This window comes from Sparus aurata, chromosome 15 (genome assembly GCF_900880675.1).
Source record: "Sparus aurata chromosome 15, fSpaAur1.1, whole genome shotgun sequence".
Classification (NCBI taxonomy): Eukaryota; Metazoa; Chordata; class Actinopteri; order Spariformes; family Sparidae; genus Sparus; species Sparus aurata.
Genome location: NC_044201.1, coordinates 7858006 through 7924459, shown reverse-complemented (window position 1 = coordinate 7924459; position 66454 = coordinate 7858006). Strand labels below are relative to the sequence as shown.

The 66454-nt window shown below is 42.0% G+C and overlaps 4 protein-coding genes across 5 annotated transcripts; 3 read left to right on the top strand and 1 right to left on the bottom strand.

Annotated features, from left to right (window-relative positions):
* Positions 1-2463: 2463 nt before the first annotated feature.
* slc25a28 (solute carrier family 25 member 28) lies at positions 2464-9090 on the bottom strand. The gene is made up of 4 exons (XM_030442124.1): positions 8425-9090; positions 5750-5978; positions 4835-4891; positions 2464-4372 (listed from the first exon to the last, which is right to left on the bottom strand). The coding sequence occupies exons 1-4, from the start codon at positions 8767-8769 to the stop codon at positions 3804-3806; spliced, it is 1200 nt and encodes a 399-aa protein (XP_030297984.1). The 5' UTR covers positions 8770-9090; the 3' UTR covers positions 2464-3803.
* A 4861-nt stretch (positions 9091-13951) lies between these two features.
* pyroxd2 (pyridine nucleotide-disulphide oxidoreductase domain 2) lies at positions 13952-20534 on the top strand. Its single transcript, XM_030440970.1, has 16 exons — positions 13952-14100; positions 14467-14486; positions 14581-14674; positions 15058-15131; positions 15235-15390; positions 15541-15694; positions 15801-15862; positions 15946-16043; positions 16130-16271; positions 16348-16482; positions 16565-16637; positions 17722-17875; positions 18664-18815; positions 19109-19215; positions 19564-19684; positions 19951-20534. Exons 1-16 carry the CDS (start codon positions 13977-13979, stop codon positions 20019-20021), a joined length of 1737 nt encoding a protein of 578 aa, XP_030296830.1. The 5' UTR covers positions 13952-13976; the 3' UTR covers positions 20022-20534.
* A 2073-nt stretch (positions 20535-22607) lies between these two features.
* On the top strand, positions 22608-32770 carry LOC115597030 (tetratricopeptide repeat protein 31). 2 transcript variants are annotated; one of them, XM_030442597.1, is made up of 15 exons: positions 22608-22814; positions 25880-25962; positions 26066-26146; positions 26947-27003; positions 27089-27295; positions 27412-27525; positions 27857-27902; positions 28059-28294; positions 28421-28525; positions 28716-28809; positions 28922-28955; positions 29148-29225; positions 29803-29905; positions 30004-30125; positions 30229-32770. In XM_030442597.1, the coding sequence occupies exons 1-15, from the start codon at positions 22757-22759 to the stop codon at positions 30362-30364; spliced, it is 1554 nt and encodes a 517-aa protein (XP_030298457.1). In that variant the 5' UTR covers positions 22608-22756; the 3' UTR covers positions 30365-32770. The 2 variants fall into 2 exon arrangements, with proteins under 2 accessions (XP_030298457.1, XP_030298458.1); XM_030442598.1 differs by having other exon boundaries at positions 22609-22814; positions 28062-28294.
* A 3386-nt stretch (positions 32771-36156) lies between these two features.
* Positions 36157-63692, top strand: loxl4 (lysyl oxidase-like 4). The gene is made up of 15 exons (XM_030442817.1): positions 36157-36236; positions 37694-38031; positions 40138-40433; positions 40519-40733; positions 48729-48767; positions 49491-49704; positions 49803-49980; positions 54448-54602; positions 54693-54860; positions 55310-55472; positions 55563-55806; positions 56758-56873; positions 57197-57333; positions 60160-60271; positions 60849-63692. The coding sequence occupies exons 2-15, from the start codon at positions 37716-37718 to the stop codon at positions 60917-60919; spliced, it is 2424 nt and encodes an 807-aa protein (XP_030298677.1). The 5' UTR covers positions 36157-36236; positions 37694-37715; the 3' UTR covers positions 60920-63692.
* The last annotated feature ends 2762 nt before the right edge of the window (positions 63693-66454 follow it).

Sequence of the window (66454 nt, the reverse complement as noted above, 5' to 3'; positions counted from 1 at the left end):
CTTTTCCTGCTATGACATGTTAAAACCTCCACGGGCCTAACCACTTACTCCGGGCTGATGAGAAACACCACTGTCAGTGCAACAGTCAACAGTTCGGCCAAATAAGATACCACTTAGCTACGACACTGTAACACAGACGTGTTGCACAAGAGGCCGAGCATGGTGTCTGTGTCAGACCGAAGTGTGCTCGTTGCTCAGCCGGACCGGCTTTTCCAAGGACGACAAAAGATCTCTCTTGGTGAGTATGACGTTGCGATAGCCGATAGAAATGACAGCCGAAGCAATGTGAATTAAACGAGGTTGTGATAAAGTGTTTGCTATTTCAACACTACAAGCCCAACACTGATTAAATGCTTAAATGGCGGACTTGCAAAACAATCGTTGCTAAGTATATTTCTGCATAAGCACAGATAAGTTAGGGCAACTTTACGTCTGTTTATGTTGGATTTCCTTTTACTCTAACAGAACACTTTCTTAGGTTCTTAGGTTAGGTTTAGGTACTAAAAAGACTTGGTTAGGATTGGGGAAATATCATGGTTTGGCTTACAATACCTCTTTTGGTACTAACTAACTTCCCTTGAAAGATTTTGGTCGCCACAAAAACCTGTGGAAATGTCTCCTCAAAGACATCCACCGCTTTGACTCGTTGGCTCTATGCAAATCCCCACCGTCCCCTCCGCCTCCTGATGTGAGACTCGGCTAAGGAGCATGATGTGAGCTTGATGTGGCACGTTAGGTGCAAATGTCAACCTCGGATTTGTCTGTGGTTTGCAAAAAAAAAAAGGTTAACTGCTGACGTTAAATCAACCTATCCACCCACGGGTTCATCCAGTGACGAGAAGACATCATTATTTGCCATTTGCAATCGCAATCCGTAACATTCCTCCTCATGTAAAGCCTGTCAATCAGTCTCTCGTGAGATTCATGACATGGGCAAGCTCTGGCTGGCTGAGGCAGCAGAGGAAAGAGAGGAGAGCACACAGACACACAGAGAGAGACACAAACACCCCATTCTAAGAGCACAAACTATGACAGGCCACACATACTGTACACATGTATAGTATGTAGAGATAGTGAGAGAGAGAGAGTCAGACAGACAGAGACGGTTCATTAACACTCCCTGTTTGAACAGGTGTCTGCCTGACAAGCCCGGGTGTGAGTGTGTGTCTATGTGTGTCTGTGTGTGATTCTGTGTGTGTATACGAGGAGGCTGTCACTCCTCACCGCCATCTATAATGTGTCAAACCTGCTCGTCTGAAACCGATGCGTCCGCCGATTCTCACTGAAGAATTCTAGTGTCGCGCAGCCTGCTGCGTTTGCCTTCCAGTTGTTTCCGCACGTTGGATGTGTGCACTTCACATGTGGAAAGACTGCTCCGAGCCAGTCACGTATATATGTACTTAATTCACATGCAAATAGCAAAATTCACAAACGCCAAATATCTTGTGAATTCATGCGCCAGGTTCCCTTGCAAGTAAAACAGTCACGTGACAAAATATCAAAGTCACATGTGACATTTTCGGGAGGGGGAGCGATAATATGGACAAATAACGTGATGCTTTATTCCAAACAATAACTTTAAAAATAATTAACAACCACCAACGTCATTTTAGAAGCCCTATTGGCGAGATGTCATTTAGCAGAAAAAAAGAAAGAAATCAAAGCAGTGATAATAAAATAATTTGACATAGACCACTTCTTTTAAGTCAACTTCTTTTTTGCTCTTAAGATTTTCTCTTATAATCTCCATGAAAATCTGGCGTTGTGTACACCGACTGACATGTGATGGAGGAAAGTCTATGCAACACCGTCTTGTCCTCCTCTTTGACCGATCTGTCAACCTCTTTCAGCATGATTCCTGAATCTAGTTAACATGGTTCATCATGACAGTTGAGTGCACTCACAGTTTTTTGTAAGGAATATATATTTGACTAAATCTCACTTTATTCCAACACATGTGTAAGTGTTAGGCATGTTACCTACTAAAGTTAAACTTTTTTAGCCACGTCACGAGTTTTTCACCACACAATCTGCCTCTCTGTTCCTCAACATCTACACATTTCTCTTCACCGGTTTTTCCAAAAGAATTCCAAAATCTTCACTCTCCACGTTGTTTGTGCACAGTCTGTGTCCACACGTATAAATTGTGTTTTCAGTCGTGTGGGTCAAAGTTTAAATCTGCACCTGTGCTCAAGACTAAACAACTGTACCTGCCTCAAAAACTTGAAATAAATACCTACACACACACACACACACACACACACGTGCCTCACGTGTTTCTGGCAGTACAGATGTGGCTTAGGCCATTGCCTATTTCTCATTCATACCCTTCTTTGGTTTCTATTCACCAGGGAAACAATGAGTTTAAAGCTTGTATACACACCCACATTAAAAAAGCAACATGGGCCATATATGCAGATCCCTTGCATTAAGAAGCTTTTAAAGAATTCAAACAAGGTCTTCCATTGTTTATGAGCAGCCAGTCGACGCCGCTGTTCAGTCTTTATTCAACGAGTGCAATTCAGTGTCGGAAACAATCAGACATCAATTAATAAGAATGACAGCTTCCATTTATGTGTACTCAATGGGGGCACAGATACATAACTTGTGGGATACTGAACTCCTTGATATTCTGAATCAAATTATTTCGGGCACGGTACAATGTAGACAACCTTTGCTGTCGAGCAGATATTTAAACTCAGTAGTTTGCAAGTTAAACCGACAGATACCACCAGTAAATGCGCAGGGATGGACATCTTAATGCTGCCCTGTTTTACTCCGCCAAACATAGGTACACAAGGCATTAATGGTGAGTATTTGGATGATCCGAAGGGTGGCTGAACACATAAATGGGGGAAAAAAAACAAACAAAGGAAACATTTAAAGTTAGATATTTGCTGGAAATAAAACTTCTTTTAGGGAATCAAAATAATTAAAATAAATTAACCACAAGCTTCAGATTCCTAAAATTTGTATTTTCCATCCAATTCCATGATAGGGGCCAATCCTTAACATCCACAGTTGGAAAAAAAAAGGTGGGAAAAAAATGTTAGATACATCTTATTTATACTGTTATCTGCCAAAAGTAAAAAACAAAAAAGAAAACCTATATCTGATCCTTTGTCTGTGTTGTATTATTGGTCTATGTTTCAAATTACAGCTCAATTAATTTAAAATCTAAAAAGATGGTATTAACTTTTCCTTTAATTGTAAATGGCTGAAATAGTTTTGGGTAAAAAAATAACCACAATATTTTCTATTTAGGGCTGAATTTTGTTTTTATCATAAAGAGAACATTTAATCATAAATGCAGAAAGGGGACTGCATCAGGAGTCAGTTATACGTTTAATTTGCAAATTCAAGGTTTGGATGGGTGAAAATAAAATCATGATCCTAGGACAGCAGAGCTTCAGAAAATGACATGAGAGATGAACACTACTGCCCCCTGCTGACTACGTTCCAACTCAAAAAAACGTGTGCGTTCTTCATATTTGTCGGCAGCTAACAAACGTAGTGGTCGCTAGAATGGCTTGAAGAAAAATAAAGCAGATGAGCTAGTCCTATAACACTGTAAATGTTTTCTTCTAGATGAGTAAAACAACTTAACTCAAACCAAACTTAGTCCTGAAATAGCGTAGCAGAAATATAACTACTCAAACTGTCTCTGAAGATGTCTTTCTTATCTGCTATGTCTGAAAGGGATGGGACAACTGAGGTGGATTTTAGTCAGATTCTATGTGCGTATTTGACTTATTCTTCTCCTTACAGGGAGGGCAGAGCAATCTTAGAAGAGATTAAACCATCTAAGACTCCATGTGCTGCGCTCTCCTCTTGTTGTGCTGGTGCTTGGTGAGTCCGTACTTGAAGAACTCATAGACCGACCAGCTGATGGCTGTGGAGGGCATCTGGTAGATGACCCTCGCCTGGACTCCCTTGAAGAAGCCCTGCAGGCCGCCCAGCCTGTAAACTGTCCGAAAGGCGTGGGCCAGGCCTGAGATGTGTCTGTGGGCTCCTTGGCCTTGGCCCTTGCCGGGGCCTTGGCCGGGGGACTGGGAGCTGAGGGTTACAGACTCCTGGGTGTTGAGCAGGGTCTTGCAGACGTCCAGAGGCGTGGTGGCCGCAGCCGCGATGGCTCCAGCCAGAGCTCCGGACAACATGTGGGATGAGGGATTGTATTGTCTTTGGGGGTTGAGCAGCTCCTGAAGGTACTCGTATGTCATGAAGTGGAGCGCCTGGAAGGGCACGTTCATGGTGAGCTGGGTGGTGTAGCTGCGGTAGAACGCAGCAGCGCCTTCCTTCTGCCACACGGCGCGTACACAGTCCAACACGCCGCGGTAGGGAGAATTATACATCTGCATGCGCTGCTTCACAACTATGGACACATGGGTGGATGTATTGATGGAGAAGGGCAGAAATGTCCAGGGTTGACGATAGAAAAGGGACAAAAAATGGAAAAAGAAGAAATTAGTGAGCCATTACCTGCATTACATTTGTCTTTAAAGCCCATTTAGTTTAAATAAAACACACAGAAAGATGCAGTGTATCATGTTAACAGTGTTTCCTCTGGCAGCTGCAGCCCATCTAACAGCTGCTCAAGAGGACTCTGACCAGTGTCCTTCTACTTGACATGTTCAGGCAGGTGGACTGGAGGCAGCTGTGAAAGCCTATATGTGAGACTCCAGGGGTTAAGGCCGAACATGTGAAGATGGTTGGCCCAGATGTGGCACCTGCAAGTCGCTTCCCCCACGTTTCTGTGCGACAAACACGACGAGACCCAATACCAAATTCTGTGGTCAAAAAACAATGACTTTGGCTTTAAAACGGTTGCGCTCACCTTCAGCTGGGTTCATGACTGCATCGTGAAGCAATGTGGCCACACACCCTGCTGTCCCTGAAACAAACAAACCTCAGAAATGACTGCACATCATCGAGAATACGCAAGGATAATAAAAAGACACTGGAGCAGAAGAGGTGTAGGACTGAGAAGGAAAGAGCATTTTCACTTGCAACATAAGAACCGTTTTGACCAAGTCACAGCCTCCACCGGCGTATTCCTAAAAGCAGATGTGACGCTCGAAACAATGTGTCATCAGAGCAGAATTGGTGCCAATTCAGCAAATTGTAAACTAGAGATCAAGCCTGACTGGATTCAGGAGGCCAAACCTGAGCAAAGAGAGACACCTGCTGGACAAGGCGGTTCATTGCTCCTTTTTTCAGGAATATTTTAAACCAAACCCGCAAGCTTGAAAAAACAATACAGGACCAACAGAGGAGAGAGCCGATAAGATGGGAGAGCAAAGACGACTTACCCAGCCTCCCACTAGACTGGAAAACAAGGAGGAGAGAGAGTAGGGAGAGGGAATAAGGAAATTGTTGGGACAACCACAGCAAGGTTTTCAAATTTAAATCTCTTTGTGTTGTAGATTAGGCGACTTTGCTGAGCTTGAGCCAAATAATACCAACTGTTCAACTTTCCTGACTGTGACGCTTCCTTACAGTATACAAGTGTAGCTATAAAAAGCCAATCTGACGGCCTGCCAGGGGGTTTTAGGACCGGTCATGGCATGTCTGCTCTACATCCGGATTAGGCTGAGTCAGCAATTTATATAGAGATCACAATGATGCTGCTGGAGCTGGTCAAGTCCTTTATATTAGCCTATATCATGGTGATCTGAAATTTAACATAGCCATGCATGATCTGTACATTTAATGTCACTGGTAATGTGTGTATATGCATGTTTTATGGTACCATTAGCCAAATGGCTGTTAGCCCCTGGGTGAATGACATCGCTTAGAGTCTTTTTGAGTTTCTCATAGCAGGCAAAATAGAGCGCATGGGCAGGTCCTGCCCCAACTGCTGTTGCATTCAGCCCTCTCATTGGCCGCCAGACTCCCTCTGTGGCTACAATTCGCCGCAGAGCATCCATCACGTTCCTGTAGCGGGCTGCAGGGTCGGGCTGGAGGCTCTGCATTCGTGTCTGGAAAAGAGGACAGAGTGGAAGGTTGCAAAGTTTAAAGTCAACACTGTGCTTCCCACCCGACAAGGTTCAGCATCAAGTTGAAAGGAATGCGTCCAATAAATTTGACCTGAATCTGATACAAGAATAGAATGGAATGCATTATTTACGCATACCATATGTCTGCATAACACAGCCGAGGGTCCTGAACTGACTTCAGTGTGAATGGGGGGTCAAGCGAGGGAAATGAGGTGTTTGACATTGTGTGTGGGGTGTGTTGGCGTACACGCATAAATGAATAGAAGGAAGTATGGCGTTACAAGCTCCAAGGTCACAAGGGGACATAAGCTGACTTCCTGTAAGCCTCTTTTCCCACTGACCCTGAAGCACACCTTTCTCTCTTCCTCTACCACAAACACACACATACACAAGACAAATGATTAATTGCATAAAACATTTTTCGAAGGATGAGTGCCAGGGATCAGGTCTGGTTTTATTTAGGGAGGGTCGCTCGGGGACGCCTGTCTCTGAGGAACTAGCGGCGACTTAATCCCTGAATACCAAACTTCCAGCTGAATGGACAAACCTGCACCCAACTGTGTGTGTGTGTGCATGTAGCGCTCTGGTAAAGCACAAACATGGCCTCACGTCAGTCTATACTGCAGCTGTGGAATGCGGGGGCCTGAAGAAACTAGCAGTGGCGCGAGTATATGCATAAAGTTACTTAAAGCCTGGCACTCAAGCCCCATCGCTGGCATGATAGCGGAAAGAGATCGTAATCTGAACACTGGCTTCCTCAATCATTCATGCCCCATTCAAAACGCAGGCGTGGACGTCTTGCGTGCAGTTTCGGGTCCGGCGTGTTTATCCATACTGTGTTTGCACATCTAGAAAGCAATGACCTTTGTACTGAATGCAAACAATACACAGACCACTCTTTGAAGGAACTGCGCTGTAAACACACCGACAAATGCAGCACGCTTTTGTTTTGTTTTTTTAAATCCACCACCAACAACTAGGATTTTGGGTACAAGAAGAGCAAACGACAGTCTATTCTACACTATAATTACACAATCTCTTAAGTGAGCAGCTTATCGTACAGGAGGAAAAGTCTCCGTTTGGTGGAGGGGGAATCCTCTAAAACAAAAAAAGAAAGATGTTAGTTCCCCCTCAAAATATTTATAGTCTCCTTCAATTACCCAATTCTCTGCTAAATGTGTGGCTGTTTGTGTGCAGACGACTTAATTCTGCTGAGTCACAACGCCCCAAATCTCTTGCGGCTTGCTTGGCAGGATGCTGGGATCAAATGGCGGTGTGGCAGACGCTCTGCACACGAGGAGGAGGCTCTGTAAACATTGGTCTCGTCCAAAGTTGGAGTTGAGCATGCTGCAACAGAGCGAGACTACAGGTGGATGAGACGTTGATGAAGCGTGAGCAATCAACTGCTTTTCATTCTGACAGGGACAGCTGACGACAGGGAGCTCATTGTCGCCTGCCGCATCTCTCTCAGCCCTGTTCCTCACACACGTAACTGGCTGACCTCTCCAGGCTACAGGTCATGCCACATGAGATACGTTTAGGGTAAAAACCAAAATAAAACTTGCAGGACTGAGAAGACCACATGAGGAGAAGTGGGCCTGTGAACTGAATGACTCACATGTGATCAAAAGACCTTTTGTTTAACAATTTCTTACAGTGTGTCAGGCAGAAGGCCTGCTATCACACTGTATAAAACTACCAAACTATGCTGGGGAAGCAGCAACAGATGCTCAACTGTGGACAGGAAGGGCCATGTTGTCTCAAAACTGCACTGTTATTATTTTTCACGTTGTATTAAAAGTAATATAATAACAGTGGCAGACAGGGCGTAATGTACAACAAACAATAACAATGAACAAACCCCTTGTTTCTGTAAAAGGAGTAGCTTTGGTTGATCTGGATCTGCTGTCGCAGTTGGAATTAGCTAACTGTTTCCTCTTATTAGCCAACTTACTTAACTAGCTAACTCATTCATTTCCGTTTCATTCAAACGACACTTGCATGCAAAATAAACACATTAACGTTATTTACTTGACATTGCATCAACTAAGTGTTTGACAGTAGATTCATTTCATAACGTTTAGTAACTCAGTTTCACCCGAAAGTGGCCAAATGTGCTCCGGTGCGTGACCCTGCTAAAGGTTGTCATAACAACTAGCCAGTTGCTAACGTTAGTCGCGCTTAACTTGTAATAGCATGCTAACGAGTTAGCTTGAAGGGATGTGAGACGCTAACTGAGCCGACTGACCTTGTCCTCACAGCCGTCAGCTCTGCAGCGTGTTTATGTTAGCGAGCCAGCTAATGCGCTATGCTAACAAACATGTTGGCCACGAGAATAACATCCGCCCTACACAACAGAACAGTGAAAACACAGAACATTCATTAAAAATGCGATGGGGTCAGCTGGTTAGCCTCTTAGCTATGCTACCTTGACACAGTCGATGGGGAACATGAGGCAGTGCTCCATGATCCCGGCCACGGCTCCAGCCAACATGTGGGTGCTAGTGGAGGCTCCCTGTGGCAACCCCTCATAGTCTGGTTCAGAGTCCTCTGTTTGTGCATCTTGTGCAACTCGGATACAATCAACAGTCTGTAGCTCCGTTTCCCCTCCGATCCGGGGTGTCAGGCTCCCCACGATACTTTCCGAAACTCCCCAGAATCTTCCCCCCAGCCATCGAACTTCTGCCCCGGCAGATGCACCAGCAACCCCGGGATCATTGCCTGCAGTCTCCGCTGTCATCCGACGCCTCCTCACAAATCCATCTGCTTCCATGAGAAACCAGGTAGTGCGTTAAGTCTTTTAGGCACGCAGACACGGCGTCTTGTGGGCGATTCCAGTCCTTAAGTTTTACATTCCCTTGGGGTGCTCTCACAGCTTCGTGCCTGCTACACTATTCCCTCCCCGCCTCAACACTTCCCAGCCGTAGCCAAGCAAGGGAGGCCGTGGCGGACAAATACACACCGAGCCCCACCACAGGCCGCTATGAGGAAATGATCCCCGATTGGCCGCGAGGGCCATGTCCTCCTCACGCTATTGGCTGACACACATGCCAGTCACGGCGCATTTTGTTGAAGGCTCCTTCACACCCTGTCATGTGGCACTGGGCATGCTAATCGTTAAGTGCAGCTGTGAAAGCTATCAGAGGACTCAGTGATGTCACGTTGGGTGAGACAGACACCCTGAAGCTGCGGAGAGAAAACGAGGAGCGTCAGATTATTGTGCAGCTCACTGTGTGTTCTCACCTGACTGACTAGTCACATTGCAAGTGTCTGGTCTCAGTGTTGTGATCGCTGCTCTACCCACTGTTCCATCCCTAATACTTAACAATATTAGATTACATTGTGGAGCCTTAGATAGTAAACTGATCAATTAATTCATGTGTAGATGGTCAGCTATGGCCAATTTCAAGATACAGCCTATAAACAGCTGGATAACACCAGCTGTGCTATGTCAGTATCCAACAGTGTTCCAGCCCACTGAATTTCAATAACACCTATTTCCTGTTTTTCCCTCTGTCAGTGATATGCAAAGTACCTTAACTGGCTAAATTAGATTACTATAAATTCAAATGTGCAGTATTTACAGATATACAGCAACACTTTGTTTACAATAAGTACATTAATTCTGCCTGCTATGAAGCATCTAGTAGTGTTAAGTATTCACTTACTGCACATTCTATGAAAAGACAACATTTTGTTAAAGTCGTTACAATCTTGGCAAAATGGCAGGAAAATGTTTAGATAACATTTTCAACCCTGAATCCCAAATGATACCAAACTTTAACAAAATTCAACAACATTATAACAAAAATGTAAAATGAGTTGTATGTAGAAGGTATGAATGAACATACAGCACATCCTGTTTGCATTTACAGGAGAAGTTCACCCTAAAATCAATCATTATCTCCTCAGCCTCATACTGATGGAGAGTTGGGAAGCCTCTTTTCAAATCAACCCGCTCGGGTGTCTGGAGACTTGTATTAAACAGGAAGACGTGCATAGGGACATTTTCTTGTCTTCCCCATCCACTTTAGTTGTTAAGGAGAATGCTGTAACGCTTGACTTTCTGTGAAGCTTCATGAATGTTTTTCGCGGACTCCGAAACATCACCCAATTTTCTATCAGCGTATAGGTGAGTAGATAGTGACTAAATCTTAATTTTTAGGTGAACTTGTCCTTGAAGAATGTTAACGTGGCAATATAATATTGTCTGCAGAGTAATTAATTATCGATTAATCTGTCAATTCTGTTTTTGAATGGGTTCAGTTTATAAAAATGCAAGAAAAATATTCTAAAATGTGCGTCAGTCCCAGAAAACATGCTCGATACGCTTGCTTTTTTATTTGCACAAATGCAGAGCTAATGTTTTGAATTTATGCTTGATTCACAATTGACAAAAGTTTAAATTGTTGGCAGTTCATTTTGTGCCAGAAGATTCATAAAAGACACATTCTTTCAACATTTGATCATCATTCATTTATTCATTCATTCTTCACGGTATCTGTTATTGTTGAAATTGATTTAGGTTTTCCTCCCAAGCCAAATGAAACCTGCCCTTAACTAATAGTTACTGATCATAGGTAAAAAAAAAACCTGTGGCAGATGTCCAACAAAGTTACAACAAGGTGGAAGAAGACACTCACAAATGCTTTTTTTTTTTTTTAACACTGAAACACCTCTTATGGTCTGCTATGAGACAGTAGTTTATATGTCACTTCCTCTGAATTCTGGGAGGTGTCAGGTGAACGTCTCCAGGCCTAACATCTCCACCAGTGACTCTCTGCCTGGAGGAAAAGAAGCACTTTTTTTTTTTTTTTCCTCCAGAAAATGAGGTAATTGTGTTTTGGTGCGGCACCGTTATAACATAATTGAATTTTCTCCTTTATTGCCTGGGAGAGCCTTCAAGGGCTGTAGTGTTGAATTTCTGCCGACAAAGGGGAATGAAGTGTTAATTTCTGCTTACAAGAACAAAATCTCCTGCTTCTGATCTCGTTATGGTTGATTGGCTGTTGTCCGCAGACGTTCCTTAAAGGAAAACCAAGCAGACAGCGTATCAGGATCATCTCTCTTCCCTGAAACTAATGCTACTCTAATACACCGAGGGAGAGGCATGTTAGGTCTAGCGGGAAACTCTAGATCACCATAACACCTCATTTCATTCCCTCCGCCGAGAGAGTGCACAATCTATGGAAGCCTCAGGAATTATTTTACACGGCCTAAGCAAAACATGGTCAAAAATCCACATGATACAGGCAAGATGAGAAGATAACTTGGTTACATTCTGCTGTGTTTGGTTGTTTTTGGACCAATTAATACCCTTCCTTTCTTAGATCCCCACAAACAATCTCCTGGCTCCGTCTACTCCCTGGACCGCTGCTCAGGCCCACAGATGATCTATGGCCTCTTATCTTATTAAGGCCTTGAAGTGAACCACTAGGCAAATGTGACATCTTCAACAGCAGCACTAAGGGAAACAGTCTGCGTGAAGAGCTCATCTTAAAACTCTTTTGGCGGACTCTTACTGTGAGACATCCCCAAACCCTCTAAGAGATGTCCTGGACTGCGCTTTTTAATTATGATGTTTTTCATCTATTTTGTGTGAAGAAGCCCTTTTTACAAAGAAGTCACAAGAAAATGCTGTTGTTTCACATGCACACATGTTGGTCACATTGTATTCTGACATCTTTAAGAATTATTTTTTTTAAATTGACATATTTGGAAACATTGCCAAAATCTGTAAAGAGTCTAGATGTGAAATGGATACATATTATTCATATTAAAAGCTTGTCAGGCTTTTAAACTGTTGCTAATATCCCAACATAGAAACTACATGTACACAATGCAAGTATAATCTGGAACTGATGAATGGCTTTTGACATCATTCTTGCATTTTTTGGAGCTTGTAGGTACACAGTGTTTGTGGAAAACTGTGATACAAGGCTCTGGAGCTGGCTTACACGGGACAACTGTGCCACCAAGTGGACAGCAGGATAATTACAGGTTGATGGATAAACAAAGCTCAATGAATCCCCTGCATTTCCTGCTGTCAGACACATGAGCAAGTTTTATTTTCCTCAAGAAAACAGCTTGAGATAAATGTATTCATCGACAGTTTTTACTATTACTTTACTGGCTCTTTATTTAGGGCTCGCTCTCCTGACAGCTCTAATGACGGCCATTGTATTAGGAAAGATAACCTTATTCTCAAAGACTGCAAGACACCAACTCCACGGTGCGTTAGAGAATGGTTGGATGAATTTATTTGGGTTAGGCACATTGAGAAAGTATAACTGGGAAGAATCCTGTGATCCCTTGTCTCAACATACGGAATCAACCTGACTGCTTTTGTATTCATATGATAACCAGGTCATTTTCCCTCAATCATTGTGATCCTGTTTACACCTTATTTTGATGGTTTTACTTAATTAAATGTGGATGACATGTTCTATGCGATATTGTGTCCCTGACACGTTGCCGTTACTTATTTCCCTTCTGGATGTGTGTGTACCAGCCCATGTGAGTACATGTTTATGTTGGGTTTTGTGCATTGATTTATGTGTGGTTTATAGTCTATTTTCCAAATATGCATAAACATTCAAATGAAAAATACATAAAAATTACTTTTTGTATAGTACACACAACAACAACAGCAAAATGGTATCAAGGTGTTGCTACAAATGTGACAGTGAAAAAAGGAGGAGAAACTGGTCTGTTAGTTTTATCATGTGAACAATAGACACGGAATGAAGACATATAGAAAACGGATAGATAGGCGGTCATGAGTAGACTGGAATAGGTGACAGATAACATACAATTGATAACCTAGGTGAAGTTAGTTTTAGGTTGGATAAATGACCCTGTTGTGTGTTTGAATTACACAAAAATAATGTTTCTTCATGCTGACTTGGAGTGAAAATCATGCTAAAAAAAATACTAAACTGATTTCATGTAGCACACTTATTTTGTTATTGTGTTATCTATTTCTTTTGCAAAACAATTTTTCTAAGACAATGGCCAACCCAGTGACTCCGAAAGAGTGCTGAATTGTTTAACTAAATGGGACAAATAACACACATCTCTTTTTTTTTATTGATGATGATTATTATTATTATTATGGATATTATTTATTTTATATGCAGATTTATTGTGAAAATTTAGCAGGTTTTATCAATAGCTTCCATGTCATGTGACCCAGTGACTCCAAATCAATGACGAATTGTTTTATAAGACAGAATAAAGACACAAATAAGTGCAATTAAGACACACCTGTTTTTATTACTTTTACTTACTTCATTTGTCCCATTTAGTAATACAATTCGGCATGGATTTTGAGTCACTGGGTCACATGACATGGAAGCTATATGAAAAGATATGCTGAATTTTCACAATACATTTTCATATGAAATAGAAGAAGCAGAGCAATGTGATCAAAACAGGCGTGTCTTATTTGTGGTTTGCAGTCACATGACATGGAAGCTACTGAAAAAACAACAATCGAAACAAGTGTATTAGATGGGATCAGATTAGTTTTATTTATTCTTTATCATAAGTTTGCATTTATATTATCGAGTCAGCGTGAGGAAACATTGTTTTTGTGTGAATCAAACAGACACCGGGGTCATTTATTGATGGTCCCTGAGTCAGCCTCCAGCGCTAAGCGTCCTCCAGCTGCCAACACTGAGGAGGAGACGCCGCTGAGTGTCTCCGGAGTGAATGTCTGTCCAATATCCGACCGAAAGCAAACTTTCTGATGCACAAGAAAAAACTTACAAAATGTGCTTACTACACAGTCTCCACTCACTGATACTCTGCCACATCCTCCACCAACGACCCCCCATGAGCAGGCTATGAACTCACCCCTCCTGCCTTCTTACACAAACCCGATGGGCGACTGCTGCGGGTCAGAGGAACCCGGATCTACTTCAGGCGGTTCTAGGGAAAAGGGGCGGGGCGGATGTGGACTGACACCAGACTCCTGCCATGGCTGCAGCGGTGTGGACCGACCGAGGACGGAGAGCTGCGGCTGTTTTGGGGACAGTGACTAGATCCACATCCAGTCACACCGCTCTGAAACCCCAGTACGACGCACTGGTGATCGGAGGAGGTGAGACCTGTGCACGGGCGGGGGGGGGGGGGGGGGGGGGGGACAAAAAGCGCAGGAAACTACAGAGCTGTGCAGCATTAAACACCCCGCAGCACACAGTGTAATGTTGACACAATGTTCCAGCTAAGTTTGCAAAGGTAGTTAGTGAGGTTTCTCTCTCACTTCTTAAAAAGCATTTAGACAAAGAAGTGATTTTGGTGTGATTACAGTATCATCTTTACTTCAACTTGTATAACTTTGCGCTATAAAATATATAATAGAGCAGCTTGAACATCCGTTGAACACTGGAGCTGATTTTTAAATCTAATGGGGAATTTACATTTGTTTTAAAGAAAACTATCTGACATTTTTCATATACCATTGCAGGGCACAATGGACTGGTGGCAGTAAGTTAATGCATGTGTTTCCCAACACCTACAGTATGTTATAAAACATTATATGGGTGAGTATGGGGGTAAAGGTGTGTGTGTGTGTGTGTAGGCTGCCTATCTACAGAAGGGAGGACTGAAGACAGCAGTGCTGGAGCGCAGACATGTGCTGGGAGGAGCAGCTGTAACAGAGGAGATCTTCCCCGGTAGGTTGGCCTCTGGCTGGGTTTATACAATCCTGGTTCAACCCAGGTCATACAGGTTCCATCCAGACCAAATGTTCAAACAAATGAAACATAAAATAATCCTGTATCATTTTATGTGAGTGAACACATACTGTAAACTGGTACTCCTCTCTGAAAAACAAATAGTATATTTAAAAACGTAGGAACAGAGTATCTGCAACATGAACGTTGTCTTCAATTTTGGTGAACTGATCCTTTATGGTGCAAATGTGCTACTAAGGATGAATGAACGTTGAATAAACACTATCAGCAGGGGTTATATGCTGTTTTTTTTTACAGTCTCACAAGTGTTATTATGCACTGTATCAGGTCATACTCAAAAGAGATGTACTTTATTTTGTCAGGTTTCCGCTTCTCCAGGTGTTCCTATTTGCTCAGTTTGTTAAGACCCCACATATATGCAGACTTGGAGCTCAAGGTAAACATTGTCAAGTCTTAAAAATATATTAAAGTATATGTTAAAACTCTTTCCGGGAAGGCTTAACGTGATTGCTCTTCATTTTTGCGTAACGCGACGACAGAAACATGGGCTGAAGGTGTATATGAGGGACCCCCATGCCTACACCCCCATGCTGGAGGAGGGGGTGGGAGGTGCCCCGCCGAGGTCTCTCACCCTGGGCGCCGACTTGGCCATGAACCAGATGGAGATCGGCAAATTTTCGCAGAAGGATGCTCAGGTGATTTAAACATTAAGTCAGCGATAGTGAACGATTGACTCTTTGCACCTTTATCTCGCCACCAGTGCAAAGTTATTTTGCCCCTTTTTCGTACAGTCCCACATTCCTACACCCACCCTCACCTTGACCCATTTTTTGACATGTTTCCAGGCTTTCTCTGAGTTCATTGCATACCTTGACAAGCTGGCAGGAGCCATCCACCCTCTTCTGGATGCTCCTCCTATAGATATTCCAGGTGTGACGGCTGGGTCACTGAGGAAGAGGCTGGCTGCTGCTAAAACCCTGAGGCCTATTATCAAATGCGGTGAGTTCCTGGGTGTGCACTTGGCAAACAAACGTACTCACAGCGTAACCCGTGTTGTTTTCTGTGGTAACCAAGTCATAACGAGTTGTGTTTTTCAATTTTAAAGGCTTGAAACTGGGCAGAAACATTCCAGATTTCTATGAGATCGTAACTGCTCCGATAATGAAGGTTTGTGATCCTTTGCGCGGTTTTGCGTCGGTTGCTGTTTTTCTGCTGACTGCATCAAGAGCGACTCATATTTTGTGTCGCAGATCCTCAATCGGTGGTTTGAGTCGGAGCCGCTGAGAGCGACACTGGCCACTGATGCTGTGATAGGAGCCATGACCAGTCCAAGTAACCCTGGTAGTGGGTGAGATCCCTATTAGAGCACTCAAAACTACAGGTTTAACTGCAGAGACCTTCAGAAAACACTGATGTTGTGGTCTTGCCTCGCAGGTATGTGCTCCTGCACCACGTGATGGGAGAGCTGGAGAAGGAGAAGGGAGCATGGGGTTATGTGGAGGGAGGAATGGGCGGCGTGTCTCAGGCTATCGCTAGCTCTGCTCGATCCCGTGGTGTAGACATTTTCACTGAGAAGGTAATGCGGTTTCGATTCATTATACTGGTCAGATTTATTTAGCTCTTCAGGCATAAACCACGTGTTTCCTCTGCAGGATGTGGAACAGGTCCTGGTTGATTCAGATGGTGCTGCCAAGGGAGTGGTGTTGAAAGACGGCACAGAGATCCACAGTAAAGTTGTTTTGTCAAATGCCACCCCTTATGTTACCTTTAAGAATCTCACTCCACAGGTAATAAAGACAACATGCACAGCTCATGTGACAATGGCACCAGACAATGGGATTTATTCTGGCCTCCTGTTTTTCATCGTAGGCTGCCCTTTCTCCAGAGTTCCTCAAAGCTGTGGATCAGATCGACTACACCTCACCTGTTACCAAGATCAATGGTAAATCTGCTCTGATTCTGACTTCTGACCAAAGGTGCTGTTGAATTAATATAAAATATATCAAAAATATTAAACAATCCACAAAGGACCAGAACTGTATAGCCACGTAGGCTACTAACTGCAGGGCTCAACATCTCATCTGTGTGCAAGTGTTGTTTTAAAGGATTAGTTCATCCTAGAACTAAAACTCTGTCATTATCTGCTCACCCCCATGAGGATGAAAAGTCTAAAGAAATTTCATAGTCCATAATACATTTCTGGCACTTCATGCTAAGTTTTTGGAGGCCCAGTGATGACAAATTCATTTGAAAGGAAGTTCATGACACACTTTTCATCCCCAAATCTTCCCTGTAGCTGCCAACCAAAAAGGCGTTAACGTGCATCCTGTCCGAAGTGGGTGCACAAGGTCGACCGTGCATTCAAGTATGGAGCCATTTTAGTTTGTTTTTTTTTCAGTCCCCCATCTGCTTAATTTGTTAAGGAGCTTAAAAGAAGTTTGAAGAGCATCGCATTTGGGTTGAATCAATACTTACACACTTTAAAATCTGCAAAGAAGTCGGAAGGTTATAAGACAAAGAAGACAATAAGGCACCAACAGATGCAGTTTATCAGGACGGATCAGGTTTTATTACTCCACTGTGAGTGCTTGATATTATTGCAGTGTAAGATTAGGTCTCTGCCTAAGCACGTTTCAAGGTTTGGGTATTATAAAGCTGTGTAAAACATAAAACTAAAAAGATGTAAAACGTTCCTCGGCTTCCTGTGTGGTGCAGTGTAGATCCTGCATGTTAATTACAGTATAGAGCTTGAGCTGTAGGGCTCAGGAAGCCTTAAACTGAGCCTTTACTAATGATAGTCTGTCGTATTTTAACAGTCTTAGCCTTTGTAAAGCATTTGAGCAGTGTTATACATATACACAAACATATTGCATGTACTGAGGGTTGCGCTTATTCAAATATTGAATTGATTGTCAACTGAAGCTCATAAACACATTTTGCCTTACCAAAAATAAAAATGTACATGAAGATGATACGTAATCGTAGCACAAACACTGATTGCATGTACTGTTTCTTTGTGTGTACAGTGGCAGTGGACAAGCTGCCAAACTTCCTGGCATCCCCCACACCAGACGATAAACCCGGACCCCACCACCAGTGCTCCATTCACCTCAACTGTGAGAGCGTGGAGGTGCTGGAGACTGCATACAAAGAGGCCATGAATGGACGTCCTTCAGCAAGGTATGTACATAAGTGAGACGCACATAACGCTTTCTTTTATTTCCTCACAAGATTCAACACTTTAGATTCAGAAAAGAAGGTTAATGTTAAGTAAGCGTGAGTCATACGTTACTCACTGGAGAGAATGTAGGACAAAGTGTAAGGCGCTTGTTACAGTAGAGATTAACAATGAAGCTGCAAAAAGAAATACTTACAACAGTATTTAAAACAAAACATATAAGTTTTGATGCATCTCAAAATGTCTTATGTCTTAAAGGTGGACTATGTAGTTTTGGGGAAGAAACTTAAATCAGAAGAGAAAGATCTTCTGTTACTGAATTTTTTTTTTTATGCCTCAACAAACTAAATAAATAAACAAAAATGTATTATTACCTCATTGATATTCTGAATTTTAAAAATCTTAGTTTTAATTTCTTCTCCCAACTACATAGTGCCCCTATCAAACTATAGTTAAACTATATTCCGTGTAGTTATTTATAGTTATTTTCTTAAGACATTATTGTCAATGTAACTCTCAGTAAGACAAGGCTTGGATGTCCACACAAGCTCATCTCGTAGACGATGCTTCCTCTCGGATGAAAAGGCTTCTGTCCTGTAATGTCTGTATATCAATTTGTTTGCTTGCTGACCATTCAATCTTTAATAAAAAAGCATATCCAATCTCAACAGTTGTTTTCTTCGCTCAAAGTGTCTCTTTGTCTTTTTTTACTGCCATAGTTTCATCATTAACTCACCCTCTCACCCACCCTCCACCATCTAGTCTCATCAAGCCCCCTTTATTCCTGTAGACCTATGCTGGAGATGACCATCCCCTCGACGTTGGATCCGACTCTGGCTCCCCCTGGCTGCCACGTGGTGTCACTGTTCACCCAGTTCACCCCTTACCACATAGAGGGCAGGGAGTGGACAAACCAGGACAGAGAGGCCTTCGCGGACACTGGTAACGTGCAGTGATCTGACACTTCTCATAGCGCCACATGTGCCAAAACGCCTGCTAAATATATTACTCAAGCATACACAGAATGGCTTGGAGAGAAAAGGACGAGATTATCCACTTTCTGAAAACAGGAATTTAGTTAGGCGCAATCATAATATGAGGCCATAATCTGTACTTTTTTAAAATTATGAATGGTGAAATTCAGGAAGTGTTTCCGAAATGGATAAACTGTTTAAATGTATGTATACTGATCAACCTGTTTCAGTGATAAAGGATGTGTTTGTCTGCCTCCTCAGCATTCGACTGGGTGGAACAATACGCCCCTGGGTTCAAAAAGTCAGTCGTTGGCAGGGACATCCTGGCTCCACCTGACCTGGAGAGGATCTTCGGGCTCACTGGAGGGGTATGCACCGCACACTGTGCACATTTTAGAACCAAGCCGCAATATTTGAATGTTGATACAAATCCGGTCTGCTTGGCACAATCAACTGTTCAGCGGACAAGGAAGTCATTTGCATCCCCTGCAGTGTTCAATATCTGCTCGGATACAGGCTGGTTGTATAAGCAGTTAATGGTTACAGACAGTTTTACCACAACCCATGAGTCAGAATCAAAGTTCACGGCAGCTGTGTAAAGTGACACCGACCACAGTGAACGATGTGCTTAACTGGCACGCTACTTTTCCCACAATGACGTAATTATATCAAGTAACACAGAAAGAAAAGTCAACACGTTGGCTGTGTTTTTACAGAATATCTTCCATGGATCGATGTCATTGGACCAGCTCTACCTAGCACGACCTTTGCCCTCTCTCTCAGACTACCGCTCACCGATTAAAGGGCTGTATCTGTGTGGCAGCGGCTGTCATCCAGGTTTGCTATTAATGCTTAACTGTCAGATGAATATTGGGTTCAAATGTGACTGTATGTTGTGTGTAGTGTAGTAGTCATGTATGGGATGTTGTCTGGTGTAAGAAGAGCAGAGTTATTTGACCTTTGGACCTATCGAGGAAATCTTATCCTCGCTGCTGATGATAAAGAAATTAATGACGTGTAGTCTGGTGGCTGAGTGCCCTGTCTCTAATTTCTCGGCACAAAATAAATTATGTTTTTAAATGTTTGATGTTTTCTTATTTCAGGTGGTGGTGTAATGGGTTCACCTGGCTGGAACGCAGCACTCACCGTCATGGCGGACCTCAAACGTCGCTGAAACATCTGACGGCATCAGTCTGCGGTTCACTCATCAGTATTCAGTATTATTTCTGTGAATTTGACTGATTTTGAGCCATGAATTTCAACACTTGCTGATCAGTTGTTTTAGCACCATATTACGTTGGCTAATCTGCTAAGAAAAAAAATGGGATAATGTTTGATTTAACAATACAACCTACATAAAATGTAAGAGAAAAGGAGAGAATCAATAGAAGTGGCCTTTAGGCTCTTTATATGCCATCCATTTCACCCAGTAAAAAGAAAACTAGATATGGAAGAAGATCGAGATATTGATCTCTGGTGCAATATTGCCACACAAAATCCTGCTGTGACACTTGAGTGTCAATACATTAAGTAACAGCACAGTGATAATGTTGAAGACAAATGCATTTATAGTGTTAATGATACTTGCCTCCATGAAATGACCTCAGTGTAATGATACAAATATGGTACTATATGGTGGAACTTTTTTACAACTTTGTATGAATAAATTTCAATGAATTCAATCAAATATGTTTCCTTTTCTTTAAACTGTGCATACTGATTATGCCGTGTTTTATGTTGCCTGGGCTAGGTATCTAATTAGGAAGTCTTTCTCACAGCAGCTCTGTATTTTTCCTGTGTATTCAGTTTGTACACTGTCTGGCCCCCCAAAAAGTGACACACTCTATAATTCGAGCCTGATGAGTCATGGCATTGTCATCATGGCTTCTATCACAGCATCAGTAGCCAGTGATGCTTTCAGTGGCTCCAGCTCAATGTGCCGATTGAGGATCTGGTCATTCAGTACATTCAGGTAGTCGGATGACCTAATTTTTTTTGGGCACACAACGTTGCTGAACCTAGACCTGACCAACTAAATCAACCCCAGATCATAACACTGCCCCCACAGGCTTGTACAGTAGGCACCAGGCCTGATGGCTGCATCACTTCATCCGCCTCCCTTCTTACCCAGTTGCCCCCACTACTTTGGAACAGGCTAAATCTGATCTCATCAAGCCACATGACCTTTTTCCATTGCTCCAGCATCCAATCTTTATGCTCCCTGGCAATAGAAGCATTTTTTGTTCCAATTAGCCTCACTATTTAGTGTTTTTTATAAGGCTACACAGCTGTTTCTCAACCCCTTGAGTTCTCTTCGCATTGTGTGTGAGGAAATGTTCTTACTTTCACTATTACGACAAGCCGTGAGTTCTACTAAATAATGGTCTGCCAGATGAAACATTAATCACTGCAGTAATTATCCAATGGAAGACTCATACCGATTTGCTTAGTTAAATCCAGATGGTGACTTTTTGGCCAGGGAGTGTATCTGGACCCTGAAACTGAGGCAGATGAAGGCTGACCATCAACCCAAAGCATTCAGTGCAATCAAATGTCTTTGTCCTCTGAATGGTGTGTTTTCAAACAACAGCCTTTGAAAAATACTTGAGAAAGAAAAACTTAAGTATTGTCCATCTGTTTTTTTTAATATATATATATCTTTATAGTCTTGTGTTTTTGTTGCACTCAAAAAAAATTTAGCCTAAATTGTCTTTAAAGATTCCGCATTTAAGAATTTGCCACCTTTCACATTCTGTGGTTAGCTAGTTAGCTCAGATGTGCAGCTAGCACTCCGACAGGGAGCCCGGAGTCCTGGGTGAGTGTTGTGTTTACATCGCTAGCACAGGAGCTTATTACTGGGATCGGGCAGCGCTAGCTGGTTAGCATGTTAACTTCAATATCTTTTCCTGCAACAGAATACGTAGACGTCATAATGTCAAAACTGTGTTTTCACATTCTATTGACAATTTATTAAATTTTTGAATGTTTTCAACTGAAATGATTACATATCGCAGCTTTAAGTAAAAATTACTGAATGTTCCAGTATTCAGAGGGTTGATGGTTTGAATCCCCAGCTCCCTCATCTGTATGTCAAAGCATCCTTGAGCAAGATATTGAACCACAAATAGTTCCTGATGAGCAGACTGGCACCTTGCATGGCATCAGAGTATGAATGTATGATTGGGTGTGACAAGGGTTGTAAAGTGCTTTGACTGGTCAATAGACTGGAAAAGTGCTACAGAAATGCAAATCCATTTACCATCTAATTGTTTAATTAAATGTCAATGTAACAGGTTGCATATTGTGTTTATCGTGTAAGTATTATACACAAAAGTGAAGTATTTAAATCATCTGTAATAAATCACATTTTTTAATTCATACACCTTGACTCAACATAAAGGGGCAGCTTTGCATTGAATATTACCATTTAAATTGGACATATGTACGTTGGAATTCGACTGGAAATGTACATATAATTAAAATATTTAAAGTAGTAACATTAAGTAAGAAGTAAATACATTAATTAAAATGTAGTGTTTAATATCTCAAGTGGAACCTTAAGTAGGCCTAAATATCATATTAAGGCAATTAAATATATGTCAGTGGAATTAAGCACGGTAGGAAACCATTAATAATTAATTAGCTGCGATAAGAGGCATTCTTTGTTGGTACTCATCACTGTCTGTGATAACATCTCTACCTTTCAATAATCGATAATGGTGTCCTGTCCCTTTAAGACGCAGCTCAGGGTGGACCCAGCGTCGCCGTTTGACGCTCAGGAAGTGGACTAAACCACCGAAGATTCCCGCAGATTCGTTATCGCTTGTCCCAATGTTACAAACGTGTGCTCTCTAACTTAAACCCTTTGTTTAAGTGACTTTTGTTGGATGTCTGGGACGATAATGCTGGATGGTTGCGCTCATGAAATTCACCAGAGACATATGCAGGCTGCTGGGACTCGGGAGCGGTAAGGAACGTCCCCGTTTTCAAAACTTTCTAAACTCAACCGCAAGTTCAACTGGTTCCGTTCGTGACAACAGAACGCGTTTGACATTGAAACCGTGGATACAATCCAACACGTTGAGATTTTAAACGGTGTATTTGTGGCGGTATTTTTCGCCGTTGTCTGTGTCGTGAGGCTGTAACTGTGTTCTTGGTTAAACAATGAAAAGTTCCCCCTCCTGCCAGTTCCACCCTTGCTTGCACGGCTTCCAAGTTTGGCGCAGTCGGTGCCAAGAAGTTGTACTAACTCATCTGAAGCAGACTTGTATACCCAGGAGGCTAGTTATAACATAACGCACAAGCCTGAGCGTGCTTTATATATGTGTCGGGAGATGTACGGTGTAGGTTAAGACTAACAGATTAGGAGGAGTACATTCCCTGGTGCATGTTGGTATGATAACAATGCCTCATACGCTGTAGGTGGCACAGCCCTGTATGGCCCCGATCACGTTCAGTGGTACAGTCAGAGCTTTAGGAGCATCAAGGTATGTCTCTTTAAATATGTCATGTGCTACAAACTTTGTTCCTCTTTTGCTTCCCCGTGTGTCGTTTCCTGTTAGAGCAGGTTTGTTTAGTGCCTTACTGTTAAACCCACTCCATCAGAGGCGGATGAGCATCCAAGAATACAGCTTTTATTTTGAAAGATCTCCTGCTTGTTTCAAGCTGTCAACTTCAGACTAAGGGACAGCAGAGGCAGACTAGACATTTTTTTATTTAAAATAGAAATCTTTGTGTGTGTGTGTCATGTTTACTTTGTAAAAGCTCTGTTAGGTCTACTACACTTGTACCCTCCAGCCATGCACTTTGCATGTAGAAAGACTAATGATCCACTGTACAGGATTTGCAAACACCCCCTGTCTTAAGTCACTTTCCAAAATCACTTCACACCACTGAAGCTTATTTAGTGGTGACAGATCGAGCGATAAGGTTATGTCGTCATCGTCTTTCTTTTCTACCTGTAATGCTGAAACATAGCAGTGAGAAGCTGATTTCCTGGGTGAAGCTCTTGTCCTTGATGATACACTGTTGTTTTGCATTCCTGTGGAAAGAGCTCACCTTTCAACTCCACACCAATTTAAGCAGTCTCCTTGAACAGGAGAAACAGAGGCTCTTTTGTTGCTTTCGTCCACGTAATCTTGTATCATTTATTTGTCGGGAGGGCATTCCATTATGAGTTAAGATTTAACAAAAAGCCTGATTCAGCTAATGGGATGGAGCAGTGGTTGTTTCTTGACATCTGAGTAGCTAGCCGGACATAGACAGCTGAAATTCCTTCCACTTTCTATGTCTGTGTGGAGAGACTTGCTCATTGCAATGCAAGAACCGTAGACTCTCTCCATACTGTATTGGTGGCAATGACACTTAAAGGGTAACTCCAACAATGTTGTACATTAAATATGTTTACAGGTATTGGAGTACTACTGCATGTCAAAACATTAGTACAACTATACTGTGTGGTACTGTGAAAAAAGTAATATAAATTATTTTGTGGTTCCAGAGGAAGCTGAAGGTAATCTGATAAATTGCCTCCAGTGATGTCACTCAGTCACAAAAATTGAATTGTGGGTAATGTAGACATGGGATTACTGATTCTGATAATTAGTTTTTAAACTGATCATAATGAGCCCAACATTGTTATTGGAGTGCATGCAGACCAGGGAGCTGCTTTTCAAAACTGGTGCCCACATTACCCACAATGCAACATAACCACTGAGTGACATCACTGGAGGCAGTTCCTCTGGAGCCACAAAAGGCATTATACTACTACTTTTTTTTTTCCACAAATGCAGGTGTACTCCTAAAGACCTGTAAACACACTTTAATGTGTAAAATTGGGTGGAGTTACCCTTTAATTCAAAAGATATACAAAATATGCTGGAGTGTACATGGATGGATAGTTTAGGCAGAACTTTTCTTCTATCTCAAATCATATATTTAGTCAATTTATCAGCACTGTGTAAAATGTTGGCCAGATCCCCAGCACACTTTTAGAATATAGGAAATGAGGAAGTGAAGTGACTGCTTGTCGTCTTTTCCTACAAGAAATGCCGCATGCAATACATAGAGCTTGCGTTAATAGACCACAAACTGCAACAAGCAGCAGGAGAGTAGCAATAGCTCCCATCGATGCCTCACGAGTCACAACATGAGTCACAGACCAAGTATGAATTTGTCACTGCTCTGGAGATCTTTGCTGAACACATGGAAATCTGACACCACATAGATTCCTGCATGGTCCGGTGTTTTTGCTGCCTTCATGTCTTGCCATTTTCTTGATGCCTTTGGGCCTAAACCAGTTGTGGTTTGATCTGATCTATGCGCTCCAGCACCCCCACTTATCCCACATTCTGAACAGTGGTTGTTGTCTATGCCCCATTTCAACCTTGTTTCTCAGAAAAGATATTGTTTTCTCAAACAGCTGTGCCCGAGGCAGCTGTGTGTTGCATGTGGACAAGTCAGATGTGTCTCAACACCGAAAAGAACCAACTTGAATCAATCTCACTGAGCAGTTTTCTGTCCCATGTGTACTTTTGGCTCAAGTTGGGCTTGCCTTGCTCTTTTTCTTTTAATAAGGAAGCATTACATCATTTTTCCTGTCTCCACCCAATGTCATTTAGAATTTTGGCGTCTGTAATCAAAGGCCGTAGTGGTTAGAGGTGAACGTTAACAGGGAAGGTGGAACGTGTTTATTTGCAATCCAGGCAAGCCAGTGTTACAAAGATCATGGTCAGCTTGGCTCTTGATGTGCACATGTGGCACTTATGCTTGTACAGAGAAACATTATTGTGAAGCATCAGTTATTTTAGTTAAAAGGTAACTTCTTGTACCCTTTTCTTGATAAAGAACGATGGAACATAATGTGCATAAATAAAAACCAGCTGTTCAGACTTTTCCTGGACCTGTTCCTGTATCATCCTAAACACAATGGCCACATTGAAACATCATATCTGGTCCACAATTGTTAACAGAAAGAAGACAGATTAAGACTAAAGGGTCTAAAGAGCTGACATGCCGTATATCTTCCAACAGGCCCCCCTGTCCAGCAGCAGGAGGAGCAGATGGACTGTAGTGCCGCAAGCCCTGACCCGAGTGAAGATGCCCCTTTGTCACAGGTAAACAGATCGTGTCAGACCGACAGGGCATCGTCAGGACCGCAAGGGTGAAGGTACAATGTGCGATGTTCAACTCTGTGTATGCGCGTGTGTGTTTGTACAGGATGCATTAAATGGAGAGGAGGATTTGACCGAGGAGGAGAAGGTCAGACGAAAGGCGGAGCGACGCAAAGCTAAGAGGAAGGTGGGCAAGGAAACACATACCTCTGTGAGATCCTACTTGCCCTTCTTAATGGAGTGGTGTAGGGACGAGGTATTTGTGTTGGTCCAACTGGCAGTTAGCATCGCCCTGGTTCGCTCGATGAAAATCGATTTTTGAATTGGATGATCGATTATTGCAGAGAATAAGCTCCGTGGCAGATATAAGTTAATGATACTTGCACATTTTGGTCAGTAAGATAATCTTCACAAATAAAAGCCACTTATGATTTTTTTGAAATGCAAATTAAACCACCACAAGTAAAAAGCTAACATCAGGCTATGAACAAAGTCAATAGTGGTCGCATGACTTCAACGTCGCCACCACTAAGCTTTAGACTGCACTATACTAGACCCACTTTACTATAAATTGATTAATCTATGAGTTGGAAACTTAAGTCAGCCTATTAAGACAGTGTAGTAAATGAGTCTCCATGTTCAGCCTGCTGATGTATAATATCTGTGACAGCTTCTTTAGTATCATTTAGCCACCTTCAGACATGTAAAGCCTTAAAAATACACAAGGCATTCATGGGCACATTTCATGTTGTACGAGTAACCGTGAATATCTCCTAAACTTGTGTTAACCAGGCATCTAAACGGAAACCTATTCAATAAACCCTTCTGAGACGAGGGAACCGGAAAGTGCAAAAAGGCTAACTTATTTGGAGCTTTAGGACTCATACCTGTTACACTCAAATAATAACACACACATAATCTATTATGTTATGAATGATGGGTAAAATCATGCATTTTCTGATGTGTCAAGTACTGAATCTGTTTCAGCGCCGTCGAAAACGCAAGAAGCAGGAGCAGGTTAAGCAAAATGAGAGCGCCGAACAGGTAATCGCATTATTCTTGCTGTAGGTTTACTGTGCCTTTACCTTTACTGCAGATAACTAGATATATATACTGTATATGTATTTAGGATGATGAAGAGGAGGATGGAGGCGCAGAGTCTGAAATGGACGAGAGCGAGTCAGAAGCAGAAGTCGGCGCTGAAGAGGAGAAGCAAAGAGCGCAAAAAGAGGAGGTGAATGGGGCAGCTGCCTCACAGAAGCACGTCGCCACAGCAGTGATGGCTCCTTCGGGAATCAAAGGACATCAGAAGACCCATGGCAGACCCGCTGAAGAGGTAGGACCACTATACTATTCTCTAGTTTAAGGAAATGAATCAGCTGGTGTCATATCTGTGAAACCCTGCAGCTTGTAGACTTAAGACATCATTGTCTGCCTTTCTGCCTACCCCAGGAGCCAGAGTGGGATGTGAGCAGTGCCTTCTTTGCTAATGCTGCTAGCCATATCAAACCCAAAGGATCAAGTCGCAAGTCCAAAGAAAACAAGGAGAATGAGTCGAGGAGAGAGGTGAATGAGCGCTAATAGATAATCTAAGATGAGTAGGGAAAGAAAGAGCTCTCATAATAACTGTCCGCAGCCGGTCCAAAGTCCAAATGTGTGGAAAAGTGGACCCTGGACCATGAAATCTTTTACAACAGTTGAAATGTGTGTGTTGACTGAGTATATCTCGCCTGTCATTTGTGTGTTGAATTAGTCTTTATTGTTTGTTTTCTCAGCACTGACTGTAGTTTTGCAAAATGTTATGCTAATGGCAGTATTTCCTGCTCAGTGTTCAGAAGTTGATGATCAAGCACATTTTCACAGCTGTAAATATTGAACCTATTTTTTTTTTTCACAGACAAATGGAACTGACACCATGACCAAGAAAAGTGCATCACTGACAGGTGAAAAATGATTCCTGCATGCTTTTTAAGATGATATTCATAGAAAAAGGAAATTATTGATTAAGTAAACCTTTTGTACAAACCTGTCAACATTGTAGCATTGCCCTCGGGCTGTCAGCTCGCCAGAGAATTATTTACAAGCATTTTTCTTTCTAGCAGAAAAAGGGATAAAACTGGTGCAGGAGGGGCAGTACGCACAAGCAGTCGCTATGTTTACAGAAGCCATCAAATGTGATCCAAAGGACAACAGGTTCTTTGGGAACCGTTCCTATTGCTATTACTGCTTGGAGCAGTACCCTCAGGCCCTGGCCGACGCTGAACGCTCCATTCAGCTGGCCCCAGACTGGCCCAAAGGACACTTCCGCCAGGGCAGTGCTCTCATGGGCATGAAGGTGGGCACAGGCTACTGTGGTAATGGGATATAGCATGCAATCACAGAAGTACCTGCTATATAACGTCACATTTAGGCCTCTGGGATAGAATAAGCCTTTACTAACACATTTCTTTGTGTGCTGCAGCGTTACAGTGAGGCAGAGAAGGCCATGGAGCAGGTGCTGAAACTGGACAAAGACTGTGAGGAGGCTGTCAATGACCTCTTTAACTGCAAAGTGCTGCAGTTAATGGTAAACATACTCACAAGTGGTGAAGGTGTTTCCTGTAAAGCTTGGCAGCTGTGAATGAGTTTCCTCTGAACTTTATATTTATAGAAGCAACAGTTTACTATTAAACTAGTCATTTTGGCTTGAAACCTTATCCTTTTGATTGTATTTTTTTGGCTGATTATTCTTTTTTTTGTCTCTATTCTTATCTCAGGAACTTGGTTTTGAAGAAGGGCAAAGTGTCATGCTGCTGGAGAAGTTTTCGACTGTACAGGCTGTTCTGACAGCTTGCTCTGATGTTGCCCGGGGTAAGATCACATCTACATATTGTATTTCCATATTTTATTTTAAGAAAATAAAATGCATTTCTCAGTCTTTCTTTTTAAACATTCTATTGTTAAAGCTGTTTTTGTTTTGCAGCTGGGAGCCAAGATTCATCAGTTGTGCAACCAGGGTAGGTAACCATCAAAGTGAGGGGTCAGAGGGGTTTGTAGCTTCTCTTGTAGCTAAAATGAATGTTGTTCACCATATGTTGTACATTTTAGTCGTAGTTTGTCACAACTTTATTGTTCTTTGGAGAAGTTGAACAAAACTGACTATCTAAACTGTGATTTTAATGCTGTCACATTCTTTCTCTTTTCCTCAGAAGCCCTTGTCCGTCTCTGTGGGTGGGAAATGTGACGACTGAGCTAACCGAGAAACACCTGTGGGACCTTTTTAAAATGTACGAACATAGTCCAGGAAAATATTTGACATCAACCTAGTTCATGACTTACGGCTGGACATATTGTGATGAGACTATAATGTATATTGTCTTTAGATTTTAGATATCGTAAAATCATGATACTGTTGTCTTTGCCTTATTGTAAAGGCTCCATTACAGTAAAGGGATGTCATTTTCTAAACTAATCAGAATGTGTAATACTTCCTTTAACCCACTTAGTCATTATATCCACATTACTGATAATTATTTATCAAAAATCAGTGTGTTGTGTAATTGTGTTGACATTTTTTTAAAGGACCAATAGTCATCCTTTGTCTTGTCACCCAGTGCTAGCACTCATGAAGTACTTTGGGGGACTGAGATATATATTGTGTATTTCAATATAGCCTAAAAACATCACTTTTTATTATTTAATGCAATATCACCCAGCCCTATTATGACTTTATACAAGTCTATATAATCCATGAACTATTCCTAAAACACTCGTGTTTGTACGTCTTTGAACAGGACATGTAATCTAATATTTAACCAGGGTAGTTGTCGACTTCACTGTTAAGTTGTTTGCTTTGCGTTGTAGGTACGGTGAGATAGAAAGTATCCGTGTGCTGCATGAGAGATTCTGTGCCTTTGTCAACTTCAAGAATGCAAGTATGGCCGCTCGTGCCATGGAGAAACTAAATGTGAGGACTTTTAGGTTACCCTCTCAAAATCTTGTTTGTTGTTGTTTTTTTTTAAAGAACATTATGGTGGATTATTACAAGTACGCCTTCTTTCGCAGGGTTATTGTATTGAGAACACGCGTTTAGTGGTGAGATATCCAGACCGTCGCACTCAGAGGGTCCTTCCTTTCCCACTGAAGGCCTGCCTCCCTGTCACACAGCAGGCAGGGGCAGCTGCTGGGTAAGCAGCACTTCAGCCTCACCTCACCAGTTTGAAGTGCGTTTATACTCGATATGCTTCCTATGCATCTCACTGTGTCTCTGTCATCTTTCTCTCTGTCCAGACTGAGACGACGTGGCCCAGTAAATGGAGACGAGTGTTACTTCTGGAGAACCACCGGCTGCCATTTTGGGGACAAATGTCGCTACAAACACATTCCTGATCAGAAAGGCAAGGACCGGAAGCCCTGGCAGCCCTGAATTTGGCCTACACTCTGCCCCAGTGGTGTGCAGGAAGGTGGGATGCACAGACTGCGCCAAAGGAGCCGGCACTTCCTGGACCAGGTTCCCTGGGCTTAGAATACTTACTGTACCGAATGGACCAGAATAGTCAAAGGATCAGAGCCAGCAGGGATGATCACAAATGTGCCATGGAAGACTGGGAGTATAAAGGTTTTTATTTTAATGCAAGAACTGTTGATCAGTTGTACAACATGAAACAGCAGGTTCACAATTTCACCTGCTGTAGTCTTTGTTTTGAATGAAAACCTTCATAATCACAGCACTTCACAGCAAATGGTGACCTATTCCTCCTTTAAAGGATACGACCTAACCTCACAGGCCGACAACATAACAAGGAAGTGAAACCGCCTTGGCCCGCTATTGGAAAAAAGAAGTAATGTTGCTGCCACGTACAGCAGTAATGAAAGGACTCAGTATGGATGTGTCAGGCCAGGGCTCTTCAGTGATAATCCTGGGGACTTTCCTTCTCCAGAAATTCCACCACAAAGCAGTGTTCCTCCCCATTTTTAAAAGTTCACACACTTGATAAGTTCTTTTATCTTGCAGTTTGTGAAGCTGATTTTTAGGTTGTGGTTCATTCTGGGGCTCCATTTCCCATTTGTTATTCCTGTGCCCATATCGGCACACGTTCCACCAGACCAAAGACTTACCAACGCACATACTTGACATTTCAGTACCTCCCCTATGCAGACGAGGGTTTTGTTTTAGCCAATAAGCTACAGAGACCCAGAGAGGTGCCTTTAAACTGTGCTTGTAGCCTTAGTTAGGATGATCACACGTGGGTAAATACACTTCAGATATTGCAAAAATTGTCTGTATTAATGCATGGATCAGGTGTATGTCTCTTTATTCACCTATTGGCTATCCCTTTGTTGAAAGATTGAACACACACACACACTGCATGCCTGTTCAGCTGGTGGACAACCTCTGGAGGTCATTGTGCTTGGTAGAAACACTTGATTTCATGCAATTCAGTAGCATATTACCTTCATGAAGGCTGCAGTGTTTATATCTTGTGAGACTGTGTCAGAGAGGTATTGTTTCAACTCTGTGGCCATTTCGATGCAGTAGTTGTTGCTTTTGTTGTATTGGATTGCATGAAATGTCCGGTGTGACGTCCAGTCAGTTCTGCAGGCTTCTTCCTATTTTAGTGGACTTTGGCGCAAATGAATAACCTTCCTTTAACTCAGCATTACAATATGAAAAATGCTTTCCAGGTACATTTGCATAGTAAACATCACAGTGCTTTATGTCTATGCAAAAGTCATGTGCCGACTTGATTGTCAGTTCTGTGTCAGACCTCCACACACCTCCCACCTCTGGTGTAAGTAGTCTGTTTTGTAGGGTGTTATTGTCTATGACAAACATGGTGACGTCATTGATGAAGTAGTTCCAGACAGTGCCTTATAAGAATTCATGCTCGGTCATGTGCACACACACATTCATGGTCATGTGTGTAACACAGCACAGTCAAACAATGATTGAACTTTGATAGCAGTGTTTTTGACCTTAGGGAGGTCTCCAGTTCAGTATTTCAGTGAACCAAAGAATGCTTCATCTGTTGGCTCTGCACTGAAGACAGCTTTTGTTCTTTCAGGAGTTTCAACACTAGACGGTGCATTAAAACCCCATTGGCCTGTGTCTGTATCATCATAAAAACTACAGCTATATCACTTGGTTTAAGCCCACACTACGTTCACTTGCAAACTATGCACAGCATAGTGAGAGTATTTATTTTCCTATTTATACCTAAGTTTTTTTTTTTTTCTATTTCTTTTTTACACCATACTTTGGGAGATGAGAACAGCTTTGAATACTTTCACTCAATTTATGGTAGGTTATGTCCCTTCTCCTGTTTGTCTCTCGCTTCAAGAGACTTTATTAAGAATCATTAGTGTCAACACTGTCACATGCTGTCACTTCTACATCTCTTGTATTACTTTCTGTCTTGTGGCTAAAACGTGTGAAAAAGGAACAGGACACCAAACATTACAACTGCACTTGTCGATTTAACAAACTTACTTGTCCATATTTGAGTGGTGTTGTTGGATATGGTTGAAAAGTGCATTTCATTTGCAGATAAATAAAATGTGCTGGATGTTTCCACAGCATATTCAATTTCATCTTGAGGATATTTCAAAATTTGACAAAATGTAAGATCTCCCTGAGTTTAATTTTATCTATTTGGTATGTTTTTATTCTTTTTGTTTCAAACTATTTCAGGAAAATGGATTTTTAATGATGATGTACACATTGATTACCAGAGCACTGCAATCCTGTTAATCTTCCAATTATTTTGTATTATCGTTACTGCACTGCAAAAAGAGTCTTTTATATTTAATAAATGTATTTGAACCACCTATACCACAAAGGCCTGAGTCTCTTCTTGTTGTGAATGTGAATTTTCAGACAGTGATGTGCGGTTTTCCTGCCTGCCACAGGGAGGCAGTGTTGTACATGAAAGGTTCGCACTGAAATTATGTCCCCAACTTAACAAGCCTATGCAATGCCTATACATTCATCTTTTTTGATCTCCAGGAACCAAGATGTTGCTCTAAGTCATTCCTGATGCTCAAAACCAAGAAGAAGTAAATCAAAGCAGACCAAACTGGTGTGGGGGGGAATAAAGTAACCCTATCATCACTCGTAAGAGACACTTGTGCGGCCAGCATGAAAGAAGCATTAGGGAATCTGAAACCACGCAGACCAGTGGGAGATGGAGATGTGACTAACAGGGCTGAGAACGTGTGGGAAAAGCAACCATTATGCCACAGATGACATTTTGAATAGAGAAGAAACTGAAGCCTGAAGCCACCTGCCATTGCATACATACTCTGTGCAAGATGCTGCAATAATTAAAGGAGCACTCTAAATATTTTACACACAGAGTTCTGTGCACTCAGTGAAAATGAGCACAGACACTTCCATAACGCCTTCAAAAGTTTGAAAGCCCAGCAACAGAAAGCCAATGTACTAATGACGGATGTTGTGCCACTTTTGCCGTTTTTTTTAATTTATTTTTTAATTCCCCAAACTGTATGAAACTACATTTTTGAATTGATGTAGAGATTGCAAGCATGGATTATAGTTGATAATCTATTTAACCGCAAAAGTGACTTTGATTGAACATGCAAAACACGATCAACTCATTGAATACGACACACATACACTCATTGTTGTTGTCAGTTATGACGCTAATTAGTCCTGAAAAATCTTTTTTTCTATGTTGTTGCACATGATAACAATGAGGTACAAAATCTGAACAATAGATTTTCTTAAAATATTGATATCTTTCAGGAACTTAAAAGGTACAATTTTTTTAGACAGTTGTTTGAGTCACATTCCCAGGTTGTGCAATAGTGACAATTTGGGTCAGTTACCAGCCCGACCTAACAAACCCCCAGAGCGTCAGTATTTGATGACCTGGGAATCAAAAATCAACTGTCTTTCTCTGAGATATATTTGGACAGTGAGTGCTTTTGATACCTCAAGTACATTTTGCTGGTGATACATGTGTATTCGAATGGAAACTTTACTTGTAACAGTATTTTTACACTGTAATATTGTACTTTCACTTATGTAATATATCAGTGTTTCTTCTAGCGCTGGGTATTCACTGCTGATGCCACATTCTTTGCCTTTAATTGACATATTCTTGAACTTTATTGTGTAATTTAAGCCCACCTCTTCGTTAAGGCGAGGATGATCCAATGATGTCCACTTTTATGTACAGCTCTCTCCGCTCTCAGCCCTGCAGCCTGTGCGGCCTCTCCTCTATACAGTGCATGCCCACACACTCCTATAGCTGGTATGAAAGTAAAAGCGTTATGAAAGCCTGGAGAGACGGCAGTGGGGGTGAGTGTGAGGAGGTGCTGTCGTTTCAAAAGGCACTTGTTTATTGTTGGAGAGCATGTATTTATTTCATGCCTCCACAGATTGTGGGTAAGGGCAGAGCCGGCTCGGTCGGCATAATTAGAGAGGTGGAGAGAGAGAGAGAGAGAGAGAAAGAGAGAGAGAGACCTCTGCCACAGAGGGCTGCTTCGCTCACACACTCTCTTAGCCCCGTGAGCCCTCTGAGACCTTGTAACACACTCTCACTAACACACACACACCCACTGAGCTTTAAAATATTGGCACACACGCAGCGACACCTGTCTAGGCTGGTTTAATTTGTCTGATATGCATGAGTGCATCGCAGGTTATGATGGGAGGATGTCGCACAAAGAAACTATAGCTATATCTTTAAACCCCCCCTCACCTTTTTTTTTTTCTTCTTCTTTCGTTCCTCTCCGTGTCGGCCTTTGAGATCCCTCTGATTTGGCCCCGCTAATAGGGGGTCTGCTCTTCCTGTTCGGGTTTACCAGTCAGGGAGGGACCACCATCCTGCCACCCAGTCGCACCATCACTGGCACACACAAACATCTCAATTACAGCTTCAAAGTTTACATGTGCGCACACAAATACACACGGTATGTAACGTATGATTTATTTATTTTTTTCCTTTCACCGTCTGAACCCTGCGTACGGTGTAAGTGTTTTTTTACGGTCGTGGTTGATGTTTTAGTCGCTCGCTCCCCTGTCACGATTGTAATTTTTCATGCCTATGAATAAACCTAACCGCCTCAAAAAAGGTGCCCACTGAGGTTTACTTGAAAAACTGAAATACAGTTTATCAACACGGCCAGGGCCAAAAATGTCCAGGGTTGCTAAATTTGCTTCAACTCCTCTGGAAATGACTCGAAAAATAAATAAACAAGTTTGAAACATGCAGAGAGGCCTCAGTAAGTCGGATCAGGACTGAGAACTGAAGTGACCCCGGCTAGGAAGCAGTAAAGGAGGACGTTTTTTTTCCGATTTTATTTTATTTTTTGTCTGGGTGTACACTGATTAAATGTTTATACCATGATGACAGGTTACACTATAGTAACACTCCTGGGCTGGGGAGGTATGGTATATTCTCATCAGTCACGTTCACCATGGCTACGGTGAGGCTGGGCCTATTTTAGAGTTGGTGGTTTGCGGTCATCTCAACAAGGAAATATCTACCCTGTGGTATAGGGAGCTTCTTTAAGACACTTGAAACTTGATGTTTGAGACTATTCTGGAAGTATAGCTCTTCCTGTTGGTCACATTTACACACGTTCACGTTCACGAGCTTGTGTAACGCTCTGAGTGTCGGGTTGTGTAAAGCACCTCTAGCCTATCAGAGAAGAGAGGTGTATAGAGGCCGAATTTGAGGACAAACACTCGATTTAAATTGATTTCGCAATGTATGACGGCCAGTTCTGGGAAGATACGAAACATCCCATCCTGAAACTGAGTCTTGTGGTTGCGGGAACATAATTCCTCAAACGTTCACCGTCAGATTCATTTATCTGCAAGGACAGACCGCCTCATTCATCAGACAGCTCATTGAGCAATGCTCAAAAAGTATTCATCTACAATTATAAGACTGCCACCTGAGTTGGAAAGACAAATCCTCCTTCGGTGGAGGGAACCCTCTACTTTGATTTTTGATTTTATTTTACAGCTGTTGGAGCATCATTTAGACAATTAGGTGGCAATCTCATAAACCAGCTTCACATTGAGCATTTAATTCAAGTCAACAGTTTTAAATGGGAGAAAGATGCCTTCAGGGAACGAGAGCACAGGAGGAGGGAGGGAGGGAGGGAGGGAAGGAGGGAGGGAAGGAGGGAGGCAGGGATATAGGGAGAAGGAGGGAAGAAGGGAGGATTGACTAAAGGAGAGCATTTAGAAGTCATACTCCTTCACTCAGTCACTCTCCCCTCGCCAGTGACGTCCACCACTGCAAACATTTGCTGCCTGCCAGGTGAGTGAACTTTCACCTTCTCCTTTGACAGTTAGTTAACTAAACTCTAGTTTAGTTATAGTAAATTATTTTATTTTCACTTGATTTCCAAGTTACTTATTTATTTATATGTTGTTCTACCCTGTTATGCATCTGGGTGCATGTGTAACAGGTGTTTTAAGGGTTGAGATGCTTTTGTCCTCTTTGGATTCTTAATTTTATTAGATTAATCATTTAAAAAAAAAAAAAAAAATAGTTAGCCAATAGTGCCATGGAAGATCCAACATTTGGAGGCAAAAAATAATTAAAAGTCTGTTCTCACACTGAATTAAGCAGTAACAGATATACAGAATAAGGCGTTCTCACTATGATTTACTGAGGCGAGTCTCTATTTGCTTGTTGCTGGTTTGTTCCTTTGTAATTTTACCATCACAGCTGACAAACAGATATTGTGTATGCTGTGTTTTGCTGTCATGTGGCCTGCAATGATTTAATGTTTCAGTGTCCGTCTCCCACCACTGCCTCCCTGTTTGCCTGTGTCACTTGTTAACCTCCAGTTTGAACGTGCCTCGTGTTCGCGTCTGGTTAGTTGGCCTCTGGGAATGTTAATTCACGTGAATTGCAATTCCGAAAAAGAAGGCTGGTGGGTGTATCTCTAATTATACGCCAGCGTTTGACATGAGTAAAAAAACATTCATTTTATGCGTTTAGGCTTCCATTGATGCTGCAGCGGTGATTAAGTTCAAATGAAGGACTACAAAAACAAGTTTTTATCTCAGTGACTGGGAAGCAGATAAACTGCCACTGCGATGGCAGCCGTCTCAGTCAGTCCGCCGTCCATCGCTTGATAACAGATGAGTGCAGACCGGTGGCTTTACACTGCCATGGCGACCTGAACTGTTTTGTCCAGAGGATGTCACCGTTGGTCTGTTTAATGTTTAGGCCTCTATCTCTGGATCTCTACTGCCTGGCTGTTTGACTGAAATTAATCTGAAATTAGTCTTAATGCAAAGTAGATTAAAGGGGCTCTATGTAATTTTGGAGACATTCAAACGCATAATTTTAATATCTACAGTATTAATGATGTGGCAATACAAACTCGGAAATGTGTATCTTTTCCATAACCGAACAAGCTGTTTTTAAGAGGTAACTAGGTTCTCCAGAACACTGTTTGAAGCTAGAAAGGTGACAGGGTCTGAATAGCTGATCATAAAGGACAACACTGGTGGCAGGGTCCGCCAAATATGAACAGTATGGAATAGAATATGGAACTGTGCATCTTTAACTCTCAGGTATCTAAACAGTGATGTAAGGTGTCTCCCATTAATAGGAAATTAGCTGTAGCTCTTACCTAGCTGCTTCATTGACAAGATAGTTCAACTGGTGAGAAAAAAAAAGTTTAAATTAGTAACAATTAAAAAATAGCTGCAACATCATCTAATTCAACAGAACTGAATCATTTGAACCTCTACCTGCAGACCCCCCTCCCTCTCAGTCACGATGACCCGCTCCCTCTGTTCGAGCCTCCTGCTGCTGCTGCTGCTGTCCCTCTCCTGTCCCGCTCGAGCCGAACCGAGGCGGACCACCGCGGCCGCTCAGCTCAGGGCGCCTCGCGCGCCTGCCGCCAAGGTGCGCTTGGCGGGCAACTTTCAGCGAGAAGCTCACGAGGGGCGCGTGGAGGTGCTGCACAACAACACGTGGGGCACCGTGTGCGACGACGAGGTGGACATCAAGCTGGCCAACGTCGTGTGCCGAGAGCTGGGCTACCAGAGCGGCATCACGTGGGCTCACAGTGCCAAGTATGGAGAAGGAGCGGGTGAGAGCACTTCTTGTATCACACGTCAGATGGGTTAAGAGTTTGGGATTTTATTGAGCTTAAGGTTCACATGGCCCCGTTTTCTAAAAGGCCAGACCGACATGGTTTGAGTGAGACAGAAGCCATGATAGTGCATGACATGTTGGCACGTAAAGGTGTAACTTTAGCTAATGATAATTAAGTGTTTTCAGCCATCATGCTGCGTCGCTGTTGAAGCTCAATGACACTCTGAATTAGAACAGAGGCATTAGTCCTGTTCACCTGAACAATTTATGATACTGTATATGGTATCATTGTAATCACTGACCATCAACACATGGGGTTAGATGTATCCTTTTCTGTATTATCATGTTTGATTCAGGAGATATAGTGCAAAATACATCATTCAGTTATGGCGAGAAGTAAAATGGCCGCCATTTCCACCATGGGGCGTTTTTGCGATGAATCCATCTTCATGTTCAGGCCCCCAAACTGTTCAACTTTACCAAGTTTCATGCTTTTATAAACAAATTGAACATTTGGAGCATATCACCCAGACTACATTGTTGACCAAATTTCCATGGGACCATTTTTCTCTGCTCTTCTGCTCAGTGTGGGAAGCTAAAATGTCATTCTGTTGTGTTCCAGGTTGCAAGTTCTGTAAACGCAGGAAATGTGACATATTGGTTCCAAATTCAGAGCTTCCTGTCTGATCAGAAAGACAATGGAAAGTTAATATCCAGTAAGGCATTTAACCATATTTCAAAGTAAAACAACATAGTTGATAGCCCGTTAACCCTCATCAGACAACAGCTAACATTAGCATTCTACCACTTCCTAGCTAAAGTTTTTGTTTGATACTGTTAGATGATATGATAGGAAAATAGTACATTCATTCTAAAATATCAACACGCATTTAAGTAACATTTATTTAAGGCTGGAAGTGAAATGCGCTGAATGTAATCAAGCAGCAATGTTAGCTAGGAAGTGGTTGAATGCTAACGTTAACTAATGGGTTATCAGAACAGTTTTATTTTGAAATAATACCATTGTCGCCCAAGATTTTCACAATCCATCATCTTTTCAGTTGCTGATCAGTCAGGACGTGGTCAAAAGATAAAAATTTGCTTCTCACTGTGAAGGTAACTTCATGGGAAAATGGTTGTTGAGTGAATATGGTCTATTGTATTTATTACACCTGTGGTTTCCCTGCAATGCTCCAAAAAAAGATTAACATAAGATTCATATTTTGATTAATAAGACTTAAAGTTCCAGTATGTAGGATTAACTAGCATCTAGCAGTGTCATTGCACCCTTTTCTAAGGTGACCACTATAAAGTTGAGTGTTTGGTCTGTCCGTTATCGGCTACTGTAGAAACGTGTTGGACTATGTGGAAGACAGCCTATTTCCTCTGTAGATATAAAAGGCTAGGTCACGAAACAGCATTCTCTATTTTCAGAATTCTTAGTTTAAAGTGATTATACACAATAAAAGCATTATTAGGAAAATTAAAATCCATTTCCACCTAAATGGACCTTTACGCTGTTACTGCCTTATTGGACCAGTTCCAAACTTCTCTCCTACAGAAACTTCCATGCTAAAGTGTGCTTACCCATCACTCAACACCAAACTAAGTGTATGGCTTAACGAAAGTCCGCTAATTAAGACATCCAAAATAACTAACATCATAAAGTGACAAAGATAACTTGTTGCGGGATTGGAGTCTACATCTCGTTAAGGTCTCCTGGCAGGCTGCTAGGGCAAATATATGGGCCAAAAGAGGGCATTTGTTTCAGAATAATGACAGCATTGGCTTGCCAGAGCTGTGCAACACTTGCTGTGGTTTATGTACATTCTTTACTGCTGCTTTTAAATCCAAATTAAAGAGAAGGTTGAGTGGATTCAATGAGCAGGATCTACAGCACCCTGCCTTGTAAAATACTGTGTATCTACTGCTAAACACGCCACTAAGGTGCAACCCTAAATCAGCGTGCCAGTAAAAGTCAAGTGTTAGGTGTTTAGGAACTGATCCTGGCCCTTGTGTGGATGCTTTGCTCAGTCTTTCTATTGAACAATCAATGAAAATCATCATGAATGAAGTAATGAATTGTTTATCCCTTCACAAGGCCCAATATGGATGGACAATGTACGCTGTGATGGTTCAGAGAAGTCCTTGAAGGACTGCAAACACAACGGTTGGGGGGTGAATGACTGTAAACACTCCGAGGACCTGGGGGTGGTGTGCAGCACTGAGCGCAGACTGGATCAAACAGCCAGCAGAGGCCACACCACCATCGCCAGACCCAACGGCAGCCCCGCACCACAGTGGCAGGGACTAGTGGCCTCCCGTGGGCATCAAGGATATGGCTATTATGGAAACGGACACCCTCATGAGATCCCCAGATTCCAAAGACACTACCCGGTACTCCAGTTTACCTCTGATACATTTTTTTTATTTTTAGGAAAGACATGTGACTGAATGTATGTTATGTTGCATCTTCCCCAAGAGTAACAGGAAGGTGCAAATCGAAGAGGTCCGTCTTCGCCCCATCCTCATGGCTTCCAAGAAGAAGAACCTGGTCACAGAGGGTGTAGTGGAAGTGAAGCATGCTGGTAGATGGAGGCAGGTGTGTGACATGGGTTGGAGTCTCAACAGCAGCCGGGTTGTGTGTGGGATGCTCGGCTTTCCAGAGGCAACTAAGCACAATGTCAAAACATACAAGTGAGTATGAATTTTTCCCCGCAACACAATTCACCTCCGTGCGCTCAGTTATTAGATGACAAAACATTTGGTTCAAAAGGGCAACATGCTCTGCTATTCACCCCATTGTGAAGTGAATAAAAAACACATCCCGAAGAATAAAAACACAACAGTGGCATCCCATTCGCAGCCACTTTGAGTAAAGGCCTTTTTTGGGCTTATCTTCCTCCCCCAGCCACTTCTTCCCTGTGTCTCCCTTTACTCCTCCCTTCCTTCCTCAGCTTCAGGATGATGATAAAGGGATCCCTGTCCCCTCTCTACTGCCCTTTCTCTACACCCCGCTCTAGGCAAATCACCTCTGCTCACCTCATTACCTCTCTCTCACTCCGTCTCTGATGCTATCTCCAGCTTGCAGCTCTCAGACAAACAGCCCCACTTTAACTTTTAGATTCCCATGCTGAGGTGTAATATCACTGCTGATTGTGCTTTAACTATCCCATCGATACCATGTGTGAGACAGGGGTGGCTATTGGATAGTGGGATGAGGGTCTTTGTGAAGCGACTAGTCTTATTGGCAGGGCAGTCACTGCAGGCTTGAGTCAGCCATGCATCTCTTCACTTTTACATCCCACAGTGTGTGTGTGTGTGTGTGTGTGTGTGTGTGTGCACGTGTGTGTGTGTGTGTGTGTGTGTGTGTGTGTGTGTGTGTGTGTGTGTGTGTGCGCGCACATGTGCTGGGTATCCTTCGAGATTTGTTTCCGTCTTGTTGCCAGTACATTACTTCATGGAACATAGAATTGTGTTCAAAGTGTCAACAAGTATTTGACAAAATAAGCCAGACTTTACAACATCATCATTGTATTTTTAGGTCTAATGTGTATGATTAAGTGGCATCTAGCGGTGAGGTTGCAGGCTGAAACCAAAAGAATACCCCTCACCCTCCCCTTTCTAGCATGTAGGAGAATCTACGGTGGCCGTAAAAAAAAAAACATGATATTAGTTTGGAAACGTGGCGGGGCAACATGGAGGACTCTGTGGAAGAGGACCTGCTCACTCTGTAGATATAAAAGGCTCATTGTGAGGTAACAGTGCTTTGTGTTTTAGGTGATTGCACGCTAATGAAAACAAAAACCATCATAATCATATTCCATCTCAGCCGATAGATCCCTCTAAACCCTACACTCTGGACCTTTAAGACCAAATCATTAAAACAGAACTTTCCTTAATTAAGCCCACCTTAAGATTACAACCAATTTTAGGATAAAGTTTGGTAATTTTGGCACCTTTTGATAGGCGATGCTAAAGACATGATTCGGTCATTACCTAAAGGAGTGGAAATTACTCAACTGCTTTCTTGCCAAGAGTTAAATTAGAAAATACCATTTTGAAGTCTGTATGGTAAATTAATGCTGGAGCCAGCAGCAGTTAGCTTAGCATAAAGACTGAAATGGGGGAAACAGCTAGCCTGGCTCTGTCCAAATGTAACAAACTCCATTGAACAGAACCTGCAAAGCTAACTAGACACAAATTAAATGTTATATTTTGTTTATCTGTTAGGGAAAAACAAAAGGTAAAAACGCATATTTGCTTGGCCAGTTAACATGGGGTTTTCGTCAACTGGTTTGTTACCTCTGATGAGAGTCAGGCTAGCTTTTTCCAGTCTTTATGCTAAGCTGGTATTAATCTTCTTATTTAACCCCTGTCATAAAAGCACATTTTTTCGTTTTCCTGAAGTGTCAAAATGTTCCCTTTTTAAAAGTGTTTAGATTAGATACTGAGTCCATGCATTATTTATAGGTGTCTCCATTTCCCCTTTTGACACATTGCTACACTGCCTCGCCTCCTGATAAAAATAAAACAGAAAAACACTGACAGGGTTTTTTGGAAGGTTCTGCTCTTAAACCACAGTAGGACCACACATTAGCAGGGCATTACTACACTGCTATTACAAGACTGAACAGTGACTGACCAGTTGGTACCCTGAGTGGAAGGGGGACCCAGTTGGATCGTGCTCCTGGAGAGCAGCCGACTGTAGGTGATTCACAGTTAAGCTATTCCTTCCCTCTCCTGGCTGAGGTTACTCTGACTCAATGGCGGCAGACCGCAACATCTGCTCTGTCCTGTAGGTGCTGGATTCCTCTTGCAACTGAAATGCTTTAACTTTAGAGTAGCTAACTTATTTGTTTTATAGACTTTTCTAACTTTTTATTGACTTTACAAATGGCCCGTATTGAAGCACACTCGTTCACTGGAAAGGTTTTGGCATTGCCCTTGAATTAAGCCATCTCCGCTGAACTCTGTTATTGGGAACACAGTGATGCTATAACTGGATTCTATTGTTGGAGGAGGGCATCATCAGGCATCATATCTTCAGTAATAAAAGGTCTTCAAAATGAGCTGTCGTAGAGCAGCCCCTGCCTGACTCTGTACACGATCTGTGCCGTATCATTTATTAGAGTACGGCTTCCCCCGCATTGCAGGTGTGATGCTTTTCATGCCTCGCTTCAGTTTTCTATCACAGCACAGTTCCGCCACTTTATGCAAAGAAGGGGTGAGGCACAAGTAATAGTGAAGTGAGGAATAAGATCGGTAGGTTTGTATGACTGCAACATTAGAGATTTGGCTGCGTACCAAGAAGTGAGAAATATGCCAGAGGAGGACAGGGCTGCTGTAGCTTGAAGGACTTGGAGTGAAGCCTGCAGGGAATCAGCTCACTGACTGATTCAGGACGCTGTTTTAAGTCTCCCTCTAAGGTCGAGGAACAGAAACTTGAGCAGTAGCATATATGTGGTATTTTTACCCAGCGGACTGTATTTGCTTTTAAATGCACAGTGATGAAGTCCCATTGTGTTGATTTTCTTTAATGTGGTGTAGCATAAATGACTCTGGCTTGGAAGCGGTCATGACTGGCTACATCTTTGGGGGCCTGTCCCAGCTATGACCTGGTGTTTTTGCTGTAGCCTCAGGAGCTATACTGGTCCAAACCACCATGATGTGTTTGTTTCCAAATCTGTACCTGTTTTCTATCTCCACAGATGAATATTTGTTCTCTCTCAACATGTGTTTTTGACTTCAAAGTGGTTGTAGGTGTACACATGCCTCAACGTCTTAGCTGCCAGTGATAGACTGAAGTTATTTTACAGTATTTGATTTCTAAAAACAGGATGAAACCCTGTCTTTGTTATTGTACAAGGATGTTTACAGAAGAATTCTTGAAATACAGGTAATGTTATTTCAGCCTCGACTTAAGGGTAATTGTTAGGATTGCACTCTGACTGGAAATGCCACTGTAATTATGATTACAAAATGTCAGCAGAGTCACAGAGGAACAATTGGGTTTGAAAACAATATAATGTTCAGTTTTCATGTAACATCTTCCACGAACGGGTGCCAAAAAAGCTCAGGATTGTGTTGCCTGGCTTGACCAAATTTAGCTGGGGACCATCCCCCCTGTTTCTCCATCTTCACGTCTCTCAGTCCATTCTTAGAAATCCTGGACCGTGCCATGTCTCCCGGCCGACTGTGTCTCTTGGATGAGACTCTGAAGATGCTGTAATTACAGGTTGGTCATGACCAAGGCTCTCTGGGGTTTCTGCTGAGAGTGAAAAAACACCCCCAATTATAGCTGTGTGTGTGAGCGAGAGTAAGGCAGAGTTAGCGAAGTAAGGGGGAAGAGAGTAATAGGAGAAAGAGGGGATGGAGAGAACGAACAAGAGCTGCAGTCAGACAAGCCAGATTTTCGCTTGCTTGTGTGAAATATGTCCAATTACAGCTGCAGTTTGCAGCACGACCCGCTGCGTCAGCAGCTGTCTGTCTTCCTCTGTCACCGTAGTGATTTGGGGACTTAACCGGCATTTTATGTTTAATTATGTTTCAGCCGAAATGAGGGTATCATTTCAGGCTTTTTGGGTGACATTTTGTGTGACTGAGTCTGGTTTTCCTGTCTGATGTCTATGTGATCCTCCTCAATATCCTTCTCTTTAATTTAATTTTACCATCTTTTAATTTCTGTATGCATGCCGGTGGCTATTTTTATGGCCCGGAGCAGACTGTGGAAGCTGGTTTTCAAACCTGAGTTGAAGCGTAGTGATTTGTAACAGCTCACTCTGGTCAGTATGGAAATATTTAGCAACTATTTGACATGCAAGATCCTTTTCATAGATACTTAACACAGAGAAAAACTCAATCTTCTAAAATATTTATGTTGGATTCAGTGTGCTCTATACCAGAAATAATAAGTTGCATCAAGGCCTTGTTTTTTCTTTTCTTTTCTTTGGCTTAGCCTTAGGTCCACTATTAAGATATTTTCAAAAACTTTAATGCCACCTAATGAGCTGAATAAGCATCATGTAAACCAATGTTTTATGATAATATATTTTAGCATGCCGAGTGTTGAATATAAAGGGTCGATGCTGCAGTTTTCACGGGAGAATAGTTTTTTAAAGAGCAGATTAAAGTGAAAGATTATACTAAATCTAAGGGTTATTACCCATTGTTTCCAAACACCCAAAAGTTGTGTTGTCCACCAGAGCAAAGAGATACTATTCATTATTCAAACAAGGTCTCCATGTGGCCCGAGCTGGTCTAACTATGCCCTTTGTTAGTACAAATGGAATGATTTTGAATTGCATTAAAAAATATATTTTATGTGATTTGAATTATAGAACTAAGTTTGTGAACATTTTTCACATTAACAAAAGATACAATGAAGTTTTTAGAAATGAAAGCCAGTGAGCAGTGGGAGAGTGATGAAACCCAAACAGTGGTGTAATGCATGTCTCCTAACAGGCGGGTTGGGACTCCCTATCATTAGCCTCTGCTCTTTTGGCTCCACAACAAGTGCTGGATGCACTGTTTGGCTAAGCAAGTGATGAGTGCTCTTAAGGTGGAAAACAAACTAATACTGAGGCTGTCTGTTCATTGCATCAGCACACAGCTTGTGAAGAACTGCTTTTATTTTGGTCATACTGCCTATTACAGTTACATGCATTTTTAAAGAATCAGTTCCCTTCACAGCTAAGAGAAGGACCTGACTGTCACTTATTTGATTTGATATATTAGAAAAGTGACATTTATGCATTTTACACTCCTTGAATGAAGTTCCACCAACAAACAGTGCAGTTAACTCAGTCAAATGAAAGACCTGATGGCATCATTTATAGCCCGTGTAGTAGTCCTGTTGGTCTCTGAAGAGGGAAAATGGTTAGCTGATTGGTCTGTGGTGAGGTCACAAACAAGTCACAGACATGTTTGCCTCATGGGAAAATGTGTGTTTAAGGGTATGCTCCTCAATGTCTATCCCCGGTGAAATGCTGCTGTGGAGCCACATGGCAGACACATTTAAAATATTTTACAAGTGGAATTCAAGACACTGTAAAGACGAAGTGTTAAATTCTATACAATGTGTCGCAATTAAAAGCAGGTTTCGTGACAACACACGCAGCTTTGTGTAGAGCCATGCACGTGATTTAAAGTTAAGGGATTCTTTAGCCATCAAGTCAAATGTTTGATATAGCTTTTTGGAAGGCTGTTTAAGCTATTCAAATTTCATTCACAGATGTTCATGATTTAAGCACTTCATTGAGCTCCTCATGGTTGCATCTGCGCTTTAAATGGGCCTGAGAAATGGCCTAAAGTCCATTTGAAGGTATTTAAAAATAACATCTGCAATTTGCAAATGTCTCTTTTTGGTAAATGGTTGCCAAGATCAAAGTACACCAGTTTTACTAATATTTTTGATGAGAGCTCTTTTCTGGCTCATTTACATCTTACAGCATCAGGAAACAAGTTGTTATGTGCTTCTGGAAAACCTTCAGTCAGCAGTCCGTGACCAACTACATAACATCACGTCAATGACAATGCTCCTCTTGATTCCAACATCCTCGGTTTGTTTTGCAAAGGTTTTTTCACTTTACCTTTACGGGAATATCTAGAGTTCATGTCAGAAATTCAAATATTGACTTGCCTGTGCTTTCATACAAATATCCTTAGACATGTTTGTTTCTGTAAAAGGCCATTTTTACCTTCACCAAGAAGGTTATGTTTTCTCCTCTGTCTGTTTGTCGAGTGGTTGGTTTGTCAGCCGCATTACACAAAAACTACTGCACGGATTTCCACAAAACCTTGATGTAGAGTGGTAGTCAGCCTAGAATAGACCCCATGTATGTGGACAGATCCAGGATTTTTGTTTGACCCCTTTAACATTGCTAGAAGGGCACATTTTGTAAATTTCTCAAGGGATAATGCATGGATGGAAAAATGTGAGTGAGTACAACTAAAAATCTGGATTTAGCAGATTTAAATATGTTTTATCTGATATTGGTTAGGCATGATTGAATTAAAGAGGACTGTTGGGCCTAGGCGGAGGTACGTGGTCTTTTGAGCTCCACTCTGGTTTTTAATGTGTTGAGCCACAAAGAATGAAAACCATTTCAGCTTCCCACTCTTGTGATGACATGTTGATGTACAGCTCCTCAAAGAGTAAACTTGAAAATGTGGTTGTGTATGTGCTTTCCTTTTTTTTGGAGTTCCAGTTGTAAGTGTATTGTAAATACTGTGCTCTGGACATTGGGTGGATGGTCCAGACAAACCCCAAATTGCTCCTCATGGTCAGCTCTGGGCTGCCATCACTATGTTTTAATGTGAACGAGAGGCAAAATGTAAAGAGCTTTAGATAAATGTGACACATAAATGCCACAAGTATATCCCAATATCTGTGATGCACCAGCCTCTGGTGATAATGAGCTCAGCCCTCATCAGAGTAGGGATATATGGCACATTTTCACCTACTGCCAAAAGAGGTAAAAATTCCAGCTACACTTGTTGTGAACATAACAACTTCATTGTCAGATGTTTGAAACATCAGTCAGGCTTTAGCGTGTGTATCCCTGAGTGTTTTGGTGTAATTGATGTGAATGTCGGTGATGGTGCATGCACTTTGCAGTGGTTTGAGGATGTCCTGGCACGGTCTGTGTGGCATGTCTGCTTTGCGTGTCTGCCAAGAAAACAGAAGGCTTTCCTCTCCACTGCTCCCTCGGGTAAGCCAGCCTACTTGCTGCATAAATCTTTATTTGGTTCTGGCCCTTCTTGGACGTGCAGCGCAGCGTAGTGCCAGAGTTTTTGTTTGTATATCGTGCTTGGTCAAACCCTTTTTTCCCAGAAACGTTGTACATCGCTGGTGTTGAATGTCATGATTTTTTTGGATGGCATGCGGCTTTGGAGGTTAACAACATGGTTCAAAATATATTACGTTTTTTTGTCCTTTTATAGCTCTTACATCCTGTAGTCATGTACAAACATTGAAACACGTCTTGAAGGCTTATGTTCAAAGGGTCTGTGTTAGTCCTGTAAGCAAGTACATTTTATTTAATGTAAAGGTGGGTCATTTGGATTACCGGCACATTCCTGTTGAGCTCTTATCCTTATGTTGGTGACAGGAAATGTCTGTTGCCATTCAGCTCAGGAACATATGATACACTGGCCACTCTAAACATAAACAGTAAATAGCAAGCTGCCCACATTCCAGATGGAAATATATACTACTGAACCTATAAAGCAAGAAAGAGGGATACACGAAAGAGAACAAGAACGGTGCATTTTTCTTTAAACTATATAAGTCATCATCAGTAAATCTATCTATACACTCACCACAAAGCCACATGCACAAGTCATTCTGGGTTTATATACAAAAGTTCTATTTGGAACTCTATGATTCATTTTTTCGATAAAGACAGTGTCTGAGCTACAACTTTTTTAAGCCATCCCCGAGCGCTCCAGCAAGACGACTTTGCTTTATGTGCCTCAACTCGCTGGGGCAGAAACCTCTCCTGTGTGGCCAGGTTACATATTAAACAAACAGCAGATGCTGCAGTATATCCTACAGAGATCACCTCCTTACATAAGAAATTGGTGGCCCAGGTCACCTCACAGGATGATATGTGTGTGTGTTGGTAACCTCGACAAATATACAGATCTGGACGAACTAACATCCATCTCTGCTCTTTGATTTCATGACAGGAAAATATGGGACAGCAAGGTTGCAGATCCTTCGACAAGGTAATAAAAAAAGACAGCTATTCCTCATGTTGCCTCACTCATTTTATAACTCTATGAGATACTGGAAGACCTAACGTCTTGAGCTTCATTTAAAGGTTGTGAAAACCTATTTTCTCAATCACAAAATCTTCTGTGAAATTTTTAACCGATTCACTTAATTTATAAGAGAGATTTCTGTTTTAGATTTTCCATCCTTTCTTTTCTTTTTTTTACGCCATCTTGATGAAGCAGATCAGCCAAGTTTTCTGAGTGTTAAACCCTCTTGACTACGGGTGTTTTGGCTTATACTATGATTATTGCTAAATAAAGGTGTTACTAATAATATTCACCCACGACTTTTGGCATTCTATCTCCTGCCATTGCATTCTGGTCACAACAGCTCTGTTGTGCCCGCTCACGTGGTTGTCAGTTTGATACTAACAATGCTAACACTATGTAGCTAATGCTAATGCCAGTACCAAATGATTCCAATAGCGTTATGCTACCTTGTGAGAAGCTTGAACCAACTATCAGAATTCCAATACAAAGTTAGACAAAAGAATTTTGGACCTGACAAAGATTGTTAAATTGTAAATTCACAATCACAATACTATTTTTAAGGAAAAGAGATGCCTTGTTCTGCACCTGTCTACATGTTCTTACATCTGTTATTTCGGAAAAAAAATGATATGTCTACATAAGAATGTTATCAATATGACCTTTAAACACTTCTTTTCTTATTAGATTGAGCATCATGGCAAAGAAGAAAGGATTCTGGGTAGAAAAAATTCACTGTCTTGGAACTGAGAACACCCTGTCAGAGTGCCTTGCTCAGCTGTCGATCCCCCGTAGTCCCACCCCTTGTAAGAATGGGAGACATGCAGTGGTCAAGTGTGTACCAGGACCTCAATTTGCTCGTATGTCCTCAGGAAGACCCCAGGCCCCATATCCAGTTGTGGTAAGAATAACAAAGTAAGGCCTTTCTACCACAATTATACTGTAAGTTTATGGACCAAACATGAGCCGAGGTGTGTTCTCTTTTTTTGCTTCATACAGCCTGTGCGACTGAAGGCTGGCCCCAGGCTGGGCGAGGGTCGCGTGGAGGTGCTCCGAGACGGTAAATGGGGGACCATAGTGGACCACATGTGGCAAAGAACTGCGGCCAGTGTGGTCTGCAGAGAACTGGGTTTCGGTACTGCCAAGGATGCCCTTGCTGGAGCCTTTATGGGTCAAGGTGAGCTTGAAAAGAGTTCAGAGCGAAGGCTTTCACACTGACTGGAAATTCTGAAAAACTCCACTTTTAATCTAGTTGTTTGGAGTCTGCAATTTGGATGTTTGAATGTTTATCATGCGTCATGATATTCTAGAGAAGACAGACTTCTCCAGGGATTTGCTTATCTTTTGCTTATCTTAGACGCCGCACCCGTCTGCCCTGCCTGATCAGATAATGTATGGGCTTGTGTGTTTGTCTCTGTCTGTGTATGTTACCTTGTGAAGTTGCAAATGTGTTGATTGCAGTATCTCCAGCTGTGATTACATGGATCCTGTGCCAGGGCTGCCAGCTGCTCAAACACCATGCACATGTGCACACTCACACACAAGATGAAGTACTCTATGGTGGTTAACATTGACGTTTGGTCACTAAATCCACAGACATAATCTTCAAACTTCAGGAAAGCTTCTCATTCACTCATTCCCCGCTGAGTGCTGTGGTCTTTTTTCCTTCGATTTTAAATTTCCAGCTCTGGTGATCACAGATTCAGTCTGTATCCAGCTGCACCGGTGGTGTCCCCACCCTTACGAAATGTGAGAATGGCTTCACCACGTCTCAGGCTAGGGTGTAGTCTCTAATCATGCTGATCGAGATGAAATGCGGGATGACAGTCTGCTGGTGTAGTTGATTATACAAAGGATATTTTTGCATGTGTTGGATTAGCCCCTTTTGCTTTTTAACATCATACGTCGTGTCTTGTGCGGATGATGTCATTTATACTACCTTTCTTTTTGATGAGTCTTACAGAAGTCATTTGGCTTAGTTGGCTCTTTGAAGGGGACTTGCATTGCAACCTGCTCCACACCCCTTTGTCATCTGGTTTCAATCAGCACCTCTAGTTGTCAGGTCAGTGTTCAGGTTCATCATGGTTCCAGCAGTCTGAGGCAGGGGTGTTTAATTGTCAGGAGGGGCAGAAAAAGCTTTCAATTCTCCACCTAAAATAGTTTTCCCCTGATCCAACCGCAAGACTACATTTATGTATTCGCATGCATGTAAGTGCTAGCTTGGATATATTGCATGGTTTTGTGTGTGAATGTATGTCATAAAATCAGTCTGGGAATTATAACTTAAAGGCATGGCTCTGTTAGGTTTGAAAAATGGCAGGTTCACCCTCTACTTTAACCTTATATAATTCCTGTCTCACTCCTGGAAATATATGTTGGTGCCCAGAGAAGGGTGCACGGTGCCCAGGCGGGAGGTTAATATAAAGAAAGAGTTGTTGTTATTTTGGTGGAAATGTGTCTAAGATGTTGCACTGAGAATAGATGTCACTGAACCACATCTTTTTTCTGGCTCATTGTCTAAGTCAGCTGCCACTGTGGTGGTTTCTCAACAACAGCAAACTAAATACTTCAAGCAAAGGCCCAGATGCTCAAAATACCAACAGTTTTTATGAAACACTCTCCAAATAGCCGCTGCTTTTAAATCTGCAACAGGATGCAATGCCATTATCCGCGGCATACACTGTGTTTACCTTCGTTAAATTACGTGTACACAAACATCATGTGTTTCACATTTGATGTTTTATGCTTGAACAAAAAAGCAAATGCTGCTTTGTCACATTGAAGTCATCACGGGACCATTAACAACGTGAAATACAGCAGAATTTTGACTGGCATAGTAATTGTTGCCATCATATGAAATGATTCACGAAACTGTGAACTAATTGTTACCATTAATTGTTAAAACCAAAAAAAAACAAAAAAATGCTGTCATGTTTCATAACAATCAGACTAGTGCCGTGACTGCCTGGGAATATATTTGTCATTGAGCACACACTTCAGATCTATATTCACCTTCACCTAGAAGCCTGTTTGCACTTTGTACTGCTAAAAAAAACATATTCTGCGCGCTAAAGAACCACTCTGTGTTTGTCGTTGCAGATTAAAATAAGGCCCATAAACACACATCACAAGCATAGATGTACTTACTTTCTCTTTGCTTGGAGCCCCTCAAACTCATGTGCATTCACACACACAACCATTTGTGTGTGTTTAAATCTGTCAAAGTTTTAAGTTGACACAGGACTCTCTCGTCTTGTCTGTCTCTGATTTTCAGTTACATATACACAGCCATTGCTGAATGATTGGACTTCAAAGTCCTCTCGCAGCTTCCTTTCTATAACATTCAGCCTGTTAGACATTTTACTGTGACATATAATTTTCCATGTGCTCCAAGGCCACATAAAGACAGGCCTATATGTCGTTGGAAAAGGCCTAAATTAGACTCTTTGATAGAAAAATGCCACACTGAGAAAAGCCAACCTGAAAGGGTGGTTTATTTAAGATTTAGTTTAGTACTGCTTAAAATCATTACATCTTAAATGACATCGACATTTTGACTCATCGCATCGCACTGCATTTCATTCAGGTACACTTGCTCTCTGTCCGCATAGGAGAAAGAAATTCCAGTCTTTCAGTCAGCAGTCTGTAGCGTCAGGAACCCACAAAAGGTTGTGAATTATTTATGATGAACAAATGCGATAATGTGATAAAGGTTTTGGTTGACTGGCTGGTCGGCTGGAGAGAGTGGCAGACCACGGTGGTCTCTTGAGGCACTTGCTTGCAAATATATACTTGCCTGCAATTGTGATATACAGGCACACAGTATCCCAACATTTTCTCATAAGTTAAGTGTCACCATATAACTTGTTGGCCGGCTTTGAAATCCTGTTGACAAAGTAAAAACGTGACTTTGATGCTGGTTGGTTTCTACCATCTGAAAAGCCCACAGGCAAACAGATCTATTTACAAACTCACATGATTTTAGCACTTGGCTAAGAAAGAGATCTGTCCGTTGACAGACAGGTTTTGTTAGAAAGAGACGTTCCGTGGAAAGAAAAACACTACAAGCACTCCATTAATGTGCACTAAACAGAGTGTAATTTCAGAGAGGAAAAGAACAGGGTTTCCCTTGTAACCACTAACCAACTATTTGTGCTATTCTCAACAAGAATGTGACCAATGTTAGCCTATTTCCATCCCTTAAAGTAATTTAATTTTGTAATCTGTCCAAGTGATCTCTGCCAATTCTAATTATATGGTAATTGAGCTTAACCGTTCTCTTGTAAATTCTGAATTGAAGATACCGCGTTTATATTATGCCGCAGTTTGCCCTTATAGCTGCGACTGCTGTCAGTCTTAGTCATTTAATGTTGAAGTTCTTGGAAATTGATGTCAGGGAGAATGAAAGCAAAGAAAAGCCCGACCAGCCCCTCTGACTGCCTTCATCATCACATTTATCATCACCATCAGTGATCTAAATTACAGGGACAGTGTTTCTATTTCCTTTCTTGACCAACGTTGTTATTTTACTGTGTAATTTTGCCTGTGAACTACATATACATACAGTGTACTATATGTACATAAGGGAGTTAATCACTCCGAATGTCTGTATGTGTATGTGTGCATACTAAATGTGTGTGGCCACTTTCATGGAATTTATTTTGGGTTTCTATGGCTTCCCCAAACTATGGCTTAAATACAGCATGTCACCTCATTTTGAGGATCGCTCTGTTGGCCCCATGTTTGTCATGTAACTTAAACAGTAGGAGTTTGGATGTAGTTTGTGGCCTTTACCATTCAGATAGAGGCGGAAGTGGTTCAGATGTGTCATTTTCATACGTGTGAACCCACGCTAGTTGACCAGTATGGAGGCAGACCTGCAATCTACTAAAACCAACACAGAGACAGATTGGGTTTGGTCGCATTCTCGTCCCTACCATTTTGTTCATCTTCCTTTTCGCCCCTTTTTTTGTTGGTTTTTCTTGCTTTCCCCCGGTTTGTGTGGTTTTGGTTGTGTTTATTTCAGTGCAACCTCATTTCCAAGTTTGCAGCTTTAGCCTTTTGTTTTGAGAAGCACGGAAGCCGTTGTTTGGTCTGTTTTCATATGCTCCCATCATTACAACAGCGGCAGCTGCTTTCTTTAACAACATCTTAAGCCTTCTATCCACAATCTCTCGTGTTGTTTAGAGATTATCTGGTTTTAAACTACAAACGAACACAAGTGAAAGTCTCTCTCTGTTTTGTTGATACAGATTTGGTCTTGTTTGTTCACCCAGGGTGGTGCACTACACACAGTGTTGTTGTTGTTGTGCCTAAAGCAACAGAATAGTGGTAATGAGGTGTGACAGATCCCCAGAGTAGATGGTGGTAGGTGGTTCTTCTGCTTGGCTTGCAGGAGCATTTTGTCATGACAGCATTTCATTGTTGGTTTGAAGATTAAGTGGAGAAAGAACATTTGAAAGGGAACACGGAGCCTTGTATGTGTGTGTGCTCCTTTGCGTGATAAAGTCTGCTAATCTCGTTGTGTCTGTATTGGGTGGGCACAAGCAGAGCACAAGAAATATTGCCCTTCAGTTATGTCCATGCCCTTTTGGTTTCTGAAGCATTGTCTTTAAATCTACCATGTCTCCTCCTCCCTCTGCAGGCACAGGACCTATCCACATGAACAGTGTCCAGTGTATGGGCTCAGAGCGCTCCATCCTAGACTGCTACTTCCAGGAAGTCCAACCATGGACATTTAAACACACCCAGGATGCCTCTGTGCGCTGTAACGTACCTAAAACTGGAATAGAGAACACGGTATGAAAGTTACGTTATCACGAGACATTCACTCAGCTTTCACTGATAACATATCACTCATTCAATCCCTATAATCCAATGGATTTACAGGTGAGGCTTGCTGGTGGTAGAGTCCCATCAGAAGGCCGTGTGGAGGTGTTGATGGAGGTTGGCGGTCGCAAGCGATGGGGCACCGTCTGTAGTGAGAACTGGGGCATCAACGAGGCCATGGTCGTATGCAGACAGCTCGGCCTGGGCTTCGCTGCCAGCGCTCATCAGGTAATAATCCCACTGGTCAACGTGACATTCATAACTGACAAAGTGGTTTGAAGAATGCCATTTTGATCTCTGATTCTAGGGCCAAGGTTAATGACACCAACATACACACAGCAACTTTTCAGATCATCTGTGTTTAAAATTAAGGCTATGATGTCCTGAATAAACAATATGGCACTCCCACCTCTGAACCAATCAGTGTAATTTAAAAAAAAATGTCTAACCAATTCCAAAAACAGATTCGTCAAAATCCCATCACTACTGTCTGAGTTATTGATGGAATAACAAACAAAATATGTTTAAACAAATGAACACATGGAGGCCAATCCATAGTCTCAGCCCTTGTATTCACTGTGGGGGACAGTGAGCTATGATACTGCTCACTGATAAAAAAAAACAACAAAAAAAACTCATGTCTTGTGACCCCACCCCCCACGCCCTCCATTTGACAGGAGACTTGGTACTGGTCCGGTGACCCAAATTCAGCTGAAGTGATTCTCAGCGGCACTCACTGTGTGGGCACAGAGCTTTCGGTTCAACAGTGTCGTCGCAACAACCATGTCCATTGTCCTCGAGGAGGAGGAAATAAGGCTGCTGGCGTCAGCTGTTCGGAAAGTAAGTCGAGCCATCTTCCTGTAGCCCCCCCATCTTCTCCTCAACTAAAATCTAGTGTCCAAACATAATCTCTCATCTGACCTCCCTCAGCGGCACCTGACCTTGTTTTGGATGCACAGCTGGTCCAGGAGACAGCCTACCTGGAGGACCGACCCCTGCACCTGCTGACCTGTGCCAATGAGGAGAACTGTCTGTCCTCGTCTGCTGCCAGGATGAACTGGCCTTACGGCCACCGCCGGCTGCTACGCTTCTCCTCCCGCATCATGAACATGGGCCGGTCTGATTTCAGACCCAAAGCAACAAAAGAGAGCTGGACGTGGCACCAGTGTCACAGGTAGAGAGAATATTTATGGAGGTGTTACATCGCTTGTGTGTTGGTTGTTGCAATAGAAGATTATTGAAATACTTACTATTCATGGGATGTTGTGGTTGCCCTCTTAGTTTAAAGTGTCCTGGACATGATTTTAGAGGCTGTCGAAAATATTCCGACAAACACCTGCTCCTCATATGAAATTGCTTGTACGTGCATTAATGACAGCTCCCCCCAGTTAATTTGAGTTATATTTAATTTAATTACATTAAATTGCTACCAGGAAAGAAAACATGCTTAAGTGTGATCTCTGTGCCAGTGCACATGCGATTTGATGAGGGGCTCTGCAGGTAGCATGCAACATTAAACATAAGAGCCTTTGTTGGTCAGCAGCATTTTGTCCAATAGCTGTCCTCAGGTCTTACATTCCACTCGACCTCTCAGTTTGTTCCCCTCAGTAAGCTGTCAGATGACGAGAGCACTCTCAGGCCTGTCGTCATGAGAGAAGAAGGAGCCATTTGAAGGCTACAGTATTGGCTGTGTGAAATGTGTCCCAGTAAGTAACGGGTGGCCTGAAGCGGTGTTGTCATCGCTCCAGATTCATTAGCACGTGTCTGTGGAAATGACGGTTGAACCGATCCAGTTACCACAGGCCGGGTGTAATACAAAGGACAGGGTTGCCCAAGCCCGGTCAGGTCCGCCCCAGTTTGTTACAACAACACATCAGCGCTATGGTGTGTATGTTTCAAAGCCCTTCATTCACTCTGAATGAGTAAACAGCTCAACCAAGCTGGCGCTAAAACAAGCTTCTGTGAGAGGTGTTACGGTGACACCCACGCTCGTGTTCAAGCAGTGAGGTCACTAGGCTGCGAGCCATAGGGAGCCAGTGTTCAGTTTGTGTAAATGCACACACTCATAGATGTGCAGACACGCACATACACACTCTCACCTGGACTTTCCCTTCTGTCCTCCAAGGCACTATCACAGCATCGAGGTGTTCACACATTATGACCTGCTGACTCTGAACGGCACAAGGATTGCAGAGGGACACAAGGCCAGTTTCTGTCTGGAGGACACGTACTGCCCCGATGGTAATGTTCACCACTATTCATGAGCCCCAGTAAGATACTGTTTCCCATTAGTGACAGGAAATTAATATCAATATTTCAGCTACAGCTATTTAGATTTTTACTTTGTGGTTAATGTATTAGATCACTGCTGTTGTTGTTTGTTCACTCTCCATTTACTTGTTATATCATGGATGAAATAACTCACGAAGCAGCAGCATTCATATGTAGTCTAACATAATTCAGGAAGCTAAAGGCTCTTAAAAATACCAGGGAGTGCTGAGCATTAAATGAGCTTTGATGTTGTGATTGATAATGTTGTTGGTGTGCGTGTATGTGTGTGTTAGGACTCCAGAAGCGCTTCTCCTGCTATAACATGGGTGATCAGGGTATCTCCGTGGGCTGTTGGGATACGTATCGCCACGATATCGACTGTCAGTGGATTGATGTGACAGATGTGCGCCCAGGAGACTACATCTTCCAGGTTAAAAATCTTTTTTATATTTCTCACATTTCCCCCTTCACAGTTTTGGTGATGTCAAGAAAATCAAACGCCATTGAAAACCCCTTCAACACTTGACAAAAAAACTAAAACTGACATCTGGCTTTTGTCCTCAGTAGGAAAGGGTAACATCTGCATTCATCTCCGGGTCAAATGACTCTACATTAAACATCAAAACTACTCCCTGACATATTTCAAACCTAGAGGCTCTCAACCAATGCACGTCGTCATCTCAGCCACAAGTTCTTTCTCCAAGCTGCTTTGTACTGTTCCCCGTTCTCACACTTTCTTGACATTGCATGTGATACACCAGATGCCAGTTAGCTTAGCTTAGCTTAGCACAGACTAAAAACAACATTGTATGCGGTAACATCCAGGGGATTTGTCTTCTAGAGTCTCAACTGTTTACATGCAAAGACTCTGACTGCACCCAGCCACTTTGACACTTTTCGTACGGATTAAACAACAAGGTATACTATGCTTTAGAGGAGCTTACAGCTGGATTTTGTTACCATTGGATAGAGCGAGGCAAGCTGTTTCCAGTCTTTAAGCTAAGATAAACTGGCTGCTGGCTGTTGCTTCATATTCAGCGTACAGGTATGAGATTGGTATCAATCTTCTCACCTATCTCTAGGCAGGAATTTAGACAAAATATTTCCCCAAATGCCTAGTCCTACCTCTAAGGTCCGGGTTTTGGTGAATGAGACACAAGTTCACAGGCTCTGGAGGTGGACGTCCTCGTGATTTGTTCGTCTATTTCAGTAAAACATCCCAACCTACCTCAACAAAGTCATCACCTCAACCATTCCATGTTATTACTTCGACCAGGGTCAATCAGTCGAGTCATTGTGGCTGGTACACTAAAACACATCAAGGACTCGATCTCCTATTATCCTCCATTTCCAGTTCAGACTACTGGTCCCACCATGGTATGCAGCAGTTCTCAGATCCCATGCTGCCAATTACCCCCCAGCTGTGGAAGACTAGTTGCAGTGTAACTCACTGATAATTACCGACGTTGACTGTGAGGTCACATGCAATCTTTGTAATTACACTTCTCTACTCTCTATTGAAGATGGATTTCATTTAATGTACTCGTAATAGATGTGACACCAACATGTATGTGCCGACTGTATTTTCGGCATGCCGAGCAGGGTGTAATTATAAAGTAGTGCATTGCTGCAGCACAATGTGGGGGCGGAAATGGGGAATGAATGATAGAGGAGGACTGAAATGTAGAATTGGTAGAACTACTGAAAGTGAAAAGGCCAGGGTCATTTGAGGAGACCAGCACTTGGGGATGTGCAAATTAAACTGAGAAGAACAGGAGAGGAAAAACACTGAGTAAGCCGAGCACGGAGTGAGTTATTCACCAAGGCTGCAGAATTGGAAAAATACAAACATCTTTTACAGCAGCTCCCCTTCACTGCTGTGTTCTTTCATTTATCTAGTAAAGTGCAGATGATGCCTGACTTTTCTGATCCCGGGCTTTACAGAAGGTTCAGCAGGCCTTCCCTTGAACCACCCACTGCTAATGAAACACACCAATTACCCAAATTAACTATTGCCTCCCTTTGGTCAAACAGCAGCTAGTCCCCCCTTCCATTAGGAACGGCTAATTTGCCACCAAGGAATTCCTCCTGCCCTGTTTTTATTTTTATTGCCACTTTCTCACTGAGCAACACATTCTGCAGCTGAACCAGACCTCTGCAAAGGCCTCGCACACTCCGGTCCAACGCTGTAATTTACCCTGAAAAATTGAGAGAGGCGAGTTATTGTGCATTCACAAAGTTTTTTAAAGTTTTTTTTTTTGTGTGTGTGTGTGTAGTTTGCCTTCTTTCTCCCTGTAGCTGTTTGTAACATGTACTTAAAGTGGGTGTAGCAGTTTACAGAGCGGCTATTAGAGTAAATGGCTTCTCAGTATTATCACGAGACCAGATTAAGAGAATGGTTGTATCAGCAGTTATAGGGCTGCTCTGCAAATGACAGACTATTAGTACAGTGCATGGTAGCACTCAGAATAAGACTGATTTCAGACACATAAACATGCCTATACATAACTACTCTATTGCAACACATCAATTCCAGCGCTTATTATTGCATACCTGTGCTGGTATGAGGAGTGGAGCAGATTGTTCATCTGCAGGAGCTGGGGGCAACACTGTGGCATTACCACATTCCGTCAACTTCAGTCCCAAAGTTGCATAACCTCTTCTCCAGCTAGTTATCATGTTTTGTGTGGGCAGAAGCATCTTTGTTCATACATGTAATAAATTCTTTTACGATGGGCTTTCCCTGAAGATCTACCGCTATGTTTCATGCTTTGCAAAAGTGTTTTTCAGTCCATATGTTTAGCTGCAGACTGCTAAGTGAACATCACTCCAACTTCAAGCCCATGAGAACATAGTGTATAGTGTGTTTGTCTTTCCAAATAGGAATACTGTATGGAAAAGTTATCCAGCTTTTTATGGATGAGAAAGGGATTGACTATAAAAACAATACCAGCCACGAGCGCTGTTTAATAACAGGCCCTCTAACAATTTTACATCCAACTGCTCTTTATTGAAATGGCTTTCGCAGTGTGTGGAGAGAGGAGACTTACTCCTTGTTTGACCATGTTCCTGGCCAGCTTGAGATAGTGTTACTGTAGATGAAAATGAGAACAACTAAGTGATAAACTCCCCGTGTTTACTAATAAATGTTTGTCACAGTGATGAGGTGCACAGCTGCAGGTCATCGGGTCAGAGACATGATTGGATGATGACTGATTCGCAGCGGAGGTTGAGTATGACTGTGTTCTTTTTGCAGGTGGAAGTCAACCCCTCGATGGACATGGCAGAGTCCGACTTTATGAACAATGTCATGAGATGTCGGTGCAAATACGACGGCAACAGAGCGTACATGTATGGATGTCATGCAGGTGAGGACAGAAAAGCCCTTTACCACTACTTCACTTCATTTTCTTACCTCTTTCATCACTGACTGTGTTTACCTGAACACTAACATTGACACAATTATTCCGATATTATCCGAAGTTATGTGGGATATGCCAATGTTATTCAGGTTTTTAGGAGCTTTCTTTGGACATGTATACAGCACATTCAGCGCATGCGTCTAAACTGGGTTGCGACACACTCTCCCAACTGTTTACGGTCAGCTCTGTGCGATGCCTCGCCAGCAGTTTGTAAGGATGGGTTAGACAGACATGCACAAAACAGAAGCGCACATTTGTGGTCGGAGGGCAGCACACACCTACGTTTAAACATGATGAAAGACTTGGATATCAGCAGGTTTTTGGATTTGCACAAATACGGGAAAAAAAAACTTTTTCAAGAAGGTAGTTGACTGAATGCGATCATTATTCAAAGCATTTACGGCTGCAGATAAACTGGATTATGAGTGGAATATTCATTTTCAGTTTTGGAAAATTGTTATCACAGGAATACTTTGTGCGTTTTAACGTAGGTGCTCATTTTTATGTTATTTTCTCCTTATAGGTGACGCATACAGTGCAGAGACTGAAGACCTGTTTGAACACCAGAGGCAAATCACCAACAACTTTGTCTAGCCCATCCCAGCGCCCAGTACGAAGGCCTTCCAGTGGGAGCCAGAGACTGCTCAGGGTGGGTTGAGGTCGATGGCCCCTGGCCCTTGGGACCTTAGGGCCCACAGTAACAGAGAACACACAAAATGGTGCCTGTTCATCTTCTTGACAGATGTGGATAAAACACTCACAGCAGCGACCATTGCAGAGACTCCATTGACACACAAGAGTGGAACAGGTGCCAGTCGGCTCAACATGTTTTTTTACTCTAGTTAAGTAAGAAGATATTGGATATTAATTCAAACTATACTGGGTTTTGTGAATGTGGATGACTAGTAACTTAAGTTGGTTATTCAAAACATATACACATGAATGACCTTATTGTCCCTATAACTTATCCATCACAAAGACAAGAGGGAAGCCGATGCTTTTGGGAAATCTTATCCCCAAGTTAGGAGATAAAAAAAAAAGTTTAATTTCTGTCACAAAAGGCTGATTTCATGCAAAAAGTACTGTTTGCTATTGCTTTTATATCGGTGCTTTTTAACAAAACTGTATCTCGTTATATTGACCTCAGTATATTTCAGGTGAAGAGTGTTGTACACTGCATTTTGGGTAGTTTATCATCACAGTTAATTAGCTATTACTGCTTTAATAAAAAACGTTGTTTTATAAAGGTTTAGTCGTGCTACAAAGTTTTGTCTCTCATCTAGAGTAGCTAGGAAGAGGTCAAATCATTTCTATGGAACAAAGCACTTTATCTTTTAAACATCAGTATTCTAGTTTGGCCCCCATGCTTTTTGAACCAGCCACCAAATTGACTTATTTGCGTGTTTATCTAAAAAATACCGTCTTGTGTTTTAAACTTCAGAAAGTGAAATAATAAGGTTTGTGTTTACTTTTCATATACAATGTACTATTTATGCTGTAACTTTATTTATTCATGGACTTCACACATACACAGCATGCTCAGTTTGTTAGCTAGTGCTTCATTAACAATATGGAATATTTTGTTTTTCTGACATAATTAACGAGGGAGGAAAAATGATTACATGCAGTAGTTGCATGACATAGTATGAGACCTTCCCATGATGCAGATGAATAATTGTTGATTCATTTTACTTTAGTTATTAAAACAACTGTAACTGTACAGTTTCACTCTTCCAGTCTCTCTGATGGGAGGGAGAACCAGTCTGACAAAACCACAGTATTGTGGTAGGCAGGCAAGCAGGCAGGCAGGCAGGCAGGCTGGGTTTTGAGAGCATATAAAAAGCCTTTTAATTATGTCTGTTTGGGTTAGACTTAAGGTTACGGTTAAGGTTAAAGCTATAGCATGTTCTTTAAAGAGACACTATGGAATTGTTACTTATGGAAGGAGCGAGAATCTTGACCTACCACCTTTACGCAATGTACAAGAGAGATTCTGAGTATCTGAGAGATTTGATCAGGGACATTGAAAGAAAGATTCAGAAAGTAAGACAGACAGATAGAGAGAGAGAGAGAGAGAAAGAGAGAGAGAGAGAGGTAAGACATTTTCTAGAAAGACTTATGCAGACATACAACTTTTACTACCAGATCTGCCTTTTGGAGGCAGACATACAGAGACCACAAGCTGGCATTTTCAGCTCCCCAACGAGAACAACATGTTTGTCTGAGAGAGAAAAAATAAACTCCTCAATTCACGCTTCCACACAGTAAACAGTGGCCTTATTTGTACTAAATCCGGGCCTGCTGAAATATAATGCGTCTTTCTACACACTCTTTGCTAATGTTTTAGCTCCTCACCAAACAGTGATGCATCCAAATCCATTCATTCTTTACAACATGGAACTTGTGTTACAAACATGTTGCTGTACCCCATTAATGTGTTTGATGTGTTTTGTTTCTGGTCTGAGTGGGTAAACCTAAGATGGGTTTTCTAATGGACAAATTGTGGAAAGGACACGTCACTCATTAAGAGACAATTGTCGACTTGGTTAATTTTTTTTAGCAGATCCTCCTCACTGGGCCTTCGTGAATTCAACTCAACAGAGAAGGCTGAGGAAGAATTTGTTGATTGGTAGAATAACCGTCCATAATCTGAGTCAGCCATTTTATTACAAACTGTTGGAGATGCAACTGTTAGAAGATAGAGCCGAAAGTCTCAAATGAGTGTTTGCTGATATGCTTTTCTGTTGTGTTGTGCTTGTGTACAGTTGCTCTTGACATGTAAACATGGTCTGTTCTATATGTTATTTAAAATTATATATCAACCCATAGCTTAAGTTGGTACACATTCACCACTCTCGCCACATTACTGTATTTGTGACCCATGCTGTATGCAGAGCACTGGGACATGTTTTTTCTCCATGGCCAGTCATGTTTTTATTTTGTCTTTAAAGCTGAGAGTGTGAGCTACATGGTGCTTATCTACAGTCACATTCATAGAAAAGCTGTGCTCTCAGGGACTTTGAACTCATCTAAAGAGTAAAAGAAAAATAACATGTCGTTTTGATGTGATTTAGCTTGCTTTTAGCTGTGATGCACACATGATGACACCAAATGAACTGGAGCTATTTGTTTTGTTTTTTTGTCGGCGCTCTTACGAACAGTACTCTGTACCCACATGTTTATTTTGCAGGTAAAAAATGTAAGGTATGAAGGTGATAAACATGTTTTTTTCCTTGAGGAAAAAGTTTGGTTAACTGTGGATAGACACTGGCTGAGTCAGAAGCAAATTTCAGTTACAGAACGAATCAAAAGCCATTCATTCATCATTACTGTGAATCAATAAAACTTCATCACATACTAAAAATGTCCTCTGCTTCCTGCCTCCTTCTTGCTGTTAATTCATGACACTGCAGAATTTTTGTTGATGAGAAAATGCCTCGAATTGTATGTTTCCTCCGCTTCAAGAAGCAGCAGTTTCCCTCCACTTGCTCTGATATATGTCAGCTATTTTGTGGGAATATCTGATCTGTCCAGACTAAGGAGAACTATTGTGCTTTTTCATTTTTTTTCCATTCCTTCAGTATTTTAAATAAGTTATTGTATTCTTCCAGGTTCATGTAAAAGATCTTGGAAATAACAGAAACAGAAACCCCTCTCTCCCACAGAAAACGTCGCTCCTGAAACACCTCGTTCGAAGTCCTGCCTTTAAATATGTGACATTGTGAAATCACGCTACGTCACATTGTCACACATTTGTACATGCCTAGCAGGTAGTTTGACACATTAGAATTAGTTTAGCATAGCTGCTCTGTTCTTTTGCGGTGCTGGCTCAGGCGTTTGTGAGCTGACCAATCGGAGGAGACAAGTTTTTCAGAAGGGGACAGAGACAGGAGCTAAAACATAGCGTTTCAGCAAATGTAAAAGCATGTAAACCTATTCTAGTAGTAAACAGTGTTGGGCAATTTACTTTCAGAATGCAATATATTACATATTGCTAGTTACCCCGTTACTGGTTACCAATCCCGGACAGAATTCAGTTAAACATTTTACTGATTACTTTTGTAAAGCCCTAAATGGTCTCGCTCCACGTTACACTTCAGAACCACTCACCCCTCCTCAGATCAGAGAACCAAATCCTGCTAACAGTCCCACAGTCCAGACTGAAAACAAAGGGGGATTGTGCTTTAATGGTTCTCATTTCAACACCATGGGAAAAAAACCCCCACTAAACATCAGAGCAGCTGAGTCAGTTCCACAATTTAAAAAAACACACCTGTACAGACGAGCCTTTGCATTTGCATACTGTATTTTTCTTGTCTTAAACATGTCATGTCCTGATCTGGCTCTTTTCTAATTTGTCTTATCTATTTGCTTAAATTTGTCTTTCTTGTACTGTATGATATTATATTCTGTGTAGCACCTATTAACTTTGGTTTTGAAAGGTGTATTATTATTATTATTACCTTCATTTCAAAGTAATGAATTACATTACAACATTAATGTCTGCTTGGAGTAATGCATTACTTATAAACTACTTTTTAGTCACTTTCAACAAAATGCTGAAATAACCTATATTGAACAATTAAATAGCCTCGATCTTTTTAAATAAACAAATGGACACAGTGATGAGCAGGCAGACAAAGGATCACAGTCTGATATATTATGAGATTGGAACAGATATTCTTAATTGTTGGCTCAGTCATATGAAAACACAATAGACGTTCTATAATGTAGCCCGTAATGACATGACAAGACAAACATCTCTCTCCCTCCTTTTATTTTAGTCCATAGAACAAGGCGCGCGTGTTCATGTGTGATTCAGTGTGCTCGGAGGATGAGGCTTCATCGTTTAGCCTACAAAGTACAGCTCATTTCAAGCACACAAAGACTGAGCGAATAACTTCTAGGCTCGGATATATTAAACTCTCGGAGCCTATATCAATATGGTCATGTTGGTGTGGATGGATTCTTAAACACAGCAACAGCAACAACAGTAAACGCTTCACTTCGGTCGGTAACGCAGATTGACAGGCTCATGACATGATGAACCTGAAAATAAGCACAATATGTCCCCTTTAAGCGCTCTGGGTTCTTTATTTGTAGACACTTAAAGTATAGTGGAATAACTGTAACTTCTTTTCACAAGGTTTCCCCTAAAATGACTCAGCAATCCAAAGATAACCCTTTCAAGCTGTCGGATTTTCTCTGACTAACTCCACCGCAAATACTGCCGAGAAACGAGAAATCAACTATTTCAGTAAGAAAAATACGCTCAAGTGTCCAGGAATTAATGACTAAGCTCAAGCATATCAGATCTGGTAGCAGTGGGTGGAGTAATCAGCCACGTCTGGAAAGGGGAAATTTACTCTTAACAAAAGTCTGATTTGATCGCGACTGACAAGTCCACCCAGAAAGAAAACACCAGAGCTGTGAAGTGGTCACTCGCTGGGATGAAACAGCTGCTGGGCAAACAGGAAAGCAATACTTGAAAGCAGAGCACCTGGGTTCAGTCACACGTTCGGCATGCTTTCATCATGCCCTCTCAGCACACTTTATTCCTGCAAACACGCACGCATATGCTCACAGGCTTGTCTTGATTAGCTCTTAGGATCCTGTTTGCAGCACGCGTCTTCGCCTTTCCCTTTTCTTCTGTTGAGCTGTTTACCCTGTCAAAATGCAAGTTAGAGATAAAACCACCTGCTCCTTGTGCAGTTTCACTTGTTCACTGGAAACATGTCACTACCGTGGAAAGAGATCAAATTATCTCATCACACCGCCAGACACTAGATACTAGTGTCTGGAACTCGCTTTAAGAGGCTTTGTCAGTCAGGACCTTGATTACATCTGTAGGGAGGCTCATTCTTGTGAAGTGTGGACATGTGTAGACCGACCTTAACCCAAGCAGACTGAATCAGTCCATCAAGACGAATCGGAACAGAGTTGAGGGACTATGACCGAATGCCATTCACAAACACTTCGTCCACGCAGGTCTCGTTTTATACTTACTGCCCCGCTTCCTGTTTGCTGCACGTGTTTTTATTCGGGAGGCCCCGCTCTGCCACCCCACCCTGATCCGATGGGGACCTCAGACGGCTCCACAATGGAGGACTGTGTGCGCTCTCTGAATGA

Bases quoted from the DNA above. Each gene is read 5' to 3' on its own strand.
- slc25a28 (XM_030442124.1), bottom strand. From the start codon at position 8,769: ATGGAAGCAGATGGATTTGTGAGGAGGCGTCGGATGACAGCGGAGACT. The intron at 5,979-8,424 runs GTAGCATAGCTA...CCTCTTTTCCAG, and splicing joins TCCCCATCGACTGTGTCAAG to ACACGAATGCAGAGCCTCCA. The intron at 4,892-5,749 runs GTACCATAAAAC...TGTTTGTTTCAG, and splicing joins TAACAGCCATTTGGCTAATG to GGACAGCAGGGTGTGTGGCC.
- pyroxd2 (XM_030440970.1), top strand. From the start codon at position 13,977: ATGGCTGCAGCGGTGTGGACCGACCGAGGACGGAGAGCTGCGGCTGTT. The intron at 14,101-14,466 runs GTGAGACCTGTG...ATACCATTGCAG, and splicing joins CGCACTGGTGATCGGAGGAG to GGCACAATGGACTGGTGGCA. The intron at 18,816-19,108 runs GTAACGTGCAGT...CTGCCTCCTCAG, and splicing joins AGAGGCCTTCGCGGACACTG to CATTCGACTGGGTGGAACAA.
- LOC115597030 (XM_030442597.1), top strand. From the start codon at position 22,757: ATGGTTGCGCTCATGAAATTCACCAGAGACATATGCAGGCTGCTGGGA. The intron at 28,526-28,715 runs GTAAACATACTC...TTCTTATCTCAG, and splicing joins GCAAAGTGCTGCAGTTAATG to GAACTTGGTTTTGAAGAAGG. The intron at 30,126-30,228 runs GTAAGCAGCACT...CTCTCTGTCCAG, and splicing joins CAGGCAGGGGCAGCTGCTGG to ACTGAGACGACGTGGCCCAG.
- loxl4 (XM_030442817.1), top strand. From the start codon at position 37,716: ATGACCCGCTCCCTCTGTTCGAGCCTCCTGCTGCTGCTGCTGCTGTCC. The intron at 49,705-49,802 runs GTAAGAATAACA...TGCTTCATACAG, and splicing joins AGGCCCCATATCCAGTTGTG to CCTGTGCGACTGAAGGCTGG. The intron at 49,981-54,447 runs GTGAGCTTGAAA...CTCCCTCTGCAG, and splicing joins TGGAGCCTTTATGGGTCAAG to GCACAGGACCTATCCACATG.